We start from the raw sequence: 50,863 nt of genomic DNA, 5'->3' as shown, positions 1-50,863 counted from the left end.
AATTCGTTTGCGATGGTTGGGATGATTGTACCTCCGGAACGGACGAAGATAATTGTGGTAAGGAAGTCTAACAGAATGTATAATAGTGTCATTCCTTTTATCTTATGTGAATGATACAATGCTGAAAGAATGATGACAGTATTTATGAAATATAGTCTATTGTGCACGGAGAAAACAATCCTACTACCTGAATCCCCTGACGGGTTTTCACCTGTATTACTGTACTGTATGACCAATGTGAAAACCTCATATTGCAAAGGATGCTTGGGTGTGCGTCTTGAATTCTAACACGTACACATGTCCGCAAACAGTCTGATCATACATCTAATCTGCGAGTATTTCCATTGACTTCTGCTTCTCCTTCTGCTTGGCTTATCGCGCACAGGTCAGTATAGAATTGATGTCCTGTAAGGACGGGCATGTAATATACACACTGGCGAGTATATACTATACCCAAACATAAAATGCAATGGTTACTACCGTCGCACCTTGAGCTTCTTAATGGCGAATATTTTGTGAACGACATTAATATTAGGAAATATATGAAACTTGGCCATATCATGGTCCTTCCTACATCTATGGTTATATCTTGGTTCATTTTTTTCTAGACGAGGAGTCCAGTAATGATAATTCTACGGTTCAGATATATGACTTATTTACGTCAGGATGGGCCGACAGATACCAACATATAGTTAAGGAAGGCGATGATCCGGAATTCTATGGAGATTTTGAATACTTTTACCTTACAGACAAATACAACTTTGGATTTGAAAGAGTTAGCGTAAGATATCATTTTGTATTAATCTTAACTAACGTCGCTCTAGATAAGGCAAGATAATACTTTTACTATTTACTAACTGCTTTATCCCTACATATTCCTCAATGTCTTCTATTCTAACAATACAACAACACATACACAGACACCCACATACACACTATAATATTATATATATATAAATATAAATATAAATATATATATATATATATATATATATATATATATATATATATATATATATATATATATATATATATATATATATATATAACTCGGTGAGTATGAATCTGCTAAGAGAGTGCTCTATACCGCAGTGGCAGAGCGTAATAGTATAGTATTAGTAATAGTATAGTATTATTATAGGTATACTCTTGTGGCCTAAAACTATATATATATATATATATATATATATATATATATATATATATATATATATATATATATATATATATATATATATATATATATATATATATATATATTCACCATATGTTTCTGTATTTGTCGAGTTAATATCTATATCTATTCGGGTAATAGTGTTACTTTCCACCAATTTTACTTTGATCTCCACACCCAGCAGCTAAATCTTGTAATTATAATATCATATCTCCACTTGTACACGGGATTACATGTACTTGGACTTTAGGGAATTAGCTTAGTAGACATCACACAGATTTACATGCGAGCCAACTAAATATTAAGAAGAAGAGTAAAGCCCTTGGCCTCTGTTTGGTTTTCTCGTCTCTTTGAAAGTGCCAAGCTCCCCTAGTTAATACACTTATTTACTGATATTCAAGTACAAATTTACATAACGAATGTGAATGGCTAAATCATTTTAATACAAACCATGTAAAGTCTGACGGAGGAGTTGTCGTGCCCTTTTGACTATTCCAAACAACTTTGATAAATGATCAATACGAATTCTAGTTACATGCGAAATGTATTCTATTTTCTTAACTGACTTTATAGGTATACTCTTGTGGCCTAAATTCAATGACCTTGAGTAAAGTTTGCTGACTTTCAATCAAAGTTGGGTTACTATCGTCATGGTCATAATATAGAATTTACTAAAATTATGAATATGTCATCGGTAACAATACCAGTAGGCTTATATGTTTATTTTTTGTATTATCATCAGACGTTTATTACTCGAAGCAAACTGGCCTTATTAAAATAGAATGGAGTTCATTCGCTTTACTGTTTTGCATTGTATAAACAGGAAAGGGGAAATGTCCTATGTTTTATAAGAACTACGAAAAGGGACAAAAATAATTTTTTTTTTTAACTTATGTATTTTGATCGTTTACGACATCGCTATGCAATTATTATGAATTGATAAACAGAAGCATTTCTTGTACCTGAAAGAAGTTTATGAATATGTTGTTTTATCATCCACAGAGCGAAGATCCACCTGACTGGCATGGATTTGCAACCTATAGTGCCACTGGTGATTTCAGCGATTTGGAGGATGTTGTTAAATTGACTAAAAATGATATAAGAGCCTTGGGTCATCAACCAGAAGATTTTATATTACAGTGTACGTTTGACCAACGAAGCTGTGATTATGGGTGAGTCAATAACGATCTTGTATTTATTCAGTAATGCATGTACATGTAATACAACTAATGATATTATTGACCGATGCGGTTGCTTACGCAGTGTGGGTGATAGCGGTGACTCTGCTGTGTAGATATAATCACCCTGTAATCAGATTATTAGTGTGTGGCCATCTGAGAAAAGCTAGTTATCAGAAACGCCACCCTACCGAGAGTATACTTAAACCAACGTCCATTCAATAGCTTATATCAGAAACACCACCCTACTATACCGAGAGTATACTTAAACAGTAAAACAGACTGTTAAGGTATGTTTATGAAATGAAAGTATCACCAACATGTTCTCATTCACTTGGGGTATTTGACAGGAGGAAAAACAAAAAATGACCAAAGGTTTTTACATGTCAGGAAAATAGGGCGGTCAAAAGTCTACACTTCGGCCAAATGAAAGGGCTCCCGTGTCTATATTGAGAAAAGCAGGACAAGTGCTGGGAAACACGACTCACTCCAGGGTACGGCCGAGCATGTGTGGCCTAAAAATCGGTAGTATGGTCACCACATGGTTTAAAATATGGGGACAAAATTCCAGCATGCATATAGAGATACGGACCAATACTGAAAACAGTTTACATGTGATAAAGCATGGATTTATTAGTGAGATAATGCATCCATTCTTGAAGGCACTAAATATTATTATCAGAGTATCATCCCCTCCCCCTCCCCGTGATATATTTTATTCTGAATCATTTCTGATTCATTGCTTTAACTGTCTATTCAATTGCAGGGATTTCGAAGTCATTCAAGATGAAAAATACGGAAATTGTTTTACCTTTAACCACTACGCCAAGAAAGGTAATTATAGTACAAGTGGAGCCGGCCCATCGCATGGACTGAAGTTGACGTTATTCACCGAACAATCTGAGTATGTCAGTATCTATGGTCAGGAGTCAGGAGTCCGAGTCTCCATCCATCAACGTGGTAAAACACCATTCCCTGAAGACGATGGGTTCACCATCACACCTGGTAAAGCTACAGGTGTCGGAATAAAACAGGTGATAATGTAGGCGCCATGCCTCTTGAAATCTTGTATGCCACATTCTGTCTTCAACCACAGGGGACAGGAATTAAATATGTGAAGATTTGCACTGTTTTCATTCTTTGATTCGTACCTTTTTGCCTTTCTCTTCGTTTACTACTTTGTTGTTACAAATGTTGAGTACTTTTTACCAATTCTCTAGATCTTCCTTAAAGCTCTTATCAGTTGGTTGTCAAAGATGACATAAAGTGTTTATTGCTCTGTACACATCTACCCCTTCTTTAAACTGATTGACAGTCTAGCTTACGGTAGGAAGACATAAATGGTTAAATATTGAACAGGTCATGTTACAATTTTGTGACTTATCACTCAGTGTTAGCTGAGTTTAAAATGGCCAGAAATACCATTCTGACTGTGGGTTATATGCAATCTGATTCAAATCTGATGGGGTTAATACGACTCGATTTATTTATTTATTTCTATTTCCATTGTTTAGTGTCTTTGTTTTTTTTGTTTCGATTTTGTTGTTCCGACCTTCCTTCGGAATAAATAATTGTAAAAATGCAAGTGTTAAAAACTGGTACTTATACTTAGCATCGTGTGTGGAATAATTACCAGAAAGGAATCGAGCGTTATATTTAACATTTCAACACAAAGCCAGCATAGATTAGACACTTGCCTACATTAGTTAGCCATCTCCTACACAGATTAGACACTTGCCTACATAGATTAGACACTTGCCAGCATAGATTAGACACTTTCCTACATTAGTTAGCCATCTCCTAACACATCATAGATTAGACACTTGCCTACATTAGTTAGCCATCTCCTACACAGTATAGACATTTGTCCACATTGGTTAGTAATCGACACACATATCTAATCTGAACAAATTATGTCAACCATCAACTTTTATTCATGAAATTATTGTTTTGTTTCAGACCATCATTAATCGTGAAGATCCTCCCCATGGCAACTGCTCCAATACACATTCTTTTGAATCAATTTATGGGGATGAATACTCTGTGACAGTAAGTTTCTCCATCATTAAAGTCAGAATTAAAAAAGCTTTTTTCCTGCTTTCTGATATTAAAACCGAAAGCACAAGTCTTACATTTCAAACATTGAATAGTGTGTGTTGCCTGTGGTAGATAACTTTACTGTTCGATATTAACCGACCCCTAAAAAAGAAATCCGAAAGAAAAGAGAGAGAAAAGCGAGAAACGTGTAACCCTTGAATACAACTATTACTTATATTATATTTGCAGTTAGACAATCATGTGATTCCACATGTTGGTAATAATGAAATAAACGTTATTCTGCAAAAAAGGACAAAGTAATTTTAATAATAATTTGCTATCTCGGCTTGATTGCAATTTGTACTATTTTTTTCCTGTAGGCTTGTCGAAAACAGTGTGTACAGGAATATCTGCAGAGAGAGTGTTCATGTGTTGATACTATAATGATAGAAGAAGATGTTTCAAGATGTCAGATACTGAACAGAACACAAGGTATATACATTTTATAAACTACTTTCAAATCTGATAAACCCTACCCATCTGATACCATCCTAATCTAACTTCTGATTTTGAAAGCATCACCAATTTCATCACACAAACAGAACGTTAGTGTGTCTCGTTTTTACTTTTATCATGCTTAGTACAGAGGGCGCACTGTACTAGGGGTTAATAATTATATGTATCTATTGAAGTGTTTTTTCTTTATGTTTGTGACTGTAATCGCCAGCCTTTGATCATCGAAGGAAAGTTTATGTTATCGTATGCAAATTCTACCTTGTGATTAGCATAACATTGTTGTCCTCTTTACAGAGATGTGCCGCCAATTGATATATTACATGTTCCAAGAAAATAAACTTGATTGTGATTGCAAACAAATTTGCAGGTATGTATGTATGTATGTATGTATGTATGTATGTATGTATGTATGTATGTATGTATGTATGTATAACCGTTTATCACGCGTGGTTGTCGTTCTGTTCCATTACATTCATGTGTTCAAGTGTTTACCTAACATTTCTGTATCTCGCCGATATTTCCTTTGAAAAAGATTATTTATTCGAAACGTCGGATTTTACATCTATTTATACGGACTCACTTATAAGTTCCATATGCATTTCTATGTATGTATGTATGTATGTATGTATGTATGTATGTATGTACGTACGTACGTACGTACGTACGTACGTACGTGTGTGTGTGTGTGTATGTATGTATGTATGTATGTATGTATGTATGTATGTATGTATGTATGTATGTATGTATGTATGTATGACTATGTATAACTTTGAATGGTTGGGTGCATGTCAATAAGTGATTTCAATTTTCACATTAAATGATTTCATAATTCATTGCACGTTTGTATTTCTCAGTGAGACTGCATACTCCAAAACCATATCCCAGTCCCTGTGGCCTTCGGAGGTATACTTGGTAAGTGAATAATTTCACTTTTATGGTGGTTTTCTTCAAGGTTCTTTCTGTATTATGTAGGCATCAATTAGCTGTGTATGTCAAGTTAGCTCTGGAAATTGGCTCTTCGAGAACTCAGACGTGTTAACGTCCCTCTTCGCTATAGTTCCTCCCACACTGAAACCATTAGACTGCACAGGTATTTCCTGTGCGCGGTTTTCGGCTAATACATCTAGAAAGTATATCTATAATATTCATTCACCGTTCTCTCCTTGTTTTTCAGTATTATTTACTTAAAAGTATTCACTCCATCAACGACATAACGAAGGACATAAATGACTTCGAGCATGCGCAGTAAGTACAGTTTGAGTAGTTGTTTGTGTGAACTTTACCTTTTCTTTAATATATTGAAACATGTGCTGAACCATAATAAACCCTGCACCCTGGTGGAGGGTCTACGGCTGTACGAAATAACTTCGTACGAAGTTTGAACTCTTTGAACTCTTTATGGCACATTTAAGATGTGAACAGATTGCCCAACACAAAACGACGTGTAGTTCGAAATTATTGCCCTGGAAAATATTCCACACTAATTTTCACCCTTCATAATTCTTGTTTTGAAACTTGACCCTTTCTTTATAACAGTGAATATTTAGCCGTACACAGAAAGTGACCTTTCACCCTATATACAGGAGTCTGACCACAACCCTTTTCTTTATAACAGTGAATATTTAGCCGTACACAGAAAGTGACCTTTAACCCCATATACAGGAGTCTGATCACAAGATGTCTTGTTGAGATAGACGAAATAAATAACACACACACACATATACCTTACATAGTGTCTGCTCTGCATTGTTATATTTGTAAATTGTTTGTTATCATTAACAAAAACAAAACACAGAGCAGACACAGTGTAAAGGATATGTCTGTGTTATCTTTATTGCGTCTATCTCAACATGTAACCTTATGATCACTCTCACTGACCTCCATACATCATTTCATATTTGCAAGCTAAGACGAAATCTCCTTTAAAACAATCCTAGAACACATCCCTTTTATACAACACAAACCAAAGCTATATACTCTCCAGTTCATATTGTTGTGAATTGGATTAGGCGCCTCAATCCCATCCCCACCCTCATCCCCACCCTCATCCCCACCCCAGCCAGCGAAACCTTAAAATGGACAGATTCCAACAAGATATATAGATGATATCCACAGTCGTAAAAAAGCCACGATATACTAGTTTTAATAACATTTGGCTGACGATACTCTTTACAGGTTAAATCTTGCCCGATTAGAAGTTTATTTCGAAGAGATGACATATACGGAGATTTCCGAGGTACCAAAATATGAGGTATGTAATGGTGTGGTTCCTAAAATTGAAACAAGCGAGATTTCTTGACTATGATTAAAAACCACCCTGACCACAGACAAACAAATCTTTGTCAGAAATTCAATGATTTCCATATACAGATAGTTTCCTTTTTATTTCATTTTAATGATAATATTGTTCTTGAAAGAAGTTTCATACCATAATATTTACCAGAAACATTCAAAAATATTCATTTTATTTATATAATATCTAAATAAAATATCTTTAGGCACTCATTATTATCGGGGGGTATATTTGATATATTGCAGTAACAGTAGGGTCCATTATAACATTATAGTCACATTGTTTTTTCATCTTCTCCACACACCCCTCTGATGTCTTAATTGTTTACAAGTGGCTGATAGATATGTTCCCATTGTCTTTCAGGGTGTTTATAATTTACTCGCTGAGATTGGTGGTGTCGTTGGTCTTTATGTTGGGTTGTCCTTCATTACGGTGGTAGAATTCCTTGAGTTCATCTTTGATCTCATCAAACATACCTGCAAAAAGGCGGGAACCGCTGGGAAGCTATAAACCTAAACGTGATATCGAATACCTTCAGGATTACAAAGTTACAACAAGTGTCGTTTTGAGATCCTTCCCAAAGACACATTAAAGAACACTTGGGGTGCACTGAAACACAAATTTAAAGTGGAGTGTCCGAGTCTACAGTTTGGAGAAAATGAAAAATGATGTGCGGTTGATCAAGTTGAAAATTTCCAAGACCGTCTATTTATAGAGAAGGGGGTCAACTTCTAATTCTAAGAAGAGAGCATTTTGAGTAAAAATATTGCACGTCTAGCAATAAATAAGACTTTGTATTTTATTGATATTTTGATTTACACACAATATCCATGAAGTGTAGGAACAAAAAAAATAAGAAATATATTTTAAATTCCTCATTAGATGAGAAAATAGTTGTATAACTTATCATTATAACGTATCATTCTCGTAAACCAGAGCTGTTATTTCTTCCGCTACACTTCGAAATAACGAGACTGTTCTTACAGCACGTTTCGACGGTGCCGTAAAAGAGGCCGTGGTTTGCAACGATGTAACTTTTACACGGAGAGAAAAGCTATGCCAAATTCTCAGGGTTGGGAAAATACAGTTTAGAATTGGATATACAATATTTATATAATATGTAAATAGAATGTTGTTTCATATTTGAATTTAGTGAGTAATCAATACAAATGCATTCGTCAAAACCTACAGTATTACATTTTGTATATACGACAACTATCTATTGACACTTGAAGTTGTAGATTTTTATCTGTTAGAAAAGTCTATCCTAGGAAATAAGATAACTCTTTACAATATCGCACATGGTATGTTATGATTCACATCATCGCATCACAGTTACTCGTAATACAATTTTCGCATATCTGATTTTCCTGAACAGCCATTCCACTATTGTAATACAATCATGTATCTCTGGTTTTATTGAACACTACCAAATAAAAATTGTTTGTTTTAGTACTTGATTTTATTGGCCAATTAATCTATTTATTAAGATAGTGGTTGAAATGAGTGAATGGGTGGACGAATAATTGAATTTTTAATATTGTTCTACAGTTAGGATAAAAACTATAATGATGATAATCCATTGTAAATTCCTAGCCTAACAAATCAACACAAACAAATTAAAACAAACAGAATCGATGTTATACCGAAGACCCTAACCTCCTTTCAATCGAAAGGGTGGCCATTGGTTTATTACCACTGTAGTATACAGACCAATATTTAAAAGAAATTTCAGTTACTTTTCAAATTGCACACACGACACACGATAATTCATAACCATCAACATACGGAGCGCATGGTATAGCACTGCCTGCTGGACAGCGGCCTTCCACCGAGTACAGAAATGCCGAATTGACGTCTGTAGCTGAGCCTAGAACAACTCTTCCCTCCACGTCAACACATACATGATCAACCGTTCCATAGCTAGTTCGCTCTGCCATGAGAAACCCCTTGTATTCAACATCCCATCCATCAGGACAGGTATTTTGGGCTGGATACACAATAATGTTATTGTGAGTGCCATCTAGACAAACGGCACATGGAATGTCATGATATTGCCTATCAAGGAACGGACCGGATGGGTTGCGATACTCAGTGTGATATAGGTAGGCACGATCAGTTTGAACACCAGTTGTTACGTTGTCCATGTCATACAGCGGCACAATAGGCAGACACAAATGATTTGCGCCATTACCACTTTGACTGTAAAGTTGTCCGCTCATGACACCTAAAATACAAATACAGAAAGAACTATCCTATAGCCAAACAAACAAACTTACCTAGGAAATATTAAGAATAAAGATTTTATCTGACATTTTTACGGCACCGTCAGAGATGCAGTGAGAATGCTATTACTGAGAACCAATCAGTCAGAAATTAACCGCTTGATTACTCTATCAAAACGTATCATAAATGACATCATAACAAAAAGTTATTTCTTAACACTGCGCTTCTCCATGTAGCTTGGCATCCTGTATACATGATTTAATGTCATAACTGCTATACGCTCATGTTTATGCATAATTATATGATGTAATTCTCTCTGTAAAAAGTTAGGTCTTCATGAACCTCTAATGATACATGTAGTACTCTGTGTAATGATCCAGCGACTGTCACACATAAGCATCTAAAACAAAACGAAATCGTTTTGTAAAAGGTTGTTGTTTTATGAATATTGGAATTTTATCCAGCTTTGCCATTTACCATTTTTATTAGCTGTAAATGGAGTATTATATTTTTGATCAGACAACCAACAATATATTCACTGAAAATTGTTTAAAAATAGACATTGTACATTTCAATTAAATGTCGATTTTATCCAGACGTACTTACAGTAACAGGTTGAAATGGTGGTCACATTTGGGGGCGCTAATTTGTTTAGGTGCGGACCCTAAAATCAAGTTGATTGGATTAGATGTACCATATTGTGTGTACAGTAGCACCACTACATTTACCCACATGTGATGCAAAGTGATTCAATACTGTTACGGGTGATATTACGAATAGGTTATTGTATTTAACAAACAATTTCAGAAAATGTTCCAGTTTCAGCTTAGTGCAATTTAGATAAGATGTTACAAAAATAAGAAATGTAAGTGTTATATACCGTTGTAGACAAGGTCCATACCAGCATGGCAATTATTGTGACCCCATCGTGTAAAAACAACACCTGTTGTATCCAACGCTGTCGAAATTGGCTCTGTAGAAGAATGAATAGATGAAGGACAGGTCAGTTACAAACTTTGTTGATGGAAATTAAAGATGGTATAGTAATAATGGAACTACTATGTCACAAAACATATCAGATATCTTAAGGTCGACTGTCAATCAAGGAATCTTAACTTACCGGGTACAAGTCCTGTCTTAGAAGTCTCATCAAAAAAGTGACTGTCAAAGGCAGATCCTAATGTCACCAATATCAGGCAAGTATATGGTGTACGTAATGTACAAGTCATTATTGGCGATTGTTGTTTTGAATAACATAAAATGATAAACTATGAGTTGCAAAGTCTTTAAAAAACATTAACATTCTCTAAATAAGCACGTGACATGTGGTAACCAATTACAGGTATTTATAGATACCATGGACGAAAAGTCGACAGCTGTAAAACGTTGTTTGATTCTTTGTGAAGCGTGTCTGCTGCAGGTGACAATCAAGAATAAGGTATGTATTTCCATAGATAACGATATCTTTACCTTTAGCTACCAAAAAGAAGGGCGGCGATAGTTTATCTATTGCGATATATTATTCAATTTGAAAGAGATAACAGTGTTGGCTTTTTCCATAAGATGGGGGTAAACATAAATATGGAGTTATAGAACTAAAATTTGGTGGGTGGTCAGTCAGTCTTTTATGCTGAAAATCATTAAAAGTCACGTCGAATGATGGGACTAGTCAGTTTAAACGGGGTACACAAGGTCTTTGACGTTTTCTAAATTAAACACTCAGTTATATAGTATAACATATCAAATATTATATAATTATCCCCAATTCAATATATTGATGTTATATTTTGTATTTCAACTCAGGAAACTATATAAAATAGTGTTCTGAAAATAGTGGTCTAATATTAAACACGCGTTTGTAAAGCCCATATTTTTCATGATAAATTAATGTAATGACGACAACTTTGGGTTATGTCAACAGTTTACTGATAATTTGATAATGATACCATTTTGATAGACTCAATAATCAATTATTTACCCAAATTGACCTTCAGGATGGAGTATTCCAAAACAACAAAGTAAGAGATGTCACCATATCTAGAGGAATTGTAAAGGAGTAGAATATTTATTTAAAAGTTTGAAGAAATTGAGAAAGTTTTGCGAATGGTATTTTCAATGGAAGGATGTAGGTATTTCTTGCGTTCCGATCTATGGTCATTGCATTGCCGGATTATAGGTTTCTAGAATGCCGTCAACAACTCTAACATTCATATTTGGATATTGACAAGCAGACAGACACAGACACAGACACAGACACAGACACAGACACAGACACAGACACAGACACAAACAAACACAAACACAAACACAAACACAAACACAAACACAAACACAAACACAAACACAAACACAAACACAAACACAAACACAAACACAAACAAACACAAACACACTAATACACACACACACACACACACATATATATATATACATATACATATATATATATATATACATATATTAGTGTAGGGCTATTATATATGTCTATGATAAATCATACTCAATTACACAGCTGGTGTGTTCTCGACTAGCTATTGGAAGATAACAAGAACAGTTTCTTTTTAAAATCAGATAAATATATGAACTGTGTAATTTGGCATTTTCCCCGTCGCACCGTGTTCATCACCTTCTGTCTACTTCGTGTGTTGGATTTCGGTACGATATTTGCGATACATTATTGGTAGATACCAGACACGTGAGTTGACTCATCCAGTTCATGTCAGCAAGGTAAATGAAAATTGGTGAGATTGAACCCAGTTCCATTGATTTCCAAGCATACATCTAGTTTGTGTAACTAAAACCAAGGAATGTCCTTCAAAGTTACACTTCTGTTGTGGGTCTTGTATCTGTCTTCAAACTCGGGAGCTGATTCAGGTAGGGTTCTACGAGGATGTAACGGAGATGATATTAGTATGATAGTATTAATATGATAGTATTTTTCTAACTATAGTGAATAGAGAGGAAATTTTACATTTATTATCTCTCTCTCTCTCTCTCTCTCTCTCTCTCTCTCTCTCTCTCTCTCTCTCTCTCTCTCCCCCCTCAATAATATAAGGGACACATCGATATTGTGGCTGTGGTAAGTTGCTAACACGCTACACTAACTTCTGCTCATAGCTAATTTCTCACTGGATTTTTTTGTCTGTCTGTCTGTCTGTCTGTCTGTCTGTCTGTCTGTCTCTCTCTCTCTCTCTCTCTCTCTCTCTCTCTCTCTCTCTCTCTCTCTCTCTCTCTCTCTCTCTCTCTCTCTCTCTCTCTCTCTCTCTCTCTCTCTCTCTCTCTCTCTCTCTCTCTCTCTCTCTCTCTCTCTCTCTCTCTCTCTCCAGAACCGATTACTCCCGGTGGTGTTGTCTTTCTGAGATGGGGTCATAATAATTGCCCGGTTAACACGACAGAGGTGTACAATGGTTAGTAATTTTCTATTATGTTGAGTTGACATTAATATCACGTTATTTGCTTGAATACGTTTGTCATTCCACATATATACGTAATGTGGGGAGATTTTTATATTTTAAAAAACCGGAATAATGCCAAATTTGATTTTGTTAATTGTGGATAAGTTTCCTGTATCTCATTTAACAAAATGTATAATTTCTTATTCACATTTGCATTACAATTTATGCACATGAAAGTTAGCATTCAATCAAAAAAGTAGTCTTGCTGAGCTCGCGGCAATAGAAGTCAAAGTTGTAAGATAGTTACTATCACGATTATATTCAAAAATTGAAGCACCTTCTGACTCTTGAAGAAGCTCCCCTTTACCATTTCACCAAGTAGACTAGTGTAATGTTTGCAGTAGTATTCTATTTACACTTTGTTTATCATTCTTTCACGAGTTGGTCAGAAACGATAAGATATTGAAACTTGAAAAGTTTATTTTAGTATGTTATTTGAATAATTCTGCCAGGTAAGTGTTTATCACATCCCAAATTACATATAAAACCCTCTCTAACACACCTTACTGAAACTCTTGTCCAACCATTATTAGCAAAGCTCACCATAATTCATTACAGGAATCATGGCCAGCAAATATTACAACCACCCTGGAAATGGAGCAAACTACTTGTGTTTACCCATTTTGCCAGATTATGATGAAAATGAAGTTGAAAGCGATATCCAACTTGACCGAGGTTACTTATACCACACCGAATATTCAGGAAGTACAGGTCCATTTGTGGATAAGCGGTATCATGATGTTTCATGCGCTGTTTGTTTGGACGACCTCCACGACAATATTATCATGTATCCAGCGAGGAATGATTGTCCGAGTGATTGGGACGTGGTTTATCATGGCTTTCTGATGGCAGGGAGAAACAGTTACCAAACGACTGAACACGTCTGCGTGGATGTTGAAGGAGGCTTCATAGTAGGTACAGCGGAAAGCGTTATCGGCGGACGACTGTATCCTGTAGAAGGTCGATGTCCCACCGGTAGTTCTATACCGTGTGCTCCGTACGTTGATGGTTATGAACTGACATGTGCAATTTGTGCAAAATAGAATTTCAGTTGGTTTCATTCTAAACATAATTTTGAATTGTATTGACCACCATGTACTGATAGAACATAATAAACCGAAATAAAACCAAACATATTCACTTTGGGAACATGCATTTCTGTTCTTGTACGTATACGTTAACTTCTTATAAACTCACTATACTTTTATGAACTATTTACGTCCATTTGGCGAGGGGTCGTAGACTTTAGACGATGACATATTGATAAGGTGTTGAGGTTATAGCAATGGGAAGATGATCAATCCAGACCTGGGCTTCTTAACTTGGCAAATATAAATAGTAACTTGCATCGAGGTAAAGAATCATTTCTTCAACCAATCGCAGTATTAAATTTATTAAGTTCTCGTTGGCAACATCCGTCAAATATGGAGCCATACCGTCATAAAAAGGCATGCGGAAAAAGAAAGACAAAGATCAACCCTGCGTAAATCAAACACCTATTACGTCAAACGTTAGAAATGGATGGACATGCATCTCTGTGTGTACTTATACTATATGTACTTGCACCTCTATGTAGATAGACTACCCCGGATAATTAAAATTGTGATTTTGTCAATTCCTATCAGGACCCCATTAGTCGTATGTATGTATGTATGTATGTATGTATGTATGTATGTATGTATGTATGTATGTATGTATGTATGTATGTATGTATGTATGTATGTACGCAGGCACATGTGTGTGTGTGAACAATTATAACGAAGTTCCTTTGTCTTCATTTATTTTCTGTCAGTCTTCATTCGACTACTTCATTTACTAGGTCGAGGGGACTCTATGGTCTGGGTCATTTATCTATGTATTTGTATTTGTTGTTGTATGTGTTGTTGTTGTTGTTGTTGTTGTTGTTGTTGTTGTTGTTGTTTGGTGTCTGCAAAGTGCAGATCGTATTTGAGACACTGTAGGATACACTATGCTTGTCACGTGGCCTAACACCGCTACAAGTCCCGTGTTTTCTCATGAATGCGAGACATGTTACAGAGCTACCTTTGGAAACATAAACCATGACAAATTAGACATGATATATTTACATTCACAGCTGACTGACAGACAGACAGACAGACAGACAGACAGACAGACAGACAGACAGACAGACAGACAGACAGACAGACGGAGAGGACGGGACAGACAGACAGACAGACAGACAGACAGACAGACAGACAGACTGACTGACTGACTGACAAATATTATTTCAACTCTTCACCATTTATTCTACTCGTAAATGCATAACAAATTTATTACACAATTTGTTGAAATATCGAATACATCGCAATTTGACAATGTTTACAAGAATTTAACTACAAAGCACATATAGTACAAGACAATTCATATCCCTCAACATACGGAGCACATGGTATGGCACTCCCAGCTGGGCAGTGAGCTTCTACAGAATGAAGTCGACCCCCATTAACAGCTGCACTTGTACCCAACATTGCTCTCCCTTCGACGTCAACACAGACATGTTCCGTTGTTTGCTGATCACTTCTGCCTGCCATCAGAAATCCCTGATATTCAATGTCCCATCCAGCCGGGCAGTCTCTCCTTGCTGGATACATTATAACGTTATTATGGAAGTCATCTAAACAAACTGCACATATTGCATCATGGTATTGCTTATCTGCTAAGGGACCAGTACTGCCGTAATATTCAGTGTGGTAAATACGTGCACGATCAGTTTGCACACCGGGTTCAATTTCACTCTCATCGTAGTCTGGGATAAGAGGTAAACACAGGTAGTTCCCGCCATCTCCACTGTCAGTGTAATATTTACTACCCATTACACCTGGAAAGTAAAAGAAATATCACCATGATATTTGATTGTTTGGTCAAATATAATTTCCCTCTTTTTCTTCACAATTCGCCAAAAGACGACAGTGCAGTGTGTGAAAGAGATGTTTCATTAAACATGATGTTGGTACAAATTATCACAAAGGTTGATACTAAAATTACCATTATTACCACTACTCTGAAGAGCACAGTTTAAGGCCTCGTGCTGTCATGATTATAAAAATGCTTTTTTTTTTGCGACGTATGGTCATGTATGTCATGGATATTCCACAGAGTTAAAATATAAGATTTTAGGATGATGGCGCCTAAATACTACTGTAGAGAGAGTTCATTATTAAACCTTCAACGCGTAACTGGTAATAGAATACTCAACACATGTGAATTGTTTGATAAACTTATAGTAATATTAGTAATATCATTATTATCATCATCATTATTATTATTATTATCATCTTTATTGCCATAAATATAAAAATTATACAATGGAATTCGCTTTGGTTATACGTAGCTCGGTTAAAACACAAACAGTGTGGATATGAATAATATTAAAAGTGGTAAATATATACATATATGCTAATACGCCAAAAAAAATTACCAATCATTTAAAATACGAACTGACAGAGGATAAAAACTATTTTTGAAGCGATTTGTTTTGGTTTTGATTGCTTTATATCGATAATATCAAACATACTTCAATAACACTTACCACTATATACCTGTTTGGTGTTAACTGGACAATCGTTATGACCCCACCTCGTGAATACGACACCGGTGAGAGCTGTGGTTTCTACAACAGAAAGCAGACGAGGGAAAAAATTAGCTACTGTGTATGTTTTTATCAAATCAATAACGAAGCAGATTGGCAGTACGCATTCAAATATCATATGAATCATGAAACTATCACTGATAGCGGGAAGTCATATTGAAAGTAGTGACCATAAAATGTCTAAATAATACATTTATACTGAATTAAGACTGTAGACCTTCATTTTACAGTGAAGTACTCAAGAATCGAATAGAGTATTGTGTTAATGTTTAGAAATGAAACCTTATTACCTGAACCAGCCTTTCTCTCATTGTTGTGAGCTTCTACGTTGGCAAACACAGCGAAAATGACAATCGGCAAAATAAGGATACAATCCATCGTTAAAGTGTGTGGGGTTAAGTCAGACGGTGGTATGTGTCGTGTGAAATAAACCAATGAAGGTTTACATAACCCGTCTCTGTACACCCGACAGGAGATTGCTGTTTGTTCCATGTGACCATTTTCCACCAATTACACATCTTGGTGGTGGCCTGTGAGAATTTAACATGCTGAGTAAATGAGTTGTTAGAAGCGTTCGGTGGACTGGAGCTGCATTGGACAAACTTACGCGATGAATACAACGTGTAATCTGATTATAAAACGAAACCTCCATTGCCCTCCTCTCCCTTGGCCCCACTCCCTTTCTCTTCCAATAAATAGACCCAGAACACGTGACAGCTTGGTTTTAAGGTACCATCAGATATACGTTATTACTAGTAATATGAATGCTTACTGATACCAAATACATTTTAGGAGATGAGAACATTTTACGACGCGGAGGGGGGGGGGGGCTGAGGAGAAAATAGGACGGGAACGAAAACATTATGAGTGTGACGGAGTGTCATGGAAAAGTCAGAGATTAAGAGCAAAATCTGTCATGGCTCCCCTTTTAGCTTGTCAAGCCCCCCACCCCCCTTCGCGACACGAATTGTGTTAAAGCCCACTTCCTCAGCCGTAAATTCTAATCGTTTAATAATGTAAGAGTAAGTAGGCATTTCTAAATAAAGGTGATTGAGGGCGTATGAGCAGTGTACTGGAGAGATGCTATATACAATGAGAATAGTATTGGGGTGAGGAATGTGATCAGAACCACTATGTATATGTTCAAGATTTAGCAAAGAATTACAGGTAGAGGAACAATTTTTAAATGTGTAATTAGAGTTACTTCTTGTTTTGTAATTATTTTTCAAAAGTAATTTTATCAACCCAGCTTCGAAAGAGCTACAAAACCTTTACACAACAGCTTACAAAGCATAGACAAACTTTTTCAACATTTGTTATAATTGACAAAATATTTTTTCCTTATTTGTATTGTATTGTATTGTATTGTATTGTATTGTATTGTATTGTATTGTATTGTATTGCATTGCATTGCATTGCATTGCATTGCATTGCATTGTATTGTATTGTATTGTATTGTATTGTATTACTATTTGCATATTCAGACCTTTGAGACCTTTGAGATATTCTGTTTTAGTGAATTGTGAATTGTGGGAATTGTCGACCTCTTTCATCAAACCGGAGTTAATTTCTCTTCCTAACTTATTCAGCCATGTATATATGTGCGTGATAACCGCAAGGTGTTTTGCACAGTATCAAGCAGAAGCAGAAACAGAATTTAATCAATATAACAGTGCAGTGTATTCCTCCCATAACAACATGAAAAGAAAGCCCCTTGTTTCTTGTCCAGCACGTATTGCCTGTGCACGACTACGTACAGGACGTGGTCATGCAGTTGTCAAAGCGTGAAGTACAGCGCCATCTCTCGATATAAAAGAATAAAAGGCCAAGGGTACACATACAAAAGCGTATGGGAACTATTATTATGACGCATTTCTAATATATTATGTTTATCGAAATTTTGATTAATCACATGACCATTGAATATCGATGATTATGTAAATTATTGATGTTCTAGCAATCAGCATTGATCTTAAAATCATATCTTATCATTATCTCAGTATATATATATATATGTATATATATATATATATATATATATATAAATATATATATATATATATATATATATATATATATATTTATATATATATAAATATATATATAGATTGTAAGGATATTATGTAAATTAGTCAGTAATATGCAACTCACAACCACCATGTGATGATGTGAGTCAAGATACAATTAACATATCTATCCATTTATTTGAGATTCTTTCTAATACAGTTTATATAACCTACTCTATATAACCGCAAATCTCATTAATTATGCAAATTTGTCATGTAATATTCACCTGACATTCATCGCTTCCATAGACATATATGTCATAGTATCCATAAAGCTATCCACATGAATCGCTAGCGTTGTCGAGATATTGCATAATACATCTTGACAATCAAGAAAGACACACCAACAAGACTATCACAAACCAAGGTATATGATATTTAGAGAATATATTCACAAGGTATTGTCTGATTGTAAAATTTCTTTAATTATGCATATACCACTAATTATGCAAATTCATTTCAAACCGGAATATGTATTTCACACCGTCCCAATTGTCTTAAAATTGTGCTGCCTTCATTGCCCTGGACTTGAAGGATTGCTAATAGAATGTCTTCTTTTTCCGACATTCGACGACGTATACCTTATGAACGAGTGACCATACAACCCATTTTATATCAGTATAGTGGTAGCACTTTTAAATGGTTTATTTCATGTTAGACTTGACATATACCAAGAATTTCGATCTTGTTATCTTAAAGTTCAGCATATTCAGTTTCTTGGTTTCTGCATGGTTGTATCAAACATAACCAGTGAACACTAACATTGAAGCGGGCTGTAACTATAGTTACTAAATAGCAATGCCAAATACTACGTGTTACATTCAGTGGACCGATGTTCACCTGACTTTATTTTGAAACAAGACAAACGGTGTACTATGGGTACAATATTCGACGTTGTAGGCGTTCTTTCCATCACACAGTTCCACCTTACACGAGATTGCAACGTTGACGAAACGAGTCGGTCTTCCAAATGCATAAAGTCGATGTTATTTGTAAACATTATATCAGACATGTGGGGTTAAAAGATATGTTTAGGTCTGTTGCTTTGTTGAAACTATTTGAAAGACCTTCTATGGAAATAATTGACACCCCTTTGGAAATATCCTCAAATTAATGAATTTTGTATTCTATGTAAATTACCAAATGAAAACATACATACCATGGAAATCAAATCTACAACATATCTATGTTATAGTATTCATCACCATATCTACTCAGTTCAACGGAATCTAGCGTTGTCATCTTATTTAAAGACACGTATTTATAAGAATCATAAAACCCCTTTGAATATAACACAATGAACCATAATTTTAGATTTGTCTGTTACTCGTGGAAGATAATTTCAACGACTTTAGTGAAAGGGTATTGCCAATGATTTTGTGATATAAACATGGTCTGCCAAAACTATACCATATATTTACTAAGGTATCATCAATTTGTCAAATCAATATTTATCGTCTGATTACTAAAATGCTGCAAATTACTACCAAACCAGAGTGACTATATAGTTTCAATTAGGCGGCACAATGGTTTTTACATCTCGCACAACATTTTTTTTGTTATAAATTATATAGAACAAAGTACAGACACTGATAATTTGCAAGCACAGAAAATGATACATTTTATCTCACTATGAACACAAATCAACATAACTGTCGGATGCACAACAAGAAAGATTCAAACACAAAACTGTTTTTTTTTTATGTTCAGTGAGACAAAATGTAATGTTTCATATGTGTGCACGCTATCAATGCCTGTATTTTGTTTGTGTAATTCGTACCAAAAATGCTGTGTTAAGACATCGTACAGCCTAGTAATTGAAACTCTATAGTATTACTAGTTTGGTAGTACTGTTGTCAATAATTTTATTACGTCACACTGTTATTCAGATTGTTAAACTTATATGAAAAATTTGACCGAGTAGAGTGAAGTGACCTCTTTCGAAATACAAATGTATTCTCCAATTAGTGAATTGAATAGTGGAATTTATCAAAACTAAACACACCATTTAATCATCCTTCCTATGTCCTGAATTATTCTCACTACGAATAGATTTTGATCATTTGGTATTCACACCCTCAGACACTCTAATTTCAAATAATTTCTTTATCAAAAGTTCGCTTATGCCCTCAACCATTTCTAGAGATAAAGCGTGTGCATGGATAAATTACAAAGATGTAAAGCCTGGGAAATATTGAATAATTCATGAAACTACCTGTCAGAGGCAGTATAATTTTGAATATGTTGGATAAAACCTTCCTTTCAACGAAATCTGATATTCACTTCTACTTTGTTGAAATAGTAATATCATATCAGAAGTTTAGTTTTAGTTGTCAGTTAGTACATGTAAGTCACTGAACGAGTTAATTAATCAATCAGTCAGTCAGTCAGTCAGTCAGTCAGTCAGTGGGTCGGCTGTTTCAAGTTTGGTGATCGAGTGAAAGAGTGAGAGAGTCAGTCAGTATTAGTAGTAGTAGTCGTAGTAGTAGTGGTGGTGGTGGTGGTGGTGGTGGTGGTGGTGGTGGTAGTAGCAGCAGCAGCAGTAGTAGTAGTAGTAGTAGTAGTAGTAGTAGTAGTAGTAGTAGTAGTAGTAGTAGTTGTTGTTGTTGTTGTTGTTGTTGTTGATGATGACAACACCACTTACTCACTCACTCACTCTCTCACTCACTCACTCACTCACTCACTCACTCACTCACTCACTCACTCACTCATCCATCCATCCATCCACCCGCCCGCCCGCTCACCCACCCACCCACCCACCCACCCACCCACTCACTCACTCACTCACTCACTCACTCACCCAGACACCCACCCACCCACCCACCCACCCACCCACTCACTCACTCACTCACTCACTCACTCACTCACTCACCCACTCCCGTATGTACTAGGTCATTCATTTACTCGCTCACTCATTCATTCAAAACCTAGCACCGTGCATTCAACATACAAACGAAGTCGAGCTTGAGTCTAAAATTTGTCATTCTTTCTGTTGAAAGGTGTTTTAATATAACATCCTAATATATTATGATGTACATTCGAATATATAATGAAAATCTTTGCTTCTGTCCTCAAATTGCACACACCACGCATGACAATTCGTGGCCATCAACGTACGGACCACAAGGTATGCCACTACCAGTTGGACAACGACCTTCCACTGAGTATAGAAATGCAGAATTGATAGCCGAGTCTGAACCTAGAAGAGACCTTCCTTCTACGTCAACACATACATGATCAACTGTTCCGTAATTATTTCTCTCTGCCATGAGAAATCCATAGTACTCAGCATCCCATCCACCAGGACAATCAGTTTTAGCAGGGTAAACGATAACGTTGTTGTGAGCATCATCCAGACAAACGGAGCAAGGCACATCATTGTAGCGTTTGTCAAGGAATGGACCAGACGGGTTGCGATACTCCGTGTGATATAGATAGGCACGGTCAGTTTGAACTCCAGTTGCTACGTTGTCCATGTCATATATTGGTACAAAAGGCAGACATAAATGATTTGCGCCATTACCAACTTGATTATAATATCGGCCACTCATGATGCCTGAAATGTAAAAGAGTATTACTTGAAAACTTGTTTTTAATACTAGTATATGTTTCACGTCTATACTGATTCGTTTTCGAAGCTATTTAAACATCATGCTTTAAAGTAATATTTACTTTTCATTTTCGTCTTCGAATGCAGCTACACATAGGTTTGGAAGAGGTGGCCGATTTGGAGTACAACAACTGTCCTCAAAATAAAATCTTAAAGTTGTAGGAATGACAATTAATTAGATAAAAGTTGAGTGTGTCTCGGGGAACAATTTTCCTGACTATCAAAGTTCTGATAACCTCCCCAAAATTTGCCGTACGAACTGTCGAAATCTTGTTCGCAACCCTTTTGAAATAATGAAAGAAATGTGAGGATTCGCCATCTTTTTTTAAAAAGAATATCAACAATCTTTTATTTGGTGGCCATATTGGATTCTAAAATAATGGCTTCATTTTCGTCTCATTTCGCCCTCTATTTCAAACGTTTATACAGTGACCCTTATATTTCATCGTTGTAAAGCACTAGCCTATCAGCGGAAAAAAATATGTTCTGGTTGCGAGAATGCTATATTTTTTCTTGAATTTAACTTAAAATGGTTGGAGATTTCTTAACATTTGTATTTCCGAGGCGCACTTAATTTTTTTTAATCTACTAGGCTAAGCCCGTTTACTGCACTGTTGAGATACATCGATAGCTCATCGTACCACCTAGCCCTCGTATCTTCCGCTTGTCTTGAGAACATTTCAAATGATTCAGGTAGCCACACACCCAAAAGTCGTTATCAAACACCCTAAGGGTTACCAAGTTGCGGAACTCTACCTGCAGTCTTTAAACGCTTTTAAGGGAAACTTCAGTGATTGCAAGGAGAGGGGAAGCAAGTCCGGTCTGTTGAGTAAAATGCAACTCATCCCAATTCCGTTCTCTACATATGGTCCTTCCTCAATTTCCTTTCTCCAATATTTAAATCACTCCCTCCCCATGTATTTCAAGAAACATGGGTTAAAATGCTGTCAGACGTGAAAGGATACGCAAGTCTCAGAATCAATGATATGGCCTATATCCCACCGCTGCCATCTCAATGATAATGCTAAGGGCTTTGGTTGTCCCCCACGTGTGTTATGTTATTACAACCACAGCGAATTTGTTTGAGGTCACTGTTTAGTTCCCTTGTTTGGATCAAATTGGCAGAACTGAAGGCTAGAACTCACAAGACTAGATGGGCACCCCGCCAATGTTGTCTAGACCGAGGTTAACAGTAGGCCTGCTCCACAACATTATCCCCAATATCCTACAACACTGTTTCCCCTTCACTTCTGTGAGACTCACTCCTCTTCTTACACCACAATTAACAACTGATTCACTGCATGGTTGTCAGCAGCAATTCGCCTGATATGTTCTCTGATGTTAAAGTACAACATGGTAACAATGGCGGGATGTGGCAGTGGTGAGATGCCAAAAATCACAAAATAATGCAAATTAGATAATGCAATAAGTCAAAGTAAAATGTGACCTCCACATTTTCTAAAATATGGCTCTCTCCACGGACCGGTTAGTAAAATCTGACCCCTCTCTAATTCCCTTGCCCCCCCCCCCCTGTTATTAATGAAGGCTCCCTAAACGTGTTTGTGTATAGCAGATATTATTGAGATATCAGTGGTGAAAAAATAAAGGTTTTTTTTATATTCACCGTTGTAGACTTGTTGTGTACCAATTGGACATCCGTTATGACCCCATCTTGTAAAAAGCACACCAGTAATATTAGTTGCGAATATATAATCTGTCGAGAAACGGAGAATGTATCAAAAGTGTTGCATTTTTGGTTAATTCAAATCATAACATGAAAGTTAATAACACTTTCCATATATTTATATAAATCATAACACATTTATGACCCATGAATTCTTACCAAACCCTGGTTCATCGTGAGAATCATAGTTGAATGCTGTGCTCTGAGTGACCAATACCAGAAAAAGGAACACGGTGATTTTTGTGTACGCCATACTTGAAGATCGAGTTTATTGCAAATGGGTTGCGACCAGCCATGATAGTCGTTAAACACAAATACAGCAATCACTCGATGCAATCATGTGATACATATTGACCAATGGCGTGACGTTACCATATTTAGTAATGGAAATGTAACTGTTGTTGCACATGCTGACTGAGTTTAAACTGATAAAGTTATGTTATCAATTAAAGATGGCAATGCAAATAAGATAAGTTTTTCTACGAAGGCATTAGTAGTTAGAACCAGATATGGGATTTTTCTACGAAATAGATGACACGATTTATCGCTTTATTTGTTTATCTTTCTGACAGGTTAGTTAGACATCCAGCTGCAACCATGTCTGTATCGGACACGGTGGATGAAATTGACGCAATTTTTGGGTATGAGGAACCAGCAGACAGTTGTTAAAACAAGCAACTAGGAACATTTTTTAAAAGAGTTTTGCTACGTATAATGATTTTCTCGTAATATTATGTATTGAATCTCCAGTCGGTAAACAAAGTTATGTAGCAGTACACATAGAAAGGTACAATATACCCAATCAAATTGATTTTCAGTCCGCACCCAAAACTCAGCACCCCCTATTAATCACGAATCATTACTATACTAATAGATGAAATAGACCACTCCTCTAATTGACATGTAAAGTGTTTATTCGTTCGAATTTTACGACTTTTCAGTAAATTCAGCAAGTGCAGACTGAAATCACTCAAAAATTGGTCATTTGACGAATTCCCATGCTATAGATGGAAGGACATCTAAAGTCAAACACGAATTCCCATGCTATAGATGGAAGGACATCTAAAGTCAAACACGAATTCCCATGCTATAGATGGAAGGACATCTAAAGTCAAACACGAATTCCCATGCTATAGATGGAAGGACATCTAAAGTTAAACACGAATTCCCATGCTATAGATGGAAGGACATCTAAAGTCAAACACGAATTCCCAAAATGCATCAGCGTGGCATCACATCAAAGCTTGAATGGTCAGACACTTGTACTGTACCATTTCTAGCTTTGCTTGATTTATTCGTTGTTTGATGAATATGGTCAGACAATTACAACACTGGATTCCCCAATATAGACTCACAAATATCAAATTTGTTCCAATTTTATCCTGAAACAATATTTCTATGGTCTAAAAGGGTCACACAATTACAACAATGAGTTCCCAATAAACTGTCATAGACTCTTAAACACCGAATTCGTTCCAATTTTATCCTGAAACTATATTTCTATGGTCTAAAGGGGTCACACAATTAAACTCACCATTCAGTTCAACAAATTAACATATATCTATCATTCACATTGATAACACATCTCTGCCTGTTCTTGTTTATTCCAGCTGCCATGTTCTCGGCCATGAAGCTATTATCAGAGATAGGAAGTATATAAATAGATACACTGCGATATTTTCATGATGAAAGGTACTGTCCAAAATTTTCCCCTTCGTATAGTTCATCCCTTTTCATATGCTTGATTCCCACAGAATATTTGCAAGATACAATTGGTTGAACTGTGTCACGTGAATAAGATATCTTGTCATGGTGCATAAACAACCACTTCTTAAGTTTCATTCACTTCTGACTTTACAAAATCAACTGAACATTGAAAACAAAGCATGACTCGTATAATTACATTGTTCTGTGGCGTTTTATTCCTCTTCACAGATGTTAGAGGTGATGAAAAACATGGATCTGGTAAGAAGTTTAGTCTTCCATCGGATTTAACTTTGTTATATTGTGTGTCTGTGTTCGTGTACATGTTCGTATATATATATATATATATATATATATATATATATATATATATATATATATATATATATATATATATAACTCGGTGAGTATCAATCTGCTAAGACAGTGCTCTATACCGCAGTGGCAGAGCGCAATAGTTTTGGTAGTTCTTGGTTGTAACTCGGAGTTTCACGCATGGTGCGATCAGCAGACAATCTGATGATCGCACCATGCGTGAAACTCTGAGTTACAACCAAGAAAGAGTTCCAGAACTACCAAAACTATATATATATATATATATATATATATATATATATATATATATATATATATATATATATATATATATATATATATATATATATATATATATATATATATATATATATATATATATATATATATATATATATAGTTTTGGTAGTACTGGAACTCTTTCTTGGGTGTAACTCGGAGTTTCACGCATATTGCGATCATCAGACACTCTGATGTCTGATGATCGCAATATGCGTGAAACTCCGAGTTACACCCAAGAAAGAGTTCCAGTACTACCAAAACTATTACGCTCTGCCACTGCGGTATAGAGCACTGTCTTATAGCAGATTGATACTCACCGAGTTATATATATATATATATATATATATATATATATATATATATATATATATATATATATATATATATATATATATATATATATATATATATATATATATATATATATATATATATATATATATATATAGTTTTGTTATTAAAACTATTACGCTCTGCCACTGCGGTATAGAGCACTGTCTTAGCAGATTGATACTCACCGCGTTATATATATATATATATATACATATATATATATATATATATATATATATATATATATATATATATATATATATATATATATATATATACATATATATATATATATCGTCGTTCGTATGAGCGCTGTTGGTTTTATTTTATTAGTCATCCTTGTACTGTAGTTTGATAAAGGTGTGCTAGACACACCGAAACGTCGCTATCAAGATTTCAACTTGGGATTGGAAGTAAGGACGACTTCGAACTTTCACTATCTATCCATCGAGTCACTTATATTGTCTATATATATATATATATATATATATATATATATATATATATATATATATATATATATATATATATATATATACCAACACGCGCGCGCACACACATGCATGCATACACGTACACTCATATATGTGTGTATTCCTGTTATGTTTGTCTGTCTGTCCGTCTGTCTGTCTGTCTGTGTGTGTCTGTGAGATTCGCATTTTAAAGCTTAGAGTCATTTTGAAAGATTCTGATCCTGGTCTTGAAATACCAGGTAATATATTAGCTTCAAAACATGATGAAAGTGATATGAGAGACTAGCGAGTGGGTGACAGATACAATATTGATTTATAAAGACATTAATCACAGAAATTTCTTTTCTCGGTGATATCAGAGTCTTCTCTTCACCGTGGTGTTACATTTACCAGATGGGGCCATAATGGCTGTCCGGTGAATACAAAGTTGGTTTATAATGGTAAGCTTTCTGCTAAAACATTTTACTGTTCCATTGATTTGCAAGAGTGATATTGAAACTTTGGTAGATATTTTGGTATAGCTGATTAATTATATGATAACGTATTCTAAAACCATGTAGAATAATACGACATTTACATATAAACGATTATACTTTTCAAATTTGAAAAGAATAAACGCTGTCCTCAGGTGTGGCAGTATAAACTCGTCAAGTGGTAAAATGTAAATTTACTCTTAATCATATTCATTTTATTACAGCTTGAGTAACATAAAATCGATTTTAAAATAAATTTCTGTTATTTATATATAGGTGTTATGGTCAATAAATATTACAACCAAGTGGGAAATGGTGGCAACTGCTTATGTTTACCTCTCGTACCTGACTACGATGAAAGTGAAGTTGTATCAGGCGCCCAAACTGACCGTGCATATGTTTACCACACTCAATACTACGGCAGTACGGGTCCCTTTGCTGATAAGAGATATTTCGACGTCTCATGTGCAGTTTGTTTAGATGACTTTCATAACAATATACTCATGTACCCAGCTAGGAATGACTGTCCAGCTGGATGGAACGTGGAATACTATGGGTTTCTGATGAGCGAGAGAAATACTCACCAAACAGCAGAACATGTCTGCGTTGATGTCGAAGGCAGAGCAATACCAGGTACAGGAGATAATGTGCTTGGCGCACTACTATATCCCGTAGAAGGCCGTTGTCCCACCGGCAGCTCTATTCCATGTGGCCCATACGTTGATGGCTATGAACTGACATGTGCCATGTGTTCGTATTGAAAGAATTTCAGTCAGATCAAATAAAAAATTGATATATTTCACTATTTTTGTTTTGAGTCCTAAATCATTTAAGAAAATGAAATAACTCTTAGACCCATTATCGAATTTGATAATGGGTGCAAGATTATAACTCAAACTACCAGAGTCATTGTGTTAGTATTAGTTACATATTACTTCCCAATATTTTTCGTACTCTTAGGTCTTATATAGATAAGATCTTAAGATGGTCCCTGAGTGGTCACATCTTTTCATAATTCCAAATGATCAATTTCTATACGTTGTTCGTAATTTTTGCAGAATTAAAAAAGAAAAAACAACAACTTAAGTACACAATTTGCCCATTCTATGTTATTAGTGATTCACAGCAAAATATGTTCTGTACAATAATGATAATGGATTATTTACAGAACTTAATGGCAAATGTAACACTTTTGTGCAACCAAGTATTGTATGTTGAATGTTTTATATAAGATAATGAATTCAAAATATGCATGGTTGTTATAAGCATGGTAACCATTACAATAGGTTTTTGTCTCTCCGTCTGTGTGTGTGTATGTATGTATGTATGTATGTATATATGTATGTATGTATGTATGTATGTGTTAGAGTGTATATGTGTGTGTGTGTGATCGCGCGTCTGTGAGCACAACATTTCAAAATCTACAATACCGATGCTAATGAAACTTGCTACACATCTTCTATATGGTACTGACAAGAACTGATTAGATTTTGGTAATATCAATTAGTCATTTGCATAATTGATAGGATTTTAATAATTAGGCTATTTCTTAAGAATGCATACTTCAAATTCAGTATAATTTGGTACATATCATTTGGTACATCCATACCAAAGTGCATATGTCCTATAAAATTCGCTGAAGTAGCGTGTAGCTTTAATGAGTAATTTGCATAATTAACGATTATCAGTAATGAAGATATATCTAAAGAATGCCCATATCAAATTCCGCAACATATGGTACATAAATAAACATTAACAAATTACACATATCCTATAAAAACAAGTTGGCATAGTTTTTAGTTTTAATGAGATATTTACACAATTAATGATTTGTAGCTTATAATATTAAAGGTTCATTTGCATAATTAATGATTTTCAATAATTAGGCAAAGTCTTATTTATGCAAGCTTCAAAGTTCATATAGTTCCACATACTATTAATTGATTTTCCAATTAAGGGGTACGTCATGTATAGTAGCTAGAGCTAAGAATTTTGCATTCCAATAATGTGTGTAGGAACAAAAATCTATGGTTTTGCCCTTCCAGGAGGCATTTAATTTACCCCTGGTCATATATTGAATCGATTGCAGCAAGTATCATGGACTTTATCTGGAAACCTACACCAATTATTAAACCAACGTACCCACGGCTTTCAAAAAACGCACACTAGCTTATCCAAACACTTTTAGTTGAGGTCATTTCTCATCACATACACTCATGTCATATACCTGATGAACAAAACAACCAGCAAGTAACGGTTTTGTATGTTCAGGACATTTATTTTCAAAATTACATAATTTTTGACAAACACCGTTCATATGTACTATCAATTAGATACATGTAAGTATGTATATAGTGATTAACAAGGAGGTTGGAGGTTGGTTAAATAGCGCACATAGCACATGTTAATTCATATCCGTCGACGTATGGACCACATGGTATGCCACTGCCAGTTGGACAGCGTGCCTCTACAGGATACATTCGTCCTCCGGCAACAGAAGCACCGGTACCCAGCATTGCTCTGCCCTCGACATCAACACAGATGTGTTCAGTTGTTTGGTAATCAGTCCTCGCCGCCATCAGGAACCCATAATACTCAACGTCCCATCCAGCTGGACAGTCTCTTCTTGATGGGTACAAAATGACATTATTATGGTAGTCATCTAAGCAAACAGCGCATATACCATCGTGGTATCGCATATCCGAAAAGGGACCAGTACTTCCAAGATATTCAGTGTGGTAAATATACGCACGGTCCGTTTGGACACCAGATACAACCTCAGCCTCATCGTAATCTGGTACTACAGGTAGACATAGATAGTTTCCACCATTTCCAACTTGGCTAAAATATTTGCTGCCCATAACACCTAGAATTGAAATCACACACTTTAAAACTTAATTTACAATTATGAAGTTGTTATAGGAAGTCAATTATAATTATAACCAATGGATGGCTCTTCATCTTCCGCAAGGACATAAATAATATGACTATAACAACAAGACAAATTACCCACACTGAAAGTGATACATTGCATCTGACTCCGAAAACAATTCAATGTTACTGTCAATTATACACACATCAGATTAGATAACGAAAAATTTGATTATCTTTTTGTAGCACAGCTTTCGATACATCGGAAAACACGCGATCTCTCGCTCGCTAGCTTACTGACTCACTCACTCACTCACTCACTCTCTCTCACCCGATAAATCAATCAATTGATCAATCAATCAATCAATCAATCAATCAATCACTCAATCAATCAATCAATCAATCAATCAATCACTCAATCAATCAATCACACCCATTCATTCATTTATTCATTCATTCATTCATTCATTCATTCATTCATTCATTCACACACACACACACACACACACACACACACACACACACACACACACACACACACACACACACACACACTCACACATTTTGCACATTGGTTAACCTCTCAATAACCAAACCCTATACTAGTAAGCAACTACACAAACAATAACTGCCCTTAGGTTGAAACCAGTCCAAAGGACGTCCCTGGTCACTCACTAATTTAACCATAACTAGTTTTTTAAAATTGCTAATAATCACTCGTTATACATCCAACTTTTGGTATTTATCAGACAAAGGTAATCAGCTCTAATCTTGCAACAAATCAATATTTTTCTGTCCACACTTACCAGTATACACTAACTTCGTGTCCAGAGGACATTCATTGTGTCCCCATCTTGTAAATACAACTCCAGCGAGAACAGTGGATTCTGGAGCGGAAAGAAGCAGAGCAGGATAATCAATTTGAAAGGCTAATTTTTGACATCCAATCAACACAGTCAAATGGGAAATATGATTTTGGTGCTCTTAAATGTATTGTGAAGAATTTTATATCGTTTCTAAAACTTTAACTAAGGAAAGATTTCTGTATGATAACTTACTAGAGCCTACTTCTCTCTCACTGTTGTCACCTTCCACGTTGGTGGACATCAAGAAAACGGCACTCAGTAATACAAAGATGTGAATCATTCTTGCTTATGTGTGGAGGACGTCAGACAAATGTATGTTTCGTAAGAAATCATTCAATGAAGGTTTAAATTCCCTAGTCACCATACGGTGAGTGGATATAGTTGTGCTACTCACGTGACCATTTTCTGCCAATTGCACCTTGTTTACCAGCTATGGGAATCTTACATATGGAGTATAACACAACGGGAAGAACGCGGTGTGACGGGGAAAATGTTGGTCTGTCCCTTCGAGTATTTATCTGATATATTTGAAAAAATTATTCCCCTTCATATCCCCTTCTTATCATCAATGACGTGGTCGAGAACATGCCAGCTGAATGTAGTGCATGATTAGATATGCTATACCTTATCAATACAAACACTGTATAGGACTTACAGTGACGCATCTTGACCACAAAAAAAGACCTGTCACCAAATTGGTAACAAATAGTCGCCATAATCCAATGGCAAAATGAATTGTTTTTGTTCAATCCTAACACAATTTTACAGTTATAAAACTTCTTAACAAAGATACAAACCTAATGTTTCTCGTTAGATTTGCTTTGTATTCTAACTTTTAAAAGTTAACATTACTTGATGGTATAGACCAACCTTAGTTGATTAACCTAACCTTCACGATGAAGATTCAGGACAAAATCTAACGATGAAATCTTTCATTTGATAACATGGGCGTGGAGAGAGAGATACATTACCTTTATAGGCAGATTGATTGAACGATTTTGACGTTTGATATACTTTCATTTAAATATGTTTTATTAATTAAATAATTTAATAGTGTTCACAACTCAGGAATATGTTGTGCACACCATTCCGCTCAATAAAGGTCGTTGCTGCAATACATTTAAAACATAAGAAACCAAATTTTGATACATTTATTAGCGTGTTCTTGATCGAACATTGCGTCATCTTCACTGCCTTCTACTGCATTGCCTTCATGATCACTGCCTTATACGTAAGGATGGTGTAAGTAATTTCTCTCGTTGTCATGATTTGCATGCGACTATCTAGAGAAAGAATTACTAGTATATTTAACAGAACCCTACAACGTAGTATTGTCGAATATTGTACCGCTGAACGAATGTGTCTTAATAAACAAGGTACGAACACATGTCTGAACAATCAAAACAATTTCCATTTTATGACATCTATTGTGTCTTACTAGGGTCCAAGAACCAAAGGCAATTTTCTTAAATATATCAATATTCTTTATCCTATACGTACACCCTATAACAATATAATGTAGTCCTACAGTAAGTGGATCAATCACAATGCAAAGTATGGGCCTAAAAGTCCAGACTCAAACATCGCCTTATCAAATGTCAGATTTTAAGGATTACATTGTCATAACAATATAAGATTTTCCATAACAAGAGATGATATATACATTAAGAGTAATAATGAGTAATAATTTGTCTAAAATAAATAGTATGAAATATCGTGTCAGAAATTACATCATGTATAACTCGGAGTTTATGAAAGCTGCACCTGGAACGCTTTTTTAAAAATGTTTTGTTAGATACAATAACTTGATCGAAATACACCCTGAACAGTATTACATTACCTGTGGGTATACGCGATAAATCAAATCAAAATGAATTTGGGTCCTTACCCAAAAATCAGCGCCCTCAACGACGATCATGATTTCAACCTGTTTGTGTACTACTTATGGATAATATCGAACACTGATAAATATGTGCAATGTCTAATTATTAATGTTCATGGTTGTTTGTTCGAATATGATACTCCAGTTACAAGTAGTGCAGTTTTAACATGACAACAGATTCAAAGCCAAGCTTATTATGTGATGTGCGATAGATAAGTTTGAGGCCGTCCAAAACGATAACTTTTAGTTGTTGAGTTGTTTATTATTACATGTATCTATCTAAGAGACTAACATATTTTTGACCAAAGACAACCTCTGACAATGAAATGTTGTACTTGTATCGTTACCCATCTCTCATTTCCAACCATTAAATACACGCATAAAGTGTTTATTACAAATAATGGACATTTTTGACAACCTGTATGATAATACCTGTATCATAATTCATGGGTATAATTTATATATGACCTCGTACTGACATCATGGGTCCATAAGATACAGATGATGTGTTGTTTCATTTATAGGAAACAATTTATGAGAACCGTAGAGGGCGTAGGTTATCAGATACTATCCGCAATGAAAATGAAGTCCAACAACAAAATGATCAAAGGATCACTACTATGCAATTAGAAAAGCATGACTAAAATACTTGGTTATATGTAGCTAAACACAATGCCAAATACTACCAAATGTTATACCATAGCTTCCTTCCTATACATTTTTAACCTTTTAGTGAGTTTATTTTTTTTTAAACCAGAGTGATCTGGTAGTGTCATGTTATTCATCATGTCACGAGCAGAGAATGCGAAATCTTGGCTTCAATACCAAAATGTGAAACTTAATTTCATAGAATCTAGCAAATTCTGTACTTCAACCTTTTTTCAAGGGATTTTCCGAGTCCTTCTGTCGAAATCTTCAATATATGCAAGAAAAATGAAATCCATACATTGGCATTGATCGAAACTGGACATCAGAATGGAGGTTGTTTTTTAAATGCAAGACTTTTAATGTACCACGAAACATGACCGCTTTTCTCTCCCGGAATTATCTTGATAGGAACATACGCTGCCTTATTTTCTTAATGACACAATTAATATTTTCAGTGAACATAAAATATGTATTTGAACCCAAATATTTCGAAGTACCGATAACATTCATATTTCTTGCATTCTTGAATTAAGCTTACACCACTTCTGCAAAACAATCATATAAACGAATACATCTACATTGTGTAGTATACTTAAACGTAATACAAAATGTCTCTTTTTTAATCAAAAGTTTTCAAGATGTTATATTCATGACATCAAAGTTCACCTTGTACAATGTTGTGCAATCCTATTACATTTGTATTCGTCTTTTCTCTTTGGCAAAAAAGTCTTCAATAGGATAGCCTCGTTTCTATAAGACAGCCTCGTTTCAATATCACACCCTCGTTTCTATAAGACAGCCTCGTTTCAATATCACACCCTCGTTTTTATAAGACAGCCTCGTTTCAATATCAGACCCTCGTTTCTATAAGACAGCCTCGTTACAATAGCACAGCCTCGTCTCTATAGGACACCCTCGTCTTTATAGGACAGCCTCGTATCTATAGGACAGCCTCTAGCTCGTTTCAATAGGACAGCCTCGTTTCAGTTCCAAGGGTAACTATTACAAAGGGCTGTGTTTTTAACAGACTCGAGGCTAACTAGACATACATATGTGTGGATAAAGTATTAGTATTAGATTGACTGTCTTCTTTTCACAAACAAACTAAAGGTTCTTCTATTTTCTGATCTACCGATTTGACAACCAGTCTATACTAGAAGAATAAAAGTTACTGTAATATAATTTAAGTTTTTATTGAACATAACGTTGACGAAGTGTACATACTCGCTGAAATGTTACATTCATAGCAGGGAATGTTTAAGTTTTATTCAGTCTTCAGTCTTCAATTGACATTTCTTTTTAAAGCAATGACACATAAATGCACATAAAAGACACAGGCAGACATGCAGATATCTCTTGTTCGTCTGGAAAATCTGGGAAATGCGGTCTCCGCAGGCAGCCAAATCGATCTTTCATCAGCCATTTCAATAGAGACAGATTGATTGATTGGTTGGTTGGTTGGTTGGGTTTTTGATCGATTCATTCATTCATTCATTCATTCATTCATTCATTCATTCATTCATTCATTTATTCATTCATTCTTCTGTTCCTTCCTTCCTTTCATTTATCCATGCATGCATTCATTCATTCATTCATTCATTCATTCATCTTCCGTTCATTCATTCATTCATTTAGAAATTAAAATGTGGTATCATCTTGAACAGGTCATGCAATAGGTATTGGGTATTCAATGAAAAGTATAATTCTTATCTTGTCCACACTTGACTCACATAAAGAAACTCAGGTGCATAATTCATTTTGAACTTAGTTACATTATGATTTATTGCTTTCAAAACAACTATGTATCCAGTATCTGTAGAGTGACTAAATTTTCACTATTAACGAGATAAAAATACTGAACTTTATGTGACATTCCTTATTTGGAGCAAACGGCACAAGTTAACTCGTAACCACTGACGTAAGGACTACATGGTATACCACTGCCGCTTACACAAATACTTTCAACTGGGTATAACAAAGCTATCGAGACACCGCTTGATGTGCCTGCCAGCCTTGCACCAGCTCTATCAACACAGACGTACTCGGTTGAATAGTGACTGTAGGCCGCTGACATCAAATACCCATAATACTCTCTTGTCCAACTGGGAGGACAATCATCACGCGCAGGATACATAATATGATTGTTACGGTACTCCTGGAGACACACGGCACAGGGGACATCGTGATAGATACTTGAGCGAAGGGGTCCAGATGATTGCCTATATTCCACCGGGTAAAGGCGTGCACGATCACTTTGATGGCCAGACACTACAGTGCTGCTGTCGTATTTTGGTGTTTTAGGAAGACACAGATAATTACCACCATCTCCTTTAAGAGTGTAGTGCTTACCAGACATTGCTCCTGAATATACAAAAGAAGTGCTTTCTTCAGGAATGGAATAATACAGCTACCAAATATGGCAACTTGTAATAGGGGTCGTTTTGATAGTAACTTTTTCTCCGCACAGAAATAAAACAAAACACCCAAGTATGGGAGTGACGTGGGTGCTAGAGTGCAACGTTAGAACTATCCATACTTATACCGTTCAACTCTATGACACCCAACACTAGTTACTGCACATGTCATGCCATGTAAACACTTGTTAAAACTTGCACTAACTTTAGTTTTTCGAAGCTGTGAAATCATCACCTAAAAGGCCATGAATAAGCTAAAAATTGCCTTAAAAACCGCCAGAGCTTCTAAGGGCGGGGACCCCCTAGGACCCCACCAACCTTATGACGAGTGAGTGAGAGGCACTTAGTAGTCAATCAACCAACAATCAGATACACCAAAAATGCAACCTTTTACTTTCATACTGTTATTAAAAATTTTCTTTCATATTTCAACCCTACATATGTGTATGTCTGTGTCTGTCTGTCTGTCTGTCTGTCTGTCTGTCTGTCTGTCTGTCTGTCTGTCTGCGTGCGCGCGCGCGCGTGTGTGTGTGTGTGTGTGTAAAGATTAATATGCTAACCGTAGATGGCAATGCCACTGTCTTGCAAAGCTGTGAAACATTTGCCTAAAAAGGCAACATACAACATATTCATGACAGTATACGTGTAGTGGTTCTCTATGATCTCATGCTAACGTACAGTCAAAAGGACAGATTATATCGAAAGTCTAGCTAAATCTGCTGCTGGGGAAGAAATGTCAGTAGTGACAGGTGGTTGTAATTGGTTACTTCTTTCGGTTTACTACAAACTTAAACTGCAGTTTAAGTGAAGTAAGGACGTGATAACGTCATCACATTTATATCAATGCTCCAATAGAATAAACTATTGCTATTGGTGGTGAGAACGGAATTCTGTGCTAGAGTAATCATACATTGTTTTGGAGATGGTCGTAACTCGTATAGGACTATGCACAGCCTAATAATACTCTTAGTATGAAAAAGAAACTTACCAACGATACAACCATAGGACCTTATACTGTAATTGAGCCGTGAACGTTTTTTAAAAGAAAATTTAAGCCCTATGTATAAATAGCCTAAAACTTGACAAAACACCCATGGCTTCGGGAGGGGGGGGGGGCGGTCCGTATGAGACAAGTACAGATCCCCAAGCATAGGTCTTCCAATCTCAATACACAGGAGGTTTGACGTAATAGTATTGATGGAGAGGTTGGTGGTGGTTATGTTATCGTGTATTATTTGAAAGTCAAACATAATTTTAAATATCTAGAACACTCACCGCTGTACACCAACTGTGTAGTTCCAGTAACTGTTGCCCCATCGAGTGTATACAAATCCCGAGCCCTTTTTCTCTGTTCATAACAGAAGAAAAAAAAACATTAGTGGTGAAATGATCTATTCATCAATTCAATATTTTTCTTGTCATGACAGTTGGATAGAAATGTGCATTTATTTCCTTCAATCTGAGAAGCGTGTACACACAATTCATTTAACAGTTTGACTAAAACAGGTAAGACTCAGTATTAGCAGATTGCTGTGACGGCAGTCCTTTGTATTTGATAGTAAAAACACCACAACAAGACAGTGACAACATAGTAGCATTGACAACAAACAAAAATAACAGCAACATCAAAACGATTTTCAATTCTTACCGTTTGGACAGGAGGGTCTCCTGGCTCCCACATTACAATACTCCCAGGCTACAGACGAGGATGTTGTGTAACACCATGGACGTTCAGCACCATTTGGATTGCGGCAGTAATTGTGATCTCCTAGCCCAGCAAAACCGTACTTGTCGGGTGTTATTGTATGCTGGTGAGGTGACTGGGATGTCCACTTCTGACAAGTGTAACCTCTTTGGGTTCTAGATTGCGTACCTCGATAATCAATACCGTTTGATATCGTATAGCACTCACTACCTGTAGATAAAACATAAAGTACGTCGGCTTTAGCTTTTTAGACCCCCACCCCCACCCCGTCCCATCTCACCCTATCCCATCCCATCCCACACACACTTGGCAAAAGAAACTAACTATCCTCACATTCGGTATCAAATTAAAGTGGTTTACCCTTGGTAAAATGTATATACTTTGTTATTATTTTGACTTGCTCACCTTTGTGTTTGTGCGTGTATGCGTGCGTGCGTGCGTGTGTATGTGTGTCCCTATGTGCGTATCATGTATGCGTGTATGTGCATGCATGCGTGCGTGTAAGTGTGTGTGTGTGTGTGTGTATGTGTGTGTGTGTGTGTGTGTGTGTGTGTACACCATCGGAACAAAAATCGGTCGAGATATTAATAGTTAGGAATGAAGCTGTTTTTTAAAGTTAAATTTCGAAAAGTAGGTTGATAAGTACAACAGAGTTTTTGTTGTTTTATTCTAAAGCAAGTACTATAAGATATTATCTTACGTGTTCATTATGCATGTCCACACCCTCACAACGTAATCCTAACTCTGTGTTCTGAGGCTATTTTACCATGTCGAGATGATACCCGTTTCTGAGGGTCATAAAGTTACTACACCCTTTTACACAAAGACTCCGATAATGACAGATAAATCTGCCCGACGAAAGCTATATATAGATTGAAAATGGAAATGATAAAGCAACTTTCTATGTATCTGGAAAGAAATGTTAAAGAACACGGTTGTTTTTGCCGGCTACTGTCCTTTATATACACATCCCTGAATAGTACAAATTGACTTTTTAACGCAAGATTCAGGTAAGACGATCCACGTGTAGACAGCGACTATTACATGTATCTGAAAGTTAATAGTATAGCCAGGTATGGCGAACTGAATATATTTGTAGTGTGTTACCGTCTGTCGGCTCTGGTATATACTGATCGATGCCTATATCCAACGCATCCAGTTCGTCTTCTTTCACGACCTAGGAATAAAGAAATACCATTCGGACATCAACTTTAAAGACCTAAATAAAAGCGTGAAAACGGGTGTTTTGATACAGTAACTCTAACTTTGAACATCATCATGCGAACAATAAAACTGTCTAAGGGGCAACGTCAATAGTTAGTTTGGGGAAAAAATATTAAATACTTAAGTTAGGCCTCAGACCTCCCCCACCCCCACCCCCACCCCATCAGTCAACCCTTATAACTAAATTGATTAAAAGTGATAATTCTTTCAGACTACGATCAAATTCAAATAAGGATGTAGTACTATAAATACAAGGCATGTATGCAGAGGGGAAAATACTTTTTTGTTAAACCAGTGGTTGTTAAAAGTCGACAAGAAACGTATCAATGAACAGCATTTGGTGGTTAAGATAAAGCCCACGTTCACCATGGACGGCCTAAAAAAGAATATTGATATTGCATATTGATATGCAGGTCAGTCCGAGTCAAACAACAACAACAACAACAACAACAACAACAACAACAACAACAACAACAGTTTTCAGAAGTGGTTACGGTAAAATTATTTTCCAGGAATATGATTTTACCATTTTCCTAAAATGGATTCAGTGTACAAAGTCGAAAATTCGTCCAATTTTCAATTTTATGACTTATGACTAAAAAACTTGTCCATAAAACTACACAGTGTGTGTGTGATGAGAATTATTCTGACTGTTTTGGGTAAATATGAAAATGGCAAATAAAAGAGGGGGGAAATGTGTCATTGCTTGAGAGCAACACCGGTAATAGTACCGCGCAAAAGTAAAAAAATCAAATAGGCAGACAATATGGGATGATGAATTGTGGTCACTATGAACATAGTCTGTCGTCAGAAATCCATGTATCTTTCGCCGCTCTGCATATCCACATTCTTTGAAACAAGAGGATAGTTTCCGATAGCTTTGACACAATGAAACATTTGGTTTGCTGTTTTCACGACGACGATGCATGTCTATATCGCGGTTGTACTTTTTATGCTTTTAGGCCCAAGGAACGAATTCGCTTCAACGATTCGAGGGAGTCAATAACTCAAAACCAATGCAGACTCTCAAATATCTATTGAATAAAAGAACAAATAAAACAGAGATGTAAACGAAAAAAAAAAGTTTTACCGTTTTGTCTTCCACTGTCTCTTCACCGAATGTTTTGACGGCGAGCATCAGGCATATTGCAAGTAGGTAACCAGTTAGCTGCATTTCGCTTTCTCTACCGTAGTTGTTGTATGAATGAACAAATACGAATCGAGTTAACTTGAAAGCGAACCGTGAACTATGATATAGAAAATAAGTTAGACCACGTGAGTTTAGTCGTCCAATCAAACTGTGCCAAATTTGCTTCCGAAACATCCTCGACACTGCACCAGAAACAGTTGGAGAGACCGGTAGTCGTGTCAAGGTGTTTACTTTCTTGTAAAATGCATTCATCCATAAAGAAAAATAAATGGAAAAAAAACGATTGGAATTTTGCTATTAATCATTCAGTGCCTACGTGTCACCGTGATGCTGGTACTGACACTGTGACGAAAACCTTTTAATCGACATATTCACCGAAACACATGAAATCAACTCAAAGATAGTGACTTAACCCGAATCTATGGATATTTGGACGTGCAACCCTATTATTTCTTTTGGCGAAGGATGGCTTACTGACACATTAAGCTTCAAATGATAGGTCAAAGAGTTATATTAGGGCCTCTAGATTTAGATTGAATTTCCTAAATTAGAGCATGGATAGAGGCCTACTTTAATTTTTTTTTTTTTTTTTTTGAAATTTTGATTGAAGGATTTTTAATATGTTCATCTATAATAATGTTTCAGTACCGTCATTTGGACGAGCCGTACTGGACGACTTGTTCTACTACGTCACAATGCAACCCCCCCCCCCCCCTGGCAATCAATTGAGGACATATATGTAGTTATATGTAGTTATCTCTAAACGAATTTATTGTTATTACCATTAAAAGCAACTGTGTTGTTCTTCCATGTAAGTTGTGTGGTTTGATAAAGCAACTGTGTTGTCAACATAATTGTTAATTTCCGTGGAGTGTGGGAATTTTGTTTTCCATAATTCCGAAATCTGAATGGCGTCAAATTCAAAGTTGACGATGACGACGGGCAAACAGCAATAAACTAGAACTGGGGATGTTTCAGATCATATGAGAACGTGTGAAATATGGATGACAGAAAAAAATGGAATAATGTATCGTTCGAAAGTTTGCCAATATTTCGGAATGGAATATACTGATAAACAATATACAACAGTATATTACAGTATCACGATCTGTGCAAACAACTAACCTTTGCTCAGTAATAAAACCATTTTACCGGATAACTGTTCCGGATAGCAGGTACAATAAACTTTTCAGGGGGTAAACTACAAGCGACAGTTTATGACTGTGCAAGAAAATTAAACTGTGAAATTAATTAAAGAACAAGCTTAGAAAATAAACGCAATAAAAATATGTATGTATGTATGTATGTATGTATGTATGTATGTATGTATGTATGTATGTATGTATGTATGTATGTATGTATGTATGTATGTATAGACGGCTTGGAAAATAAAGACATGAATTTGTACCATTTTACTCTGTTTATTCATGAAATCTTACAAGAATACTCTGACAGTATTAAAGTGTGTCTTTATTGTTTTATATGATTGAACTTCATGACTTTCAGCTATGTGGGCTTTTCCATATGTTGATATGCAAGTGGACATATTCACCCACAAAAGACTCTTGTCTGATTAATTCTTTTTCACTATATTTAGAAGATAACGTTTTCCAATAAATATCATTAGTAAGGAGAATTCTCTTCTTAGAAATATTGTTTATGCAATATTCATACATAGAGTTTCCATATATCATTTCCATATATTTTATCATGTGTATTTGTGTATGTATCTGTTAAAGATGAGTTTAAAAAGTTAAAAGACGTGTACATACATACATACATACATACATACATACATACATACATACATACATACACATAAATATATATACACATGCATATGCGTACATGCATACGTGGTGACCAGTGTGTGTGTGTGTGTGTGTGTGTGTGTGTGTGCGCGCGTGCGCGCGCACTTATGTATAATGTACACATACAGATGAAATGAAAGTATGGAGTAATCGATGAATATTCACAGCTCGTACTTACTCAACACGTATACCATTCTTAAAGAAACTTAAAATGCAATTCTTTTGCAGTTGGTGATATTATGGTTTATTTGTTTTCAAAGCGATCATATATAGTCTAAAATGGACCAATTAAGTTTGCATGCATAATCAGATCATAATAACTAGACTTGATGTGACGTTCCTTATCTGAGCAAACGGCACAAGATACACTTATGGCCATTTATCGAGGTAAGGGACTACATGGTATACCACTGCCGTCTACATAGACGTCGATATATAGCGGGTGAATTGAGCGAAGGGGTCCAGAAGGTTGTCTACTGCATTCTACTGGGTAGATGGATGTATGATCTCTTTCACGATCCTACAATCACTAAGGACGTGTAAATTCCGTGATACATACAAAATTATGCGACAGAGTCACTTGTGAACTACGATTCAATCAATGGATGGTCCTAGTACAAAATAGCAACTTTAAGATCGTTCGCAAAAATCATCATCAGTAGCTGTCATAGAAAATAGTGATCTTATTTATGAAATTTCTTTTTTTTGTAAAGTAACCTTTGAACCTATGAAGCTTATGAGGCTGTGAAATGTAACTAAAGGCCAGTGGCCTAGTTTATGCAAATAAACCTTAATTGAAAAAATAGAAAATAGTTTTCTTGCTTCCTTTGACTATCAAAAAATTGAAATGTATCTGACAAATGACTATGTCTAAAGCAAGATGCATAGGTTTAATCAACCAAAATACCAATCAATGGTATATATATATGTATAAAAGATCAGTTCACTAGATATTCTGTCTTCAGTATGGTACCTACAATGGGAGAGATATCTATAACTCGGTGTACTCAGAGATGTATCAGTAAAAACTACATTGTACGTCTTGTCAGCGATGAAGCACTGTTGGAAAGAGCTCTCTATCAAATTGATGTAGTCGAATGCGTACTTGTCAAAAATTGGACGAAATCTAAATATCCAAGACGCCGATAATACGTTTAGACATGAAGAAGAACGGAAACATGTACCTACCATGTCACACCAACGTTTGCGAACAAACTACACTCTTATATTGCCGGCACGTGTCACTGTAATAGAAAATATCTGAAAAGTTACAAAAGGTGTTCAGGTGCTTTGTAAATTCATTAATTTTGGTGAGTGGGGAAGTGAAAGGCAGGATCGCCATAACAAATCAAATCTATGCCTATGACTTTGACTTTGACTTGTTTTGTGACACCATTTGTACGTACAATCTCAGATATACAATGTGTATAAATCTTGCCTTGAATAAGAATTTGATTCAATTACAAATAAACGAATCATGAGACACACTTATCTAACACTTCGTGCAATATAATTCATGTAGCGTTATCATTTAGAGAGCCTTCAGTAATTACAGGGGGAGGACCAGGGGAAGTAGGGGTCACATTTCAGTTATCGGGAGATGTCCATGTAATTTTAGAAAATGGAATTAGGGAAGAGTAACATTTTACATTGACTCATTATATTATCTAAAGTTGCATATATTTTAGCAAATATCACTCCACTGACATCGGTGCCACGTCTCACTGCTACCACATCCCACCACTGCCACCATTGTACCATAATGTCATAACTTATCAGTCAATTTGCAGCTGACAACCATGGCCTTTTCTCATATCTTAACATAATGACAGTTGTAATATACACACGCCGCTTAACACTAAGAGAACGAACAGTATTTACGGCAGCAGGGATCTGAGGACAAAATGAAGGTAGCGAAAACTATTCGTACTGTGTGAGTGTTCTTGCGAGTAGTTTATTTCATTGAATACACTCCCCGCCTTCAGTATAAAACATGAGAGCCCACTTCATGAGAAGTGTAAGCTTATACATGGACAAAATTAAACGAACATTGCTTTGAATTTACACGACGTCGCATTATTGCTACTAAATCACATGATGTATATCATTTGAAACCGCAATAAAACTGACAAGTTTATGTTTACATACTTAACAAACTTAACAAAATGTACATAGTGTGAGTGTAAAATGTTGATTAATAAATGTTTTCAATAAAAAATTGAGTGATATACAACATTTCAACATTTTATTAAATCAAGCTTAGTGACTTTGTTCAAAAACCAACTAATTGTACATATTACATTCCAGGCTATTCACTGACTTTGGTATCCAACAGTTGACTTTTATTACCTGTTCTCATTTTACCCATTTGCTGAAGCGATTTTTGCATCGTTCATAGAAGCGTTCAGTATTTACAAACGTTGACACCAAAATATATTTGGTTCCATATGTCTGGCATAGCGCAACTACCCCCCCCCCCGGCAATTGAAAGAAAACAGTAAATTAACAACAGAAACAACACAAGCAATAAACTCCCAAAAAACATAATCCCAGAAAGAGAATTATAGGTGTAGAAGTTATACACCTATAATTCTCTCTGGTAATGAAATGATTTTGATATTATATTCTGGATATGAAATATGACAGCCTGACTTCCCTTTGCAATAAAGAGAGTTTCACTATCGTTATCCTAAATATTTGACGCAAAATCCATGTTCACTGTAAACATTTTGCTGTGTTTGTTCGATGAAATATGACTTTGAAATGTGTGGAATATTGTTGATCTATGGCCTAGTTACGTTGTCATATACTATCACTGTTTTATTACAGGTATTCTATATTAGTAGCAATGTACGTGTAATGACATTTTTTTCCATACACGATTTTGAATTGGCCAGTAACACGACGTCGACTTTGACCAAATCACAGACAATTGACTTGTCTACCTGACCAACCTATCCAATGTTAGTATTCTAGCATTCATAAACAATAACATAACATAACATAATAGCATAACATAGCATAACATAGCATAGCATAGCATAGCATAGCATAGCATAACATAACATAACATAACATCTAGCATCCAATTTATCCATTGTTTGTATTCTAGCATTCAACCTATCCAATATTTGTATTCTAGCATTCGATCAACCTATGCAATGCTTGTATTCTGGCATTCAACATATCCAATGTTCGTATGCAACTTATCCAATGTCTGTATAAGTCAATGGTCACACTTCTTGTATACGCTGTAAACAGAATAGATAATTTACATACAACAACCAGCCCGGCCCAGGGAACCACTTAAACGGCCATACTGCGTATTCGGTTATCGAACGCCATTTAGCAGGTAAGAATCGCAAGAGGACGCCCCATAATTGACAAAGTGCGGGCGAGATCACCTGTGATAGACGACATTGGTTGTATGCTCATGTATCATATAGCCCAGGTAGGTGTAATAAGGGGAATATATGATACAGAAAAACTGATAAATAATTTGCATAGTAAGCATGTTGATTACTTCCATAGGTTGTAAGTTCTATATATTTTAAACTTGGAGGCTAGGCTAGGGTTCGGTTACTAGTATTTTTATGTCAATATTAAACACATGAATGTATTGTTAAGTTGCGACTGACCCACTATCGATTCTTTTTTAACGGGATTATTCCTTGATACCATACCCCTATAATACAATATAACAACCGATGCAAACCGTCTTCGTCCAAAATGCAAAAACATAAAAAGTGTACCTTCTTCAAAGATAAAATAGGCGTAGACAGGTGGGTGTAACTGGCTAACATTGTACTCAATGTGTAAATAACACTCTATGCGGTATTTCAAGGCACTTATTAAAACGTTGTAGAAATCTACGTTTCGTCTGTCAGGAATGATACGTTTGAGGAGTTCAATAATTAGTACTTGTATATAGTTTTATGCATACCGTGTACAGAATACCAACATGGCGGCCAGATCATTCTAAACTTTACGATGCAGGAAATGAGGTCATTCTTTGTCTAGAGAACGACAAAGGCTGCAGAGGTTGTGTTCGTGAAAGGCCGTAGTACAGTGGTGGCCATTGCCATTGTGCACAAAAATGCTTTCACTTCAGCTGAAGACTCGAGATATAACCTTCATTCAGAGCTCCCCCCCCCCCTTTCCTAACACTTTTGAAATTTTGGAATTGTGTTGGACGTCAGCATATCATGAATTATGAACAATTAATTAATTGACAGCCCATTAACCTAATAGACCCTTCTGACTTATATTTATTTTCTGCTATTATCATGATTATAGCAAAGATTCCACCATTGTAGTGTACACAATTTTTTTTCACTTTCATTATTGTATTGCTGTCTCTTGGATCAACATATCAATATTGAATATGAGAACAATTCTAAGATTAAAACCTCTGCTCATAAAAAGAAGTGGGTGTGTTATTATATACGACCTCGAAAGTGAACGTAACATTGAAATACCAATAAGATGTGCTAACAAAAATCTCTTTTCTTTCAATGACAGTCGACACGTCGTCATGGGCAACAAACATAGTAAACAGAAAAGACGTACATTAAAAAAACGGGATGATAAAAGTAGTTACTATAACAACAAACTGCCCATTGAGGGGGTCAACCAAGCTAAAGGAGCAGACTGCCAAGCCAATATGAATAATGAAGATGGTGAACAAGATGGAAAATCTAAAAACAAAGATAGCTTGGAGAAGAAAGACGTGAATTTGGATCAGTTTATTCTGTTTATTCATGAAATCTCACAAGAAATCTCTGACAGTAAGTGTGTCTTTATTGCATTATGTAATCAACATGTAAATTCATGACTTTTAGCCATGTGTTTTCCACGTGTTGATATTTAAATGTGTGGTTATTTTCATCTGATTCATTCACCAAAGGTACCATCATTATCCATGCTGTTGTTGTTGTTGTTGTTGTTGTTGTTGTTGTTGTTGTTGTTGTTGTTGATGTTGATGATGATGATGATGATGATGATGATGATGATGATGATGTTTGTTTTTTGTTCGAAAACACCGTCCTCTTAGTAACTTGTCCTGACATGAAACTTTTGTATACTTTTCATACACGTTTGTTAGAAATATCCCATATCTTTCAAGTATGTCTTATCATGTGTATTTGTGTATGTATCTGTTATAGGTGATTTAAAAAAGTTAAAACACGTGTGCACAGTGATACCAGGACGTGATCGTGATGCAATGCATCATCCATATGATTTATTTGAAGCATTAACTAAGAATGGTCTACTAAACCAAGACAACCGTCAGTTTGTAGTGAAGATACTTCAACATGCAAGAAGGATAGATCTAGCACAACAGGTGGAACAATGGACACCTGGATACGCAGAAAAGAACAAAGAAAAACATCCAGGTAGATAATCTAGGGATGCTCAGAATGATAGTGTCAATTCCTATCAGAACACGATTAGTCGATGTATGTATGTATGTATGTATGTATGTATGTATGTATGTATGTATGTATGTATGTGTATTTGTGTATGTGTATGTGTATGTGTGTGTGTATGTATGTATGTATGTATGTATGTATGTATGTATGTATGTATGTGTGTGTGTGTGTGTGTGTGTGTGTGTGTGTGTGTGTGTACATGTACGTCCCATTGTGATTTACTCTACATGTTCCTATTCTAGCCGTCATCGAAGTCTTGACTAATGAAATAATTCAACATTACAAGACAGTGTCATCACGTGTGAATCCAGTCCCATGGTGTGGTTATTTCCAACCTTTGAACTTAGAGCAGATTTACACCAATTTACGACTAGAAAATCACCAGTCAAGGTATGTCTACCTGTCAGAGAATTATCCGAAGTTATTTTATTTAGTTGTTTATCTATCATATGTTCAAATCTACATTTTATATGAAACTGGGAAACGTTTAAACTCGTATGTAGAACGCTTCAAGATGCATATACTAATATTAAAAGAAAAAGTACTATAAAACATACATTAACTAAACTGTGATACGATTACCAACATAGTAGACCCCCCCCCCCACACACACACCCAATCTTGTCAATATTATATATATATTACAAATGGCATAAGAAACCTGAAAATGGTTAATTTATTACGTTACCCTTTTCCTATAGATGGGCACATGACGCTGTAAGTTTGGACGAAATATTCAAACCCCATGAAAGGTGTCAGGAACCTAAGAAAATTCTCATTCGTGGAGAACCTGGTACAGGAAAGAGTACATTATGTCAAAAACTAGCCTTTGATTGGGCAACAAAGAAATCGTACCTAGTAGACAAGTTTGATTGGTTGATTCTGCTGGAAGCACGCAATATGCAGAAGACTGTGAAAGACACAATTGTTGAACAACTTCTTCCTGTAGAGTATAGAAATGAAACATTCAAAGAACAGTTGTGGAATCATCTATTGAATAACCAAAGCAGAGTTCTTTTCATCATCGATGGCTTAGATGAAGCTTCATCAAAGATTGTCGTTGAAGTGATGAAATTAGTAGAGTCTCCCCACACTTCAATTGTAGTGACATCTCGTCCATACACTGTACTAAGTATTCTGAAACACTTTGACACGTGTATTGTCAATAAAGGGTTTACCTTGGAAGATGGAATAGAATGCATGAAATCATACTTTAAGTATGTAGGTATACCAGAGGAAAAATATAGAAGGTTTCTGTACAAAGTTGGCGATGAATCACAACTATGGGAACTGGCATGCAATCCATTATGTAACATCTATCTATGCATTGTGTGGGAAGATCATCAACTTGATTTTCCAGCTACTAAATCTGAATTATATAAGGAACTTCACTTCTCAGTAGCTAGGAGATACTGTGATAAAGCTGCCATAAACATACAAGATAATTTATTGCCAAGGCCTATCGAGGATACTTTGCAGAGTATTGGGGAAATAGCCTGGAAAGGTCTATACCAAGATCAACTCTATTTTGATATGACAGAATTACAGTCTAAATACACAAACGAGGCCATCTTTGATATGGGTTTCATAACGTGTGATTGTGGATCATCCAAGTTTAAACCAACAACCAACGTATCATTTCCACATAAAACTGTTCAAGAAAGTTTAGCTGCCAGGTACATAGCAAAGATTGATAAGGACTGCAGGGTAGCAATTTGCAAAGAGTTGGTATCGGAAGCTAAATACCTCACAGTAGCCTTATTTCTTGTCGGCTTTCTTGGAGAGGAGATTGATGATTTTATGAATCAGGTTACTATCAAATTTCAAGCTACCCTCTCCCAAAGCACTGTGTTATTAAACAATTTGTTAGTAGTTGATCATGAAGTTGCACTGATAATCAAATCATTGGAGGTTCTAAAGTCTCTTAACAACGATCATTTATCCAAGGCTTATGTTGTCTTAGCAAGTGCTTTACCGCCTTCCTTGCATATTATCTCTCAGTTCGACGGAATTCCAATGAGAGCTTCATCTATATCACAATATTTCTCATATGACTCAGAGGAATATGATGACCCTATAGGGTTCAGGTATTTCATTCTTGATTTGTTTCTCAATCTGCTCAAACAACCTAGCCATCGTGTCCATGAGTTAGACATGGACTTTCAATTCATTCCAAGCAATGCTTTTCAGTTGGTCATAAATGATGTCGAAAAGTGCCTGGTAAACAATCTCCCTCTGAGAAAAATTGTTCTGAATTGTGATATTTATGAATTAGAAGGAAATTTGGTTTGTCCTCATACTGAGTTATTGAAACTTGCTACAGCTGTAAAGGATAATAACGAACTGAAAGAAATAAATGTCTTCTGCAATATTAATGACTTCATCGACGAGTTAAAAGATGACGAGACCGCGTATTTGGAAGAAAAGATGTCACAGTTTAACATTCATCAGTTGTGTTCAACTCTTAACGAAAATAAGACACTACAGAAGGGGCAGATCATAGTTACGAGTAAAAATGACAATCTAACGAAGTATGATGTTCATATGATGCTTGACAGAACCGAGTCGAAAGATAAAACTCACTCTTGCTGGCAAATCATATACAGCAAAAACAAAATGCGTTCAACTTCCGATTCAAAGCCACCACAGTTGCCACCCCGTAGACCACCTAAGCCTAGGAAAATTTCCCGTAGACGCCCACTCCCACCCTTCCCACCCTTCCCACCCACAGGCATGGGGAAATTGTAAATGCCACCCAGTAGACCAAGGATCATAATCCATCCACTCAAACAACTTCGTCATGATAAATTGCATATGTCTAAAGTACATAGAAGAAATTTGAAAAAAGTAGGCTTTGCATTCCATTTAAGCCTCCACCTCTCAAGGACAATGACTGGGTATTCCTTGTCTGTGTAACTGAACCATTATTTTATCATGGTAGCTTCATACCAGTTGTCATTTATTCTTGAACCATATTTCAATTGAAATATTCTGTATTACATAATCACTTTCTGTTAACTTATCAGCAAATCTGCTTCTGTAAATTATTTTATTACTTTGTGTTAGTAAAGGTGACCAAGTTTGGTTACAAAATCGCAATAATATATCAATCTCTTCTTGTGAGTTACTATATTTTAGAGCTGCAATTAGTGTATTTGCATTTCGTGTGCACTTTTGTAAATATCAGTTTGATTGGTTTGAATGGTTTTCTGAAGGGAATGCATTAATCATTATGATAAAACTTTGTATGGCGTTAAACTGAATTAATCATTGGTACATACCACCCAGTAGACCACCTTGGCCTAGGTAAATTGTCAGCTCAAGTACAAATCCTCATTTGTAGGAGGTTACAGGGTATCTTATTTATCTCAGTTTGGTAAATCTTCGGCAATATTACAATGGGTTATAAGATTCTGAATTAAAGAAGGTGT

The 50,863-nt window shown here is 35.8% G+C and overlaps 6 protein-coding genes across 6 annotated transcripts; 2 read left to right on the top strand and 4 right to left on the bottom strand.

Annotated features, from left to right (window-relative positions):
- Positions 1–8,940: 8,940 nt before the first annotated feature.
- On the bottom strand, positions 8,941–10,653 carry LOC144434410 (short-chain collagen C4-like). Its single transcript, XM_078122861.1, has 3 exons — positions 10,545–10,653; positions 10,305–10,397; positions 8,941–9,425 (listed from the first exon to the last, which is right to left on the bottom strand). Exons 1-3 carry the CDS (start codon positions 10,651–10,653, stop codon positions 8,941–8,943), a joined length of 687 nt encoding a protein of 228 aa, XP_077978987.1.
- Positions 10,654–13,442: 2,789 nt separating this feature from the next.
- LOC144434409 (uncharacterized) lies at positions 13,443–13,922 on the top strand. Its single transcript, XM_078122860.1, has one exon. It carries the CDS (start codon positions 13,443–13,445, stop codon positions 13,920–13,922), a length of 480 nt encoding a protein of 159 aa, XP_077978986.1.
- Positions 13,923–15,233: 1,311 nt separating this feature from the next.
- On the bottom strand, positions 15,234–16,867 carry LOC144434408 (uncharacterized). Its single transcript, XM_078122859.1, has 3 exons — positions 16,780–16,867; positions 16,430–16,510; positions 15,234–15,718 (listed from the first exon to the last, which is right to left on the bottom strand). The coding sequence occupies exons 1-3, from the start codon at positions 16,865–16,867 to the stop codon at positions 15,234–15,236; spliced, it is 654 nt and encodes a 217-aa protein (XP_077978985.1).
- A 4,759-nt stretch (positions 16,868–21,626) lies between these two features.
- On the bottom strand, positions 21,627–22,106 carry LOC144434407 (short-chain collagen C4-like). Its single transcript, XM_078122858.1, has one exon. It carries the CDS (start codon positions 22,104–22,106, stop codon positions 21,627–21,629), a length of 480 nt encoding a protein of 159 aa, XP_077978984.1.
- A 1,421-nt stretch (positions 22,107–23,527) lies between these two features.
- On the top strand, positions 23,528–28,190 carry LOC144434406 (uncharacterized). The gene is made up of 3 exons (XM_078122856.1): positions 23,528–23,546; positions 25,785–25,814; positions 27,706–28,190. Exons 1-3 carry the CDS (start codon positions 23,528–23,530, stop codon positions 28,188–28,190), a joined length of 534 nt encoding a protein of 177 aa, XP_077978982.1.
- A 1,620-nt stretch (positions 28,191–29,810) lies between these two features.
- Positions 29,811–31,446, bottom strand: LOC144434405 (uncharacterized). Its single transcript, XM_078122855.1, has 3 exons — positions 31,359–31,446; positions 31,107–31,187; positions 29,811–30,295 (listed from the first exon to the last, which is right to left on the bottom strand). The coding sequence occupies exons 1-3, from the start codon at positions 31,444–31,446 to the stop codon at positions 29,811–29,813; spliced, it is 654 nt and encodes a 217-aa protein (XP_077978981.1).
- Between the last annotated feature and the right edge of the window lie 19,417 nt (positions 31,447–50,863).

The sequence above is a fragment of the Glandiceps talaboti genome, chromosome 4, assembly GCF_964340395.1.
Source record: "Glandiceps talaboti chromosome 4, keGlaTala1.1, whole genome shotgun sequence".
Lineage (NCBI taxonomy): Eukaryota > Metazoa > Hemichordata > Enteropneusta > Spengelidae > Glandiceps > Glandiceps talaboti.
This window is presented reverse-complemented; position numbering and strand designations above follow the sequence as displayed.

Coding starts and splice junctions, on each gene's coding strand:
- LOC144434406 (XM_078122856.1), top strand. Junction 25,815..27,705: donor TGATGAAAAACATGGATCTG/GTAAGAAGTTTA, acceptor ATTTATATATAG/GTGTTATGGTCAATAAATAT.
- LOC144434407 (XM_078122858.1), bottom strand. CDS start 22,106: ATGAGTGGCCGATATTATAATCAAGTTGGTAATGGCGCAAATCATTTA.
- LOC144434409 (XM_078122860.1), top strand. CDS start 13,443: ATGGCCAGCAAATATTACAACCACCCTGGAAATGGAGCAAACTACTTG.
- LOC144434410 (XM_078122861.1), bottom strand. CDS start 10,653: ATGACTTGTACATTACGTACACCATATACTTGCCTGATATTGGTGACA. Junction 10,398..10,544: donor TAAGACAGGACTTGTACCCG/GTAAGTTAAGAT, acceptor ATTCTTCTACAG/AGCCAATTTCGACAGCGTTG. Junction 9,426..10,304: donor TATGGACCTTGTCTACAACG/GTATATAACACT, acceptor TTTGTATTTTAG/GTGTCATGAGCGGACAACTT.
- LOC144434408 (XM_078122859.1), bottom strand. CDS start 16,867: ATGGATTGTATCCTTATTTTGCCGATTGTCATTTTCGCTGTGTTTGCC. Junction 16,511..16,779: donor TGAGAGAAAGGCTGGTTCAG/GTAATAAGGTTT, acceptor TTTCTGTTGTAG/AAACCACAGCTCTCACCGGT. Junction 15,719..16,429: donor CACCAAACAGGTATATAGTG/GTAAGTGTTATT, acceptor TTTACTTTCCAG/GTGTAATGGGTAGTAAATAT.
- LOC144434405 (XM_078122855.1), bottom strand. CDS start 31,446: ATGATTCACATCTTTGTATTACTGAGTGCCGTTTTCTTGATGTCCACC. Junction 31,188..31,358: donor TGAGAGAGAAGTAGGCTCTA/GTAAGTTATCAT, acceptor TTTCCGCTCCAG/AATCCACTGTTCTCGCTGGA. Junction 30,296..31,106: donor CACGAAGTTAGTGTATACTG/GTAAGTGTGGAC, acceptor TTTCAATTCTAG/GTGTTATGGGCAGCAAATAT.